Source organism: Adiantum capillus-veneris, chromosome 13 (assembly GCF_014529385.1).
Source record: "Adiantum capillus-veneris isolate H3 chromosome 13, ASM1452938v2, whole genome shotgun sequence".
Taxonomy (NCBI): Eukaryota; Viridiplantae; Streptophyta; class Polypodiopsida; order Polypodiales; family Pteridaceae; genus Adiantum; species Adiantum capillus-veneris.
In genome coordinates this window covers 90,813,744-90,885,832 of record NC_140943.1, presented here as the reverse complement: position 1 = coordinate 90,885,832, position 72,089 = coordinate 90,813,744, and the positions used below count along the sequence as shown (strand labels likewise).

Genomic DNA, 72,089 nt, shown 5'->3' with positions numbered 1-72,089 from the left:
AAAATTTGGGCAGCACCTCCTTTGTATTTGGAGTAGTATTTCAAAAAACTCAATTTATGCCATCTCCCCACAAGACCCTCCACAGGAGTTTTACGACTTCAAGAACAAAAACATATCCCATGTATAAAAAACTGGCAGTATATCCCATGTTATTATCTCTAAAATATGGTAGCATCCTCAAAACATATTAGAGATTAACACCCTGTTTGTATCTAAAAAAGGATTTGAAAAAACATATCCTCAATTCTTTAAATGTTTATATGTAATGATAACCGACCCCAAGAATAACAAACACCTGTAGTATCATAAATACCCTGTAAGACTATGTCCATATGCAAAGATAAATACTATCCCTTACCTTGGATAATACTTTATACGGTATTCTCAAGTTTTCTTTGCTGCGTAAGTCAAGTCTATGTAACCCAATATTAACCAAGTATACTCAAAAGATTTGAAAAAACATATCCTCAATTCTTTAAATGTTTATATGTAATGATAACCGACCCCAAAATAACAAACACCTGTAGTATCATAAAACCCTGTAAGACTATCCAATGCAAAGATAAATACTATCCCTTACCTTGGATAATACTTTATACGGTATTCTCAAGTTTTCTTTGCTGCGTAAGTCAAGTCTATGTAACCCAATATTAACCAAGTATACTCAGAATAGTGTCAGTATCCTACAACTATACTTAATACAAAACTTGACCAATGTTTTGTCCACCACATTGATACCCATTTGTTTTCTACACAAAAGAAGCAATCCAAGCCATATGTTAGCGTCCCATAACCAAGTGATACTTATACTATGTTATGAAAAAACCCCATTCAGCTTATAAACACAATGAATTACAAAACTTCCATCTATCTCCAGTCCCTTCAGTCTCAGAGTTTCAAGAAGCTTACTTTCAGCATTTGTTTTTTACAGATTATTAACGATTGAATCAATTCTATCAAAAATCGACAGCATTTTGTTTTGTATTTTTAGCTATTTTTCAAAAAAAATCCAGCAATCGCCATCTCCAAGAGACCCCTCTACGAGAGTTTAAAGACATTCAAAGACATAGCTGTTATTTCTTATTCTCATAACCTGCCAAAAAACTTCATAATTCATCAGCTTCAAGCAATACTTCAAGTAAGTGTAAACTTCCACTTTAATGGCAAACAGAATATATTGACTACTATTTATCCCTACTTAATGCGACTTCATTGTGTTGAAAGTTCCCCACTTATTTGCTTAAAACCATACCACAAGCTCAAGTATTGCCATATGCCAAGGCAGCACAAAAAGATACCATTGCAGGTTTATCTGTCTTATTCCCTTTTTGTCATACCTCTTAATCCAACCTAGATCAGATTTTAGGCCAAAAACAACTTTTTCTTACTTATTGCAACACAGACAATAATTGTCATCAAACCAAGATTAACTAGCATCTAATTATGATAAAAGATCAAGTGGTATATTTGAATTTTACATAAGAAATTGACAACTTTGAAACCAAACACCTAATTATGTATGTTAATGTTTATGAATATTAATAAACCATAACCATTTCTAAGTAGGTGCAATAGCACCTACCTGTTGTTCCATAGCTTTGTCGTATTGTGGACGTCACCATGCCATCCATATCACTTGCATCATATGAGTGTTGAAGAGTACGCATCTGAGAATCATCATTCCACTAATTGAGGAGGCTACCACCTATTATTTAGCTATGCTCACCCTTATCTACTGTGTACCACATTACCATAGGCCAAGGTAGACAGAGTATCCAGTGTCTGCATCATGGATTCATAGGGCAAACATTATGTCATCCACCCTTTCAACATTTTGATTTTGTGAATGAAGTACTAGGGTGAACAAACCTGCACAAACTAATTGCTCTGAAGTGTTTGTTATCTAGGTGTGTGTGTGTGTGGTTGTGTGTGTGTGTGTGTGTGTGTGTGAGAGAGAGAGAGAGAGAGAGAGATTGAGAGAGAAAGAGATATAGTGTATGCACCCCCATAGAGCCAAATACTCAAATAAAGCCAGCAATCAAGGAAGCTTGGTATCGAAAATTGCCGAGCATGGGATTACCTCACACAGCTACACCTTGACAGGAATCTGCGAGCCAAGAGGGAAGAGAGGGGAGCATATCTCATCTCTCAAAAATATCCTTTGTGTGTGTGTGAATGTGTGAGTGTGTGGGTATGTCACACTATATCATGCACGATGTACAGACATACAGAGATGTCGTCTTTCAGCATAGTCAGCATGTTGTCCATTGAGCCAAAGAGACAAAAGAGTTTCCTAAGCCCAATAATGCTGATAAAGCCAGTAAATCAGAGAGCTCCAATCTCGCAAGGCAGAGCGCTATTCCCTTATATGTGTGTGTGTGTGTAGCTGTTAAATTAAATAAATAACACACCAATTGAACAAGATGTTCAAAAAGACGACTGGCTAAAGATGTCAATGCAAAGATATGTACAGAAACAATTCAGTCTTTGAATCAAAACTGTACAATATAGTAAGAATGAAGTATCATTCCAAAGGAATTTGTACAAGGGTATCAAAAATTATCCCAATTGCATCATCAAGTGCTTCCAGAGTCGGACTGCAGCAAGCTAAACCTCTTTAAGCCAAGATAGAATTCTCACCTGCATCCATATAGTCAAGACAACAGACATGTTGGACTTGGCTACATATGGCAGGCTTCAAAGAATCTATCAGTTGTTATCCATGTCGAACTTAAAAAGTTTTACTAGCTATTGTCCTGCACATTTAAAGTCTCGAGGATTTTTCATCGTTTATTTTTTGCTAGAGTTATTCATATATTTTGCTAGAGTCCCACTTCGGTAGCAGAACCAGTAGTGCTACCAAGCTTTTAAACATCAGATTTAACTAAGGTTATCAAAGTATGATCCAGTCAGAAATTAATCAAAAAACAGAGCAGTAGATCCAAGTAGGATCCAGTATGCAATACTCAAACCAGCAACCATAAAGTAAGCTTGAGTAACTGTCAACACTTTAAAATATCGAGCAACCCTTGTATCGGGAATCTACTTGTATCTGCTATATTTCAGCCCAGTAGCAGAGGATCAGTTAGTATCAGAAAGAGAAGAAAAAAAGCCTCATATACTGATGTGAACCAATCTAAACCAGAAAATGACATATAAAAAACCATTGTACCCTATGCAGTGCTCCTTTAGATTAAGCCTGAGTAACTTGCAAGTATGACCAGCTACTAATGTGAACCAATCTGAACCAGAAAATGGCATAAATAACCAGCACCATCACTAGGTATTTAGCCATTATAAGTTAGATGTTATATTCTAGCATAGTAGAGAATTTAGAGTTAATGTATGCAGTCAGTATCAAGCAACAAGAAGAAGGCCCCATTTGTAAGGGCCAGTTGAATCAGCCAAGCTCTGTTAAATGAAAAAACCAGATTCAATCATACCAAAGATTAATGTAGAGACTGTGTATAGCCAGCTAGATTAGGCTAATTAAAAGCTCCCCCCCTTTTTTTTGAATGTAACATCACCAACTGCAGCTATCTCAGAATGGCAGTATAACCCTCCTTCTATTACTCAAAAAAAACATGTATAACCAGCAACTTACCAGGCTTTCAGCCTTAATATTCCCTCATCAACACCAAACATCATCCCATACTGATGTGGATATAATTGTACCTAGAAAAGGGCAGCCAAAACTAGTGTACTATTTTGTAATTCCCTTACCAAACTGATGTCATTTTTATGCCAAGCAACCAAAGACCTAGAGTAAGTAATCAGTGCTATGCATAAAGAAAGCCCCATTTGTAAAGATCCTTATGTGTATTGTAGGAGGCCATTTTTAAGCCAGAAATCTAAGTAGAATTGTAAGTCAGCACCAGAACCAAATCTAGCTATTCCCAATCGTTCCCAAGAGAGTATGATTATGTTTAGAAAAAACCAGATTTATACGAGAAATTTGAGACCAAAAAACCAGCTGGTGGCCAGTAACCAGGCAGTAAAGTTTACCAATTAGTGGGAAAAAAATCTTTACAGATTCCTTCATTCAGTGAACAGGACAGGAAGCCAGCAAAAAATTAATCATATTCTTTCACTATGTCAAAGTAAAACAGCCTGTCATCCTCAACACCACCACCAGAGTTTATACATAACCAACACCATCACCAGGTTTTTAGCAAAGGATCAGTTAGTAAAAGAAGCCCAAACCAATACCATCACCAGAGTTTATGCATAACCAGCACCATCACTAGATTTGATGTCATCTTTTATGCAGTTAGTACCAGTCAAGCATCCAAAAAAATGATCCTTTGCTAATGTGAAAAGACAAAAGAATCCCAAAAGACCAAAAAAGGTTAAAAAACTTGTTTTATATTCAGCTATCAGAGCATGAGATTATCGAAACCTGTGAGCAGTCACCATGCCAATCAATTTTCCAAGGAGCTAAGGAAGGCCAAGCCTAAGTGAGGGGAAAACACCCTCACCTTTTATAGTGGAGGAGGCAGGGATGCACTCCGACAGATACTCATTAGTGGTGGTGCCGCGGCCGCCTAGCATTTGATGAAAGTCAGAGGTAATCCAGGTAGGATTCCATCCATGAGTGGGCGGTAGGGAAGCCAAGGCAGGCAATCTTTCATTATGCGAGATCATCTGCGTGGGGTAGTGACTCAATATGACTGCCGCGACAGCATGAAGAAGCCCTAAGTAAAAAATAGTGATGTTAAAAGCCACCTCGGTTTTTGAGGAGCCAAAGAGTAGGTTTTTAGCTAAAAACTAAAACTGGTAGGAGGTAGATTAGGGGATGGTACCCATAGGGTAGCCAAAATAAGATGTTGGGAAGGTGTTAGCTTTATGGTAACTAGCTCTATCAACCAATGTGATCCAAATCAAGCATTTGTACAGCACAGGGTGCTCCCTTATCACGCAAAAGCTCAATTTAATCTCTTGAGCTCAGACAGTGATTCAGAGTGTATCCTACAAACCCCCTCCAGATGAGATGCTAGAGCAACCACAGCCCCAAGGCAGTAATTTAGCATGTAAAACATAAGGTAAAAATCCCTTACAGCCACAACTCAGAAAAAGATTCGAGTGTTTGGAGGTCATATTGTGGCCAGAAATGGCAATTTAGAACATTAACCGAGCCCCATAGATACTATCCAGGTCAGAAGTCGTGACCAAGTGTGTGTGTGTGTGTGTGTGTGTGTGTGTGTGTGTGTGTGTGTGTGTGTGTGTGTGTGTGTGTGTGTGTGTAGTTATGGTCAGCTGCTGTGACACAGTGTGTGTGTGTGTGTGTGAGAGAGAGAGAGCGAGAGAGAGAGAGAGAGAGAGAGAGAACCTGCGAGCAAAAGCTCTCCATTGTTACTAGAGTAGCGGGCGGCAGGCGACCAAATGGAGGAGATCGGTGTTGCAGACACTAGGGCGATGTGCACATGTGCGTATCCGATAGAGAAAGCGAGAGATAGAGAATGCTCGATAGAAACATTATGAGCAGCGTTTTATGTGATAAGGGATTCTTTCGACCTTATCTGCATATAAGGGGAGAGAGAGAGAGAGAGAGAGAGAGAGAGAGAGAGAGAGAGAGAGAGAGAGAGAGAGAGAGGTCGATCTTGCTTTGCAAAAAATATTGCATGTGAGCCAATGCACCACACTTAAGACGCTGCATGTGCAAAACTGGTTATTGTCCATTTGTGTTTGATATGCATTGAAGCCTCCAAGGGACTTAGGAGGTGGGTTAGTAAGGACCGAGAAAGCTAGATCCCAATTGGGCTAAGACATTGTCGTCAAGATAAGTGTGTGTGTGTGTGTGTATCTCATCCCCTACTTCCAGGGCTCGCCCCTCCTTTGTAGGATTTGTGAAGACTTTTTTGGTACACACACAAAGCATCCAATTTCCCTATTGATGACCTTTGGACACAACCTTTGAATTTTGGAACCTTAGCATTTTGGAAGTCTTAATGGGCTGAACCTTAGGTTCTTTTGAGCCCATTGCTGCACATTGCTCTTTTGCAGATGGCCTCCCCTTTGGATCCCTATTGTGGGGCCGGTCTGCCAGTTTAACCAATATTCTAGCTTTTTCTCCCTTGGCACTTTCCCATATTAAATGATCAATTTAACATGAGAAAATTATTTAGGAGAATTAGATACTAGTTATTATGACAACAATGTAAATCAGGGGAAGGGAAAGTGAGTGAAAGTCATACACACAAACTATCAATAGAATAGGGAGTATCAAGATTACTTGAAGCATCTTGTGCCAATCATCGGACTTCAACCCATACAATTCAACGCTTCCACCCTTCTTCGCTTTTGTGAAAGCTCCCTTTAGCGCCCTCATGTATCCTGTTGGTGTGGGAATATAGGTAATGGTACCCTTCACCTTGTCTAATTCTTCTATGGCTAGCATCCATGGTGCTTTAGGAAGCACAATCCATGTCCTATCAACTACTCCTACTCATCATGTGGGGTTTTGCAATTGGGGGTAGAAAAAACACTTTACTGCCACATATGGACTAGTAAACACTTTTGCGCCACAACCACTCAAACACTAACAACTATACTAAACTAACTTAAACTGTCTACCGTGAAAGACCCATGCAAGACACACGCTCCCTAGAACATCTCCGATCCTACCTAAAGTAAAATAGCAAGACTCTGGAAAACAAGAGGAACTTTTGCCTCGTAGGACTAGTCTAAGGTCACCTACCTAGGGCTCTCATCCTCAGCGAGACGACACCAATGTTGTTGGGTAGACACACTACTCGCAATTGCTAGCAAAGTGAGAACTAGGCCAACAAACAAGATGTCACCCAAGGACGGATCTTGACCTATAGGTGCATGGAAAAAAATAGATGGGTGTCAATCACCTACTTGACCTTCTAGAGACAATCACTACCAAGGAAAATCATCTCAAAGCACATTATGTATGCACAACCGCTATCTTACCTACGATGGGTACGCTCTCCGAAACATGACCTAACATTGTCGAATCGTCACAAAACTCAAGGAGTACCCTCTTTACACCTAGAGGAAACTACCCTAAAGTCTCTAACCCAACTTACTACCTGCAAACACTTGGTGCAAAAAACGTGTATGAAGACGGGCCAAAAATTACAAGTCATCGATTCTCAGTGTGTTTAGGCCTAAAGTGTAGTTCAACTCGCCATGAACGTAATGACGTATAGCAATCACAAAACTGATACACGATTAGAGAGAAAACTCACTGCGAAGCTCGTGGGAGAGCCCTTTACGAAGAGATCAAAATTGTGCAAGCTTTGCGTTGGAGAACGGCTCTAGCCACGCGATGGTGTAGTCGCCTTCGCAATGTAGCTTCCATAGTGCACGTAGAGAGTAGAAGAAAACCTCACTCACTCTCTCACAAAAATACATAGTAAGGGCACGCTTAGTTGAGTTCAAAAGGTGATTAATTCAAAAGTTGTCCTTAGGGTTACATAAATTGGCTTTTATACCTCAACCTTGGAGGTTCTAACTTATTGAAATTACCTCCTACTTTCTACCATGGTTTTGGCTAATCCACATATTTAATATATTACAATCTAGAAACTTGATTGAGTCTCATAATAATTACAATGGAGTTCGTCAAATTAAATAATACAAAATGGGTTTTCTAGTGTTTAGCCGTCAACAGAGTGATGCCCAAAAATGGCAAGGAGCTAAGGAAGATTGAATTAGTTTTTTAATCCTGTCAATATTACAAATGAGTGTGTGTGTGTGTGTGTGTGTGTGTGTGTGTGTGTGTGTGTGTGTGTGTGTGTGTGTGAGAGAGAGAGAGAGAGAGAGAGAGAGAGAGAGAGAGAGAGAGTTGGCCATGTGCAAGCCTAACTTGCTTTAAAGATAGCTTGTGTGCGAAGGCCAGACGTATAGGACTCTAGCCAATTGAGGGTGAAAGAGACTCTCATCTAGATATTTGTGTGTTTGTGTGTGTGTGTGTGTGTGTGTGTGTGTAGTGCTTCAATAAAAAGTGCTCAGAGTAACTTCTTGAGAGAAAAAAAAGGGGGCCTAATTGACATACCATTTCGGTACAAAGAGTGTTTAAAAACTTCATTTAGTAACAACTAGTTACATGATATCTCAATAAAGGTTTCATAGCTATGAATTGGTTAGGGGTCAAAGAGGTCAAATTTCCACCAAAATAGGATGCAAATGTAATGTTTAGGCCATGTTAGGTGATATTAATGTGATCTTTTTTATAAAAAAAAGCAAAACTCACAATTGTGAGTGAATTATATTGATCAACCTATATCCTTGACACACAACGTCCATTGTCATGTTCTTCTGATATCTTTTAATTACCGATGGCTAGTATTTTCCCTCGTCCTAGGCATACCAACTGCTGACAACAAGGCACAAGTAGTCCTAGACCAATCCTCCGAGTGTTGCTTGCATCCGAGTGTCCATATTAGCACTTTTCTTTCTTGTATAATTTCTGCGAAGCTTGCCACCTCGAAACCTCCTTCAAACACACGGCGGTTCCTTGTCTACCATACATTATGTAAGAAGAAGTATCGGAAAATTTGAGTGCTAATGAGGAGGGCAGGACTACCTAAATTCTTCCCTCCAAGGAATACATCAGTCTTGAAGAAACCAATTTTCCATGTTCTTTGGACCCACTTGCATATTTTCCCTGCTAGGCCTTTGATAGTTGGGCAATCCATAAAGAGGTGGTCTAGATCTTCACTAGTGAGCCTGCACCTCAAGCATCGATCTGACCCAATCCCTCTCTCCTGAATCTTCACCCTCATCGGTAGAGCACCCCAGATTACCTTCCATAAAAATACCTTCACGTGCTGCGGAACCTTAGGCTTCCAAATGTTCTCTATTACTTGCTCCCACCTTTCCTCCGGCCATTGTTTTTTCCATATCTTGTTAGGGGGGCTAGACCAATTCTTCTTATGCATCATTGTATGATAAATGTCTTTAGGATGGGGTTTCCATAATAGACTGCTTCCGGGTCATTTCCAGACATTCCAGTCAAACTCTGAGTCACAGATCGGCATCACTATATTGTCAAGCTCTTTCATCACTTTGTGGACAAGCAAGACCTCCAAGCTATTAAGTTGGTACTGGGCAACCAGAAGATCAATGGTTTTCCAACTCTTGTTTTCACTGTCCTAGAAGTGCCCAAGTCGATTCAGACCCTTGTTATTTAGTTTCCTGACTGTCTCTATCCAATAGGTAATTTGTGGTGGATCTGCAAATTTGGACAGCCAGGGGGACCAATGCAAAATGGAGTTCTTGAAGTATCTGGTTTCTTCCTGCCACTTTAACACTCCTGCTGCCCTATTGCATTTTCTTACCAATTCTCCTGAGCTACCCCCCCAGTCTAAGGGTAGACCATGACGGGGCTAATAGTTTGTCATGGAACTCCACCCCTCTCCATTTACCTCCTTTTGAGCCAAGTTTAGGCGCTTCCATCATATCTTTGACCATGACAGCCCCAACTTGATCTTGTTTAGCCAAGGAAACAAAAAAATTGGTGCAACAAGCTTCTGCATGGGCCACCGGGTTGAGAATTCTGAGGCCTCCTTGATTCACCAACCGAGCAACTGATTCCCAACGGGCCCATTGCCAAGGTCTGGCGGATTTCATGTTGTTTTTCCATAAAAACCTTTTTATTGGTTTTAAGAACTCTTTCCAGTGAAACTTAGCCATCTTGTGAAGCGGGCTAGTGAAGGCAACATAAGGAATCATGAAGGCATTTATCACTTTTATCCGACTTTGAAATGGGAGAAGAGCATACTCCTACCTACTCATCTTTGTTTTGATTTTTTCAAGCACCCACTCAAATCTTTGCTTGTGAGTTACGTCCATCCCCAAGGGTGCTCCCAGATGTCTTAAGATATTCCCTTTTGTGACAATCTCCCCTGACCAGTCAGAAGGGTCAATTGAGTCATTTTCCGATAGGGAGACCAGCCTTGAATTCTCTATATTACACTTGGACCCCGAAGCTACCGAGAATATTTGTAAAATCTCCAGAGCTTTCCTGATGACCTGGGGGCATGCCTTCAAGAAGAGGAGAGAATCGTCTGTAAAAGGTTTTGCTAGGAGTTGGCTATTTCCTGGTAAATCCAGGCCTTACAACTCCCCTTGTTCTGCACTAGCTTCAAGTATCGTGATTAAAGGATGCAATCCTATGGCGAAAATCACGGGGGCCAAGGGGCATCCTTGCTTAATAGACCTTTTGACCTCAAAAGAGCCCACAATTCTATCGTTGAATAGGAGCTCTGATTGGATTCCAGCCCCCACTACACGTACCAGATGACATAGGCGAGGCCCAAAGACCAGAGCTTCCATGACAGCTTCTATTTATGTCCATGTTATTCTGTCATAAGCCTTATCCAGGTCCAACTACATCAAAATGCACTCTTGCTTTGTGACAGTTGCGTATTCGATGCCCACCATTGCTGCCAAGATGTTATCGTAGATGGACCTTCCTTTGATGAATTCTTGTTGATGGGGAGAGATGATCTTGTTTAGTAAGGGGGCAAGTCTGAGGGCTACTGCTTTAGTAATAATTTTGTAGGCCACCGACATCATCGTTATAGGGCGCCAATGTTTCAGTTGAGAACAATAGATCTGCTTTGGGATGGGTTTGATAAGCCCTCTCTTTACACTTATCTCCATCGACCCTTCGACAATGGCTTTATTGGCCAACCTTGTGGTTGGGCCCTTCAGACCATCCCAAAATTCTCTAAAGAATTCTACCGTCATCCCATCCCAACTAGGGGACTTTTCCTTGCCAAGGGTTTGCAATGCAAGAGAACGTTCGTTTTCAGAAAATGCCCTTTTCAAGTTATTAGCTTTTGAGTGGGGAATCTTCTTCTTGACACTCTGAAGTAAGGTCCCTCTGGCTTCTTCCACTTCTTGGGACTGGATCTCTGGTTGTCCAATGATTTGACTAAGATAGCTCATCATCAGACCAACCATCTCATCTTGGTTATGAATTGTTGTCCCTTTCTCATCATAGAGCGAGCGGACATGGCCCTGACTCTCCTTGATTTTTAAAGCCCTAAAAAACCCCGGGGCGGTCACTTATCAAAAGCTTCCTATATCACGTGCGTTCAAGAGGTTATTAATAATACCTCAATATACATACTATATTTACACTATGTGCCTATTTAAAAAAACCCCACCCCCCTCTGTATGTATACATTTTGATACATTTTGATCTTTTAATAATCCTCTCCGATTAACTCACGTGATAGCATACACGTTCTAAAAAGTGACCGCCCCGGGTAAAAAACTGAGCTTGATTAGAGGCTTCCGATTGAAGGAAAGTCTCCCTGGAGAGAAGCCTTGCCTTTCTGATATCTTCTAGCTGCTCATTATCAAGGTTAGAATTGGCTTCGAGCCATCATTTGTCCTCATCCTCAGCAGCAAGCCCATTGGCTTTTTTGGAGGTAAGTAGTTGTACCTCCGCTACAAGATGCATAAGGTGTCCCTCCATAACTTTCTTGATTCGGGGGCCCGAGGTTTTGATTTCTTTCTGGATGCTCTGAGAAAAGAGGTCCCACGCATTGTGTTTGTTGAGGTCGACATCGTTTCTGAGCTTACCCAGTGATTTCTTGGTTAGATTCCTGAAAAGAGGGTTTTTGAATAGGTGTGCCCCTGTTACCAACAGTTTTTCCCCGCCTCTTGGGGTATGCTCCTCCCCTGTATTCTTCTTAAGATGTATGTGCAGAGGTATGTGATCCAAAAGGCTTTTTGTTGGGACTACCTTCATCTCCATCAATGGTGGAATCCAGTCAGCTTGGTGTGAGCAATAGCATTTGTCCAGCCTGGAGGCAGTGCAGGCATTCTGCAGGCTTGTGTAGGTGAAACCAGGCGTGCTGTTCCATGGGCAGATTTCCCATAAGTAGATCATCACCCGTTTTTTTCACAAACTTTTCCATTTAGACCTTTTCGAGCTAGCCAACATACTGGAGGATCCTGTTCTATCCCTACTCTTTTCTACCATATTGAAGTCGCCAACCAACAACCACTCACCTTCAATAGGAGTATCTCTAAGATGCATCCATAGTTTAGCTCTATCTTTTGCATTGCAAGGGCTGTACACATTCACAATGGTGAAGGAATGCCCTTCCCATCTGATTCTAATCCCCAAGATTCTGCCGGAAGGGTGGTTTAGAACCAACTTCGGCTCCAATTCTCTGTCCGCAATGCTGAGGACGCCACTAAAACCATTACTTCCTTCCCCATACAATAAAAGTTTCTTCCCTAGCACCTGCTTTCTCTTGCTATGGGCATCTAAGTGGTGTTCCTGGATGGCCCAGTAGTTGACTGCCTTCTCCTTTTTTATTTCCTCCCATAATAGGGTACTCTTCTTACGGGTTTTCAACCCCTTTACGTTCCAAGATTGGATAGTGAGAGACTCCATCATTAATGAGGGGTTCATTGGGATAGAGGAACGAGCTCTTCAACATCTGAATCATCCCCCCCCCCCCCCTCTCTCCTTGGTCTCCGGAGAATCCGGGGGTTCCAAGTCAGGGGGATTTCTTTTCTTGCAGTGCTGCAAATGGATTGTGCAGTGGGACAGTGAAACCTCCTCCTTTCAAAGGGGTGGAGGATGGATTAGATCCTTTCACCTCAAGTGTTCTCACGACTTGAGGCACTTTGGAGTCTCTTGCCACTGCCTTCACTCTTTTGGCTCTTTTCAGACCAGGGATTTTAACAGCCGTCACCGTTGTCACTGTCATAACTTTCGGGGTAGAAGCGGGAGTAATGATTATCTTATTATTGCATGCACCTTCGGAAATTTGTTGTATGGGAATCGATTCCTCCACAATCTTTTCCTGCATTTTTGTATCCATCGTACCTTCTTTATCCTTCCCTGCAGTTGCCTCTTTGTTAGTGCCTCCTTGCTTCTCCAGCCCTTCCATTGGGGTTTCCATTTCACTGGGGGCCTGTGCTGACGAAGCTGCAGTACCTTTAGACTTCAAGGGGCAATCCTTGGCAAAGTATCCAAAGTTGTTGCATTCAATACATGCTCCGAAATATTTTCCAAAGTTGAGCGAAATAGTAACAAGCTCAGCACCGACATTGATTACCATGCTCTTAGGTGGTGTTTTAGACACATCCCAGCCTATGCAAGCCCTGTTTGAGGTTCTGTCAAACCCTCTCTTGCTAGGTATAAATAAGGGAGTGCCCAGCTGACTAGAAATCATCCTAAGATTTTCCCATAGCTAGTTTCCCACAACCAGCTAGGCAGTCCCACAAACTCAACCCAGACCGGATGAAATCCTTGTAGAGATTCAGCTGAGTCGAACACTGGCTCCCAAGGCACCACACAAACCGTAGTCCTATTAAATACTAGGGGCCCTTTGTCAAGGATCTTTTCCACATCGGAGGCCTCTTTGAATCTCACTGAATAGAATCCTTTAGCTAGGTAAAAAGTACTTTCAACTGCTCCTCCATGACCAAGAATTTGAGGGCCCTGAAGCCATTGAATCATCTCAAACCTGTTCGGGATTCTTCCACTGAACCCAAATACAAGCGTTAGCTTAGCTTGCTTGGCTAACTGTTTTTTTATCAACGCTGGTGGAATCGCTATAGTAATAGCCTCGGCAACCTCCACCTGCTATGGCAAAGACCTTTTTAGAGCAGAAAAGGCCCAATCTGCCAGCCCGTCTTCAATCAGCCCATTGTAATCTATTTGGGAGAAAGTTCTTTTGTTATTGTTAGGGCCAGACTCAATCAATTTGTTGACTTCCTTGAGCTCTTGTTGAAGTCTAGCCCTTGTATTCTGCAGTTTTTCGACATCTCCTTCACTCGACAACTCTTCTGCTGAGCCTTTTCCACCATCCTTAGAGTTAGTCCCCTTGAGTATGCTAGCAAACAAGATGCCTGGCGTGCGAGCTGCAGATGCACTTGATGCCTTATTTACGTTCGTACAGATGGGACCCTGAGGAACCCTGTCTTTGAGGGTTTTAACATCGAATTTGAACCCTTGAGCTAAGCCCATTTTCTCTCTTGTTTCCTCAAAAGAAAATTTTTCAATCAATACAGTTTTGTCCACTTTCATGGTTGAAGCCTTTGGCAAGTTGGGACTCGACATTTCCATGTCATATAACGGTTTTAAGACCGAACCGTCACTTTCATCCATTGGCACTGCTAACCCCATTTCAAGTAATTTACCCGGCGCTAACATCTGTGAGAATTTTACGATATCCTTGCTTTCTACTAGAGCGTCGGGTTCCATTACTAAATGACTCACAAAAAGGAAAGAAAGAAAAACCCCCTTCCAAAAGCAATAAGCTAAGGCATATGTTTCAAAAAAAAAAAACAAGACTAAAGGTAACGATTATTTGCTAGGGAAAAGCTAAAGCAAACAATTATTATGAAAGGAAAGGTAGCGATTATTAACTAGGGCAAAGCTAAAACCAACGATAATTATGCAGCAAATAATCACGATGGCAAATAATTGCGATGGTGTTTCGTTCAGGCTTGAAGTGAGCAGGAGGCAAAACACTGGCTCGCCAAGTCTGTCCCCACTTTGTAAAAGCCCACTGAGTCAAAGTCTGGTGCTCGTCGGACTGCTGCAAACTCTTGCAAAACTCTCAAGCTGATGCCGTCTCCTCAGATTACTGGGTAACTTAAGTAAGCACTCGCTTGTGACTTTGATATTAATGTGATCTTATGAGGTTATATTGCCATACAAGCTTTACTAGTGTATGACATCATCTTCAAGGTTCAAATTGTGGATCATAAAGATCTCCATGCATATGTTTGTGGTAGGATGGGACATAGAGCGATAGCAAAATATGGACTCCTATTTAGATAAGTGTGTGTGTGTGTGTGTGTGTGTGCGGCCTCCCCCATCCCTAGGAGAAGGTCCACATGGTGGGAGGTAGGGCCCATCATGTGGAACCCTACCCCCAACCAAGTTTGAACAATTTCATAACAAAAACTTCCAAGTAAACAATACGAAGTGTTTAAAGAGGTATATATTATGCGTAGAAGGGTTACCGTTTGGTAAAGTGGTGCTAATAAGGCTTATATGTAAGTATCATCAATCATTAAAAAAGGTGTCTAATCAAGTATACTTTGTCAAGTGCTGAATAAGAGACAATCTCATACCATTGTACACCATAGTTGAATTGCTCTATGTACAAGAATTTAGTTTCTAGTGTTTGTATATAGAAATCATCCAATATCACGAAAACCACTACATATTAGGTTGAAATGCTGAGAGATAATCAAGGATAAAAAATAACTTCTAGGTATCTATATAGTTTATGCATATCAAGTACAATCAAGAAGGTTAGATTTTACATCCTCTTGGTTATACATACTGCTCACCATATTATAAATCTAAAGGTCCCAATCCATCTTTTTTAAACTAGGTAGGATAAAACATGCAAGAGAGTTAAATTACCGTCTTTGGGGCACTTCTAGTTTATGGTGAGAGACTATATGCTATATCTGCTTGACTAGATTAGGAGCAATGGCCCCAACCCATCTCTTGGATTAGGTAGGTTAAGTCAAGATATATATAGCTGGTCTAGACCCCTTGTATGGTGGTAGCTCTCGACCAAAAGCCAGCTATAAACAATTATGTGTGTGTTTAAGATTGATTATCTAGCAATAGTTTGATTTTACAAATTATTGAGCCATACAATGGGACTAGAGACCATGTAGAGTGTACCATTAACAACCAAAACATATGTCTTTGTAGTAGACAAGTGACCTTTATAATTGACAAAGATAGGACTACAATTGGCAATTAGTCTTGATAATTTGACACAAATTGTCTTACTTGTGAATATATAAAATTATCAAAGAAGTGTATACAAGGGTTATCTATCAATCATAACAATTAACCGGACAATGGATGATCTTATGTTATTGTTGTAGTTGTTATTGTAATCCCAAGGAAGGAACCTCTTACCTACCACCGTCCAAAAAACACAAAAAACTTGTCAATATGCTTGCTAGTATTTACTAGGACTCTAGCATTATTAATCCATTTGTTGCAAAGTGTGTCATTTTACTCTCTAGCTCATGCAGGTGTAGTAGACTTATTATTCTACTCTTCGGAAGCTTAAGCATAAGTGTCGTGTGGGCTAAGTGGTCTAGATTAACCACAAGTTTTGCCAAAATCATTCCTCACAGTCGTATGTACATAATCTCACTCTAGTCATCTCACTCGTCAAAATATTTGGGTGTGTGTGGTTGAGTGTTCAAATCTTCCAAACACTATTTTTAGTGTGAAGGATCGTGGGAAAATTTGCAGCCTAGTGCCAAATTGGACTTGAATACTTGGTCGGTTCCACTGGTGGTTCTTGTGCCAACATTTTTCCTATTGTTGCCCGGATGTCAAGCATCATCAAAAAAGGCTCATAAGCTGATTTGGGTCTGTAAGGGGCTTGCCCAGTGCCCAATATTTTGGTGCTCATTGATTGGATGCCAAGCTACATCAGGCAAGGCCTATTGAATTGTCCCCTTTGCTAAACCTCACTCACACAACATTGCAGTAACCCGGGCATTTTTGAGCCCCGCTATTCAAGAGCAGTTTCTTGCAAGCAAGGACAATTGATTTGTGCCCCTTAAACTTGAGGGAGTTCACACTACAGCAACAGATAAGAGCTAGCGTGAAGATCTTTTGAACCCCGTCAATCTCAAAGAAGCTTCCCACGCCAGTGCTTGCCACAAAGTGCATTTTGGCCTCAAGCACTTGTTAAAAGCCTTGAGCTTCGGAAGCTCACTTAGAGGAGCTTCCCACTAGCTCAAAGGTATCCTCACATCAAGCTATGCTCGGTTACTATTTGAGCTCCCAAAAGGAAAGGTATGAAATATCCAATTTTGAAGGTGGACATGAAAAGGTGGTCATGTTTTGGGGAAAATTTGATGGATCACTTTGGTACTTTCATATTATGTGAGGGTCTAGTCTAAGTCGATAAAGGGGGTACCAAGATTTGAAAAGATTACTTCAAGATTTTATCATTTTTTGAAATTCAAGCATGCAAAAGGTAATCTTCTCAGTGCTTGCATGCAACAAGGTTTCCTTGCATGGGTTTCACATGCTTGCAACTCTTTCAGAGCTCACTCTCTCATGTGTTGTGCCACGAGACTGTCGCGAGCCATTTCCTCCTCAAGCTAGTCAGAGCGCTCTCTCTCTCTCTCTCTCTCTCTCCTATTGATGCTTGCTCATCTCTCTTGGGTCAGATTTCCTTGCATAGACTGTTGATATGTTGGGTTTTATTCCTCTCTCTCTCTCTCTCTCTCTGTGTCTCTCTCTCTCTCACTCTCTACTTTGAGGGTGTTGCACTCATTGTTGTATGAGATTTGATGTTGTTTTAATTGGGACACCAGAAATGAAGACGCCACCACGGAAGTGCACCTTACCAAACAAATAATCAGTTGAGGTGTCATCCACCAGCTTGAACTCCAGCAACATCAAACCCAAGGGTGGTGCAAGTATGTCATCAAAGGACACCTTTCCTACCTCTGATAAGAGCAATGGTAATCACCCGTTTCTTTCTCATGAATGGATGAATCTGTTAAATTAGTACTTTATGGTAAAAAAGTTAGATGTTCAAGGTTTGCCAATGTTTTTCCCATGTCCACATTTCATAAGTTTTATTGTTGAATGCATAGTTTTACATGGCGGTGGAAGTGTTTTTACTAATTCCTTTTCCTCTAAATTTTTGTGCCCAATAGTAGCATCTTAGAAGGTTCAATATCCCAAGCAGACCAAATTCTCCATTACACGACATGATGCGCTCTCTCTCTCTCTCTCTCACTCACTCACTGTTTCGCTTAGACTACACTGCCTAAAGGCACTAGAGTGAGGAGGTTTGAACACGTGTCTAGAGGGGATAGTATAGATTTGGTTTGAAATGTAAAAGTGAAGGGTAAGTGAGAAGTCTTTTGAAAGAAAGGTAAAAATGAAGGGTAAGTAGCAAGTATTATGATGGTAGAAAATGAAAAGACTTAGTTTTGACGTCTAAGTTATGTCAAAAAGTCACAATACTTAGTACTATATTTTATATTTGGAAAAATTACCAAAATATCCCTCAAATTTCAAAAATTCCCAAAATACCCCTGATATTTTGTCATAAATTCCCAAAATGCCCTTCAAATTTTCCTAAATTCCCAAAATACCCCTGGTTGTGAGAGTAAATTTCCCGAAAAATAAAATTTTTTGTAGGTCGTCACAAGAAGAGTGATTGTCTATCGTCCAAGATGCTAAAACTACAATTTGAGTTGGTTACATTGGCTTTGGAGATGAATTGCTTCATTATTTTTAGACATAATTGCCTTTTTTGCGATGGTAACTGGTTACAAATTACCTGCTGAGCACTCAAAAATGGATCTCAATTGTCAAAAACGAATGAAGATTAGAAAATCTTGAACAATCCAACCAAAATAGATATAATGGTATTTTGGGAATTTTTGAAATTTGAGGGGTATTTTGGGAATTTCCTCAAATTAGAGGGGTATTTTGGTAATTTTCCCTTTATATTTATAATATTTAAACTCTTAGCAAGGCCATGGAATTTCACTCCAGCCTTCAATTTTGAAGGGTGATTACTTTTTTTTTTGTAAAGGGTGGCTCTACTTCGCAGCTTGGGAAAATAACGAGCAGCAAGATGTGCCACGTGTCGATAAGTTGGTCTGCCTCGAATGTGCATGTGTGTGTGTGTGTGTGTGTGTGTGTGTGTGAGAGAGAGAGAGAGAGAGAGAGAGAGAGAGAGAGAGAGAGAGAGAGAGAGAGAGAGATGCGGCACATTGCAGGTCTGAGAGAGAGAGATCAGGTTTCATTTTCTACGACACCTCCGTGTGTGTCATAGGTCTTAGAGAGAGAGAGAGAGAGAGAGAGAGAGAGAGAGAGAGAGAGACGTCTTTGTTATTTGCTGCATCTCTTTGTGTGTGTGTGTGTGTGTGTGTGAGCGAGAGAGAGAGAGAGAGAGAGAGAGAGAGAGAGAGAGAGAGAGAGAGAGAGAGGGCCAATCTCATTTAAACCTGCTGAGGAGTGTGTGTCTATTTCTGTTAAAGAGAGAGAGAGAGAGAGAGAGAGAGAGAGAGAGAGAGAGAGTCATTGATTGGCTTTGACGCTTTACAAGAATTGTCCCCCCCGCCCCCCCCACTGCCTAAACTCGATCATGAACAAAACCCACCACTTACTTCATGCACAACTTCTCAAATGTTGCCGCAAACAGGCCTCATGTAGTCTCCTCTATCAACACCCCTAGTTGCCAACAATTGATATGCCACGAGCCCCACACCCTTATACAACCTCAATCCTCTGTGGTCAGGATGTCAAGACTCTGGATCCAATACATGTCCCACTCGCCACAAGCGCTTGCTGAGCCACCTACTCCTCTACCGGTGCATATCCACCACCCTTGATCCTGACGAGTTCCATTTTTTCCTAGCTCCAGCCCTCCACACACACACACACACACAAAGAGAGAGAGAGAGAGAGAGAGAGAGAGAGAGAGAGAGAGAGAGAGAGAGAGAGAGTCCCACATCCATCTCCACACTTTCTTCGTCTTTTTTTGGCTAGTCAGTTGAGAGCTCCAACATGACCATCTAGGCTTTTAGCTTTCCCAAGTTTTCACATCTCAAACTCCTTACATAGGCAAAAAAAGAGGGGTTCTGCAAGGGGACAGGTGGCATTGCCTACTGCTACAGTGCTCATGGCAACGGTCGTGCAAAGTGGGTCTTAGATTCAGTGTTTGGGAAAAATGTGTCCCAGCTTCATATCATGTCATTTTCAATTTCAAAAATGCCAAAACTGAGGGCAAGGGAAAAAGGAGAGATTCCGCCCCAAAATAGAGAAAAATAGTGTAAAAACCTGCAAAATAAACCTAATTTTCTAAATTTCCTCTTGAAAAATTAAAGGAAAGCAATTTTGTATGTTTGAAAAATTATATTTTCCATAACACTGATGTGATTGCATTGGAGGATGATCATTGCTAGTCGAGGGTATTGGCCTTGGTCTTGGAGTTAGCAATCCTTTGCTCATTTGGATCCTCCTTGGTGTTGCATACCCAATGCGGGCCCTTTGCCTCCCCCTAGAAATGATGACTCCGAGCTCTTATAGTAGGACTGCCTCCATGCACGAACCTCCATTGTAGGACTGCCTCCATGTCATTTTGCTTCCATTTAGAGCCTGGTCACTTTGGAACGGCTAAATAGCCTTCCAGCTTTGTTTGCAAGTCAGGAAAACCGGTGGCTCAAAGATAAGTGCTTGATTTGAATGACTGATGAGACAGATCTTGAGCAGGTTCCTGCTAACTGAGAGGGCCTCAAAAGTCAACCATGTGAAACGCTATGCCCGTTTTGAGGCTCTTAACTACCACGATTAGATTTGTTGAGAGAGAAGAGCTGGTCGTGAACTGGCAGAAAGCAAACTCGCTGGTACACGCGACCAAGCTCTTAGCCTCTCACATGCTTCATTTTAATACTACAAACTAGACATGCAGCTTGAGAGAGAGAGAGAGAGAGAGAGAGAGAGAGAGAGAGAGAGAGAGAGAGAGAGACGTTTTTATTCCTATTGACGTGGTTTGAGATCCGTTAGTCTTGAGACCAACTAATCTTGACTCTCAGCTATTAAGTTTAGGCAAACCTTATCCAATCCAAACATTGTTGGCAACAAGTCATCATGTTGCATACCAAGTTAGAAGAGAGAGAGAGAGAGAGAGAGAGAGAGAGAGAGAGAGAGAGAGAGAGAAGAAGAAGAAGAAGAAGAAGATCACAAGAGACCTGAAAATTTTAGCCGATGAACGTTGATTCTTGAACTCAAGGGCTTGCATGCTCACATACTTATACAAGGAGATGAGGACATAACTTTTAATATCATAGAAAAAATCACAGTGACCTCGAAGGTTAACGGGAGAGGGAGAGAGAGAGAGAGAGAGAGAGAGAGAGAGAGAGAGAGAGATCATCCTTAAAGGTCAAATTGACCTATGGGACCGAGTACAATATGTAACATGTTTGAAGAACTATGGATATAAGGGTGGACATTGACAAGCTGAATCCATGAGGTGGCTATGAGAGAAAGGTATGTAGGCCATGGTATGGGCTAAAATGTGGGTAAAGCAAGTTTGATGTGATCAAAAGCTCAACACTCATGTAGGGTATGATGATCGCACTCTCAAAATTGTTAAGGGATATAATTCGAGTACAAAAAGAGACTCTCCTCCATGTAGTGCCTCAATGCTCTGTCTCACATTTAAGGGACTAGGAACTAAGCCAAATGGTTGTTATGGTATATAGGGTATGATGATCGCACTCTCAAAATTGTTAAGGGATATAATTCACGTACAAAAAGAGACTCTCCTCCATGTAGTGCCTCAATGCTCTGTCTCACATTTAAGGGAATGGAAACTAAGCCAAATGGTTGTTATGATATAAAATATGGGTAAGGGAAAGCATGTGAATGGTTGAATATAATCTTCTCTCTTAAAGAAGAACATGCATGTGTGTATATGTGTGTGTATTTTGCAGCACGCCCTTTCTTTTAGCATGATGCCCAAAACTCTTGCAAAGAGAAACGATTGAGGAACTTTTCTACTTTCATTGCCCTCACATTTTAAGGTGCCAATGGTGCCCAAATGTACACAAAAAAACAATATGTGCTTTATATTACTAACCTGCTTATGGTCAATTGCAAGAGACCTTAACATCCATGCGAAAAGTCTTGGTAGATGTAAGTGTACATGCTAGCTAGATTGAGTGCAATCCAACCCGTAAATTTTGAAATTTATCCACATACAGAGACAAAGTTGCTATAGCCATGCAATCACGCCCAGGTCACACACCCATCATGAATACTGCCTTTGAGATGCAAACGAAACACTACTCACCCAATCACTTGTGCATACTAATGGCAAAGTTTCTTCTACTACTATGTGGTGTGATGTTGGCATGTTGGGTCATGGCTGGTACATGCATCATAAGTGCCAACAAATAGCAATTGATGACTTAGTCGACAGTGATGCCCCGACACTCGAAAAGCTAGACATAGTGTAGATCCAAAAGATAAATTTGTGCTTGGTTGATGTGAATGTGGAGGGCACTTAGACCTTGTGTGTTGTCATACATTGTCATCTAAAAAGTAGTTATAGTGGTGGTTGATGCACAAGTGTATTAAAGAGGTATAAAAGCTCACATGAGAATCATAGGCATTTGCCCACATTTGTCTTCCTTGTGAAGGGAAGGAGAACAATGGTTCCTTCAATTGACGCACATGTAACAGCGGCAACACATAGGTCACATACTAGTCCTTTACTAAGGACTACTTATGTAGTCCAAAAATCAATGCTTCACATCCAAGAGTCAAATGTATACTTAATCCTCTTCTTCACTAAGTTGGCTTGTTTTAAAGACGAAGGGTTTTAAGCATGCCCACTATGGACCATGGTTCAACCCTTGGAACATGTGGCTGTGGGTGTGTGGACACAATCCCATTAAACTATCGCATCAGATTGCAAAAAAAAAAAAAAACGATGAATGTTTAGTACAGTTTTTGTCCAAAGCTTGGTTGGCTAAGCACTCGACCATCATGATCTGTGTCATGGGTTTGAGTGTAGCCAAACGGCCCTAGTAGTGCTCATGGATGTTCGCTTCGACTCTCAAGGAATTCTTGAGATTAGAACAAAAAAAAGAAAAGTTCACTATGTTTTGCATAAAGATATTGAGAGGAATAAAATAATAAATAGCCTCTTCGAGAAATAATAATAGACAGTAGACTACTAGATGAAAAAGGTTGGGCGTGACCCAAAACTCAATGGCCTCTTTGAAGAGACAGAGAGGTACGCAAATGTCAACGCTCTTCCATCAAATGATAACCCGAATTCAAAACTTGTCCCGCTTGTTTTCTGAGTTATGTTTTAAAATGCCAAAAGTTATGCATCGAAGTGATGATGCTCACACAAATCCATATGTTTTACAACTACAAAGAGCACGATATAGATGCTGGGTTCGAGAGGGGGGAGGGGCGGGGTAAAGGTTTTCTTTTTCGCCCAATTCCAAGGTGACACTCTTCTCTGGCCGTTGAAACTTGAAGCTCTGACTACGTCAATACATATCCATGGCTGGAATTAATGCAAGCTCGGGCCACTACTCGTGACTCCAGTAGCTCGCCGCTCGCCACTCTTCTCCCTCAAGGTCGAAGCAGCGTGCTTGTAGAGGCGTCCTAACATAGAGAGGGTGCGGAGGAAGAGAGATGGCAGTGGAAGTGCATGAAGTGGTGGACTGGCGCTTCAGACAAGTCAGCCCCAAGCGGCGGCTGGGTGGATGGCGAGGCTCCTTCTTTATGCTTGGTAAGCAGCTCTCTCTCTCTCTCTCTCTCTCTCACACACACACACACACACACACACACACACACACACACACACACACACACATTCGCTCACTACACACACACACACACACACACACATTCGCTCACTACACACACCCACACACAAGGGTTGCAGCTCATCTTGCGGACGTTGCTCAATCAAGCTGTATGTGTGCAGGGGCGGCATGCTGCGGGTACTTGGCATTCGGAGGAATCTTCTTCAATTTGGTGCTGTATCTGATACGGGTGTGGGGCGAGAGCCCGTCAACGGCAGCCAACGATTTGACGAATTTGCTGGGGACCATGTTCTTCACGGCGCTCATTGGAGCGTTTCTGGGCGACGCTTACCTGGGCCGCCTCTGGACGGTGCTGCTCTTCCTGCTCATCTACCTCTTGGTACGCTCTTCAACGCCTGCTCGCACGCTCGCCTACGTCACACTACACACGTTCGTTGAATGTCGTGTATCTCGTGCAGCAGCTACATTCGTTTCGTGTTAAATTTTTCCCACCATTTTTAGCATATCTCTTTTTAAACTCTGGAGTCCCACTAGGAGACTCCTTAGAGCGGGGTCACACTCAGAGGGAGTGATTCGCTACATTTGGTAATTGGTAGGAATGTCGAAGGTGGGGGCAACCACTCCTAGCACTTTAAAAAAGGGGAAATAGGCTATTTTTTTGTATGACAATGGTCCAGCTTGACTCTCTCTGACTCATGCCAATAAGGGGTTGATCTTGAGCTACACTTTTCAACAAGATTTTTGTACACACTACACACAAATCTTTGCTAGTACGTCGCTAACCCTACTAAGAGCTGGGTCGCACCCTGTGCTAGTGGGGGCAAGGTGGAAATTTCATCCCACAAGGTCGCACCCAAATTTGAAATGGTAAAAAAAGAGAACACCTAGTTTTAAGGGAAACATGGGAGGGATTTGAATAGAGAGGAGAGGCCTACAATAGAGGAGAACGTCTCTCTTCCTAAAAGATAGCTTAAACCCTTTCATTTTGAAAGTGCTAGTGGGGTTAAACTAAAGCTTAAATATTTAAGAAGAAAAACATGACTTGGTATTATTTAGTAAGTACTACCCTTGCTAGCCCATGGTGTGACTCAACTCTAATGCTAGGGCGACTCGGCTCTTATGAAACGTTGCAACCCCATGAAACTTGAAAGAGGGACCTGAGATCTCCTCTTTTCAAGAGGTCAAAAGATAGAGTGCCATGCAATACCTATTCCTATGAGAGTCTTTGTGACTAGATAGCATTATCTAGTCCTTTGAGGATCCCCTACCTAAAGGCACTCTACAAAGTGCATAGCTTTTAATGAAGTGGGTCACGGTGGAGCCGGAGTCTCTGGCCCTTTCCAAAACAATGGGTCCCGCCCTAGACCCAATATCGAGAAGTAATTCACAAATAGATTATGAAGCCACTTTCAAAGGGTGTAAGTGGGCTAATTGTTATAAATTATCCCAACCTATCTCCAATAACTTGACCTCAAATTGGTGCAATTAGGGTTTCTCACAATACCCCCCCCCTCCCCTTTCACATACGTATGTGTGTGTTTGTGCAAAGTGACAAACAAATGTCGAATCAAGCTTGTGTTACATATTACCCCCTCTTGTGTGGAAGGCACCAAACTTGAAATACCTTTTCCCCTTCTCACCCTTCTTTCATCATGATAGAGGCCTTTTTCTAGAGAAAAGGTTTTGCTTTAGACTCTGTTTGAGGGAAAACTAGATCAACATCCAAAGGCTCAATGCCTACATTTTGACCTTGAATATGAATGCCAAATGAAATTATAATACTTTTTTTATTTTCACCTTGAAAATGTATACTAGAACCTAGGATATGCGCGCACATAAAGAGAGGATTTTTGGCTCTCTAGAGACGAGGTAGTTTGCAACACTTCTTGATTATGAAAATTTGGGGCTTATAATGCTCCCAAAATAGACTTGCTAATAGTGCATGTGGAGGACCCTCAAAAGGGTAGTTGAAGCCCCATAGCCATTTCTACATTCTTAATTTGCCATTGCTTTATTCTTGGAAGGTTGCGTTGCATTTTGGCTAGGGGATCCTTCAAGTACCACCTAGGCCTTAGAGTCGCCTTCAAACCAGCCAAAAGTAGTTTCCTATTGCATACTGTGGATTCTCTTTGGCAAAAAGGGATTGCTTACTTCTCACTACAGGGTGGGCCTTCGCTTCTATCTAGCGGACCCTCCACTTGAGAAAGATCGATCCAATCTAGAGAGCCTATGGGGTGCCCTCTAGGTTTCACATGGATAGGGACAATATAATGTTAGGTGCAACGGCTAGGGAGGATGACGGCGTGACAAAGCCATGGCTAGATGAGGGCGTGCAGTGTTGGGATTCAGGCCAACTGGCTAGACATCCCACTTACTACTAACCCATCTACTAACTTAACCATTATACACTTATTCTTTTATACAACAGAATAAGGAGCTGCAACAGGATAACGTTGTTGTGCACTCCACCCAAAGCAGATATCTTTCTGCTCTCGCACTTGCACTCGCACATGCTTCTCGCGGCACCTTCAACTGGTATCAAAGCGAGGTTTGTGCTTGCCGTTTTCACGTCCGCGCGTGCGCACTTGCAAAAGTGCAAGTAGGTTTGCGATTTCGACATCGGCAAATTCAGCGTTTCGAGAGTGTTTCCAGAAGGTGTGCTGGGGTTTGACCCCCCTTTCAAAGCTATTCGTGTAGTTGAAAGCTTCATCCGAGCTACGCTTCAGGAGTTGTATTTTTCAACTCCACTTTTGCTACAACTATAGGTATAGGACACAGATGCAGGTTGTTCGGAGACTATTTTGGGATGGTATATAGCTGTTTTATGGCTATTATATGTTATTGAGACGGTGTTTATGGGATGATTAGTAGCACTTTTCGGCATCGACATTGTCTCGGATTTTTTTAGGCATCCATCTCCTCATAGGTTCTTGCATACATACAGGACATCCAGGTTTCTTACAGGTTGCAGTGTTTAGCATCAACGTAGATTTCAGTGGCAGTACTTGATGCGGATATGCATTGTTTTGGCACTTTTGATAGTGCTCGAGCTCTTTTGAGAGCGGTTTTACTCCTCGCGTGCGCGTTGGGCAGGTGGAGACTTCACGTCACTGGGCCGGAGCCCCTATCTCAACGCCTTGAGCTCCATGGCGATGGCAATTCCTTGCGCGTTGCGTTAAGCGGCCATTTTTTTCCCACTTGAGGGCGCCCAACCCCCTTAGGGATTAGTGGCCATACACAAAACTTAAACCATAAGGGGCGGTACCCACAGTGGGGTACCCCACCTCCCTACTCCACGTGCGGGTTCGGCAAGGCCGAGAGGTGCGGCATAGCATCGACGAAGCCGGCACAAATTTCGACTCAAATTTTTTGCGTATTACGCAAAAACTCAGAGATTTCAAGAACACCCATTCGACGAAATTCAAGTACAATTTTTTGGTAAAATCAATTACCGCTTTCAAGCCTAATTGATTCGGCTATCAAGAACTTGTGGAATTCCATATACGGCGGACAATTCGAATCACTCTCCACCGGAATATTCTCGATTTTGACGGAATTAGCAATGCTCATTATACTTTGCAAGTGCTCTCAATATCAGGTATTTTTTTTGATTACTCCTTGCACCGCACTGTGTCGCCATAGATTCGAATATCAATATGACATTTGATTTTGAGCAAAGTACACCTGATCCTGCCAATGATGGCCCGCGGTCGGATCCTCTCAAGAAGAGTACCTGCGACGCTACGGCAGGTGAAGATACTTACGAATTGTTTGATATTCAAGAATTTCGTGCACTTCGGATACGCATGACAGTCATGGGTGAAAATTCTAAAGCTTTAAATGTAAATATTACTAAACTATCCACTCTAGTAATTCAATTAATGCATCAATAGTCTAAGAGTCCTGTTGACACGCACATGCATGAGCACGTTGCCACACAAGGGCAGGGCACTTCTACTCTAGAGCAAGGCCCAAATGCTGATACGTTGCATACTCTCACTGCAAAAGAGGTGGATGAACTGTTGAAAAACACCAAACCGCCGACTTTTAAGAGAGAAGATTGAGATCACAATAAGGATGCAGTGAATATCTTTCTCAGCAAGTAGGATGGAATTCACGCCTTACGGCGTACTCCGGACGCAGTCAGAGCTCTACAAACGAGCTTAACTATGGACGGCAAGGCCTACAAATGGTGGATGTCTCTCAAGGAGAAGAACATCATACCACAGAGTTGGGCAGCTTTTGAAGCAATGTTTAGCAAGGAATTTTTGCCTACAAACGAGGCCGATCGGAATTGGACAGCTTGGGACACATGTTCCATGCGCCAATACCCATCACTACTTGAATATATCTCTCACTATCGGGATGTTATCCTCAAGCTGGAAGGCTTAGATACCTTTCAACAAGTACAAGGGTTCCTACGAGGTCTGACACCTGAGCTTAAGAAGTATGTCAAGACCCAAGACCCTAAAACACTTGAGGAAGCCACAGTGAAAGCACATATTCATGATGATCCAGATGAAAAGAAACACATAATAGTCACGTGCCTACTAATATACATGGTAATATACGCACTCAATATGGGCACAATAAAAGAAAATTTATAGTTGTCAATTTGGAGGCATCTAAAAAACCCAAGGGGTCTAGGGGTCCTCTCTCTCCCGAGGACTTTGATAAAGCCAAGAAAGAAAAATTGTGTTTTCAATGTTTAGGAAGAGGTCATGGCAAAAAGGATTGTCTCAAAGGGAAATCTGCTGCTCAGGACAAGGAGAAAGCAGTGCACACGGTGCAACTACTACCTCCGGAGTCTTCCTCACGATTCTCTATAGTGGAAGTAACACACATTGAGGTGGTATATGAATGCTGTCTCATAGCTTCCATGTGGCAACCAACCTTTGGACCACATGAGTTAGTACGTATGTACGGATATCTGCAAGGGCACAAGGTGCGCATCTTGGTAGATGACGGTGCTTCTCACAATTTCATCAATTACGGATTGGTGAAAAAACTCAAATTGCCTCAAACTTCGAGTATCCACCGCTACAAGGTAGCAATGATGAATGGACATGATATTGAAATCTGGGATACTCAATGTCGAGTTGTTCCATTGGAAGTACAAGGGTACTCCACATATTTGGATTTTCGGGTTATGAACATAGAAAAGGCTGATGTGGTTCTTGGTAGGGAGTGGTTGCATAGCCTAGGGCCAGCACAACAGCTTGATGTTTGAATCCCATGGCGCACATGTGTTGTTGTTAGGAGAAAAAGATATACCTTCATCACCACTGATTTGTCCTGCTGAGCTTATGCAGCTCGTTTCTGATAATGAAATAGATCAGATTTTCTTGTGTTACTCACTGTCTCATTGAGTCTGTTGAACATTTCTCAACGCCGCATGCTTCTCTCTCCTCTCTTCCACCAATTGCTAATTCTAAACAAGCAAACGTTGCTAGTCAATTACAGAAATTATTAAAGGAATTTCAAGATGTATTTCCTAATGATTTGCCATCATGATTACCGCCGATACGATCAGTACAACATAGCATTGACGTGGTTGCAGACTGTAAACCTGTTAGTAAACCATCTTACCGTATGAGTTATTCAGAAGCCGTTGAGGTGGACCGTTAGCTTGCTGACTACCTTAGCAGAGGGTTTATACAATCCAATTCTTCACCATGGGCTTCGTCTATCCTCTTAGTGAAGAAAAAAGACGGCAGTATGCGCATGTGCGTAGACTACCGTGGCTTAAATGCGGTTACAGTTAAGAACAAATACCCATTGCCCAGAGTAGATGAATTGTTTGACAAGCTCACTCATGCTTGCATTTTTACGAAAATAGACTTGTGGTCAGGATATCACCAAGTCCGTATTTGACTTGCCGACATACCCAAAATTGCATTCCGAACACGGTTTGGACACTCCGAGTCCTTGGTGATGCCCTTTGGGTTAACCAATGCGCTCGCAATATTCCTGACACTTATGGATAGTGTCTTGAAGCCATATTTGGACAAATTTTTCATTGTTTTTCTCGATAACATCTTAGTCTACAGTGCTTTTGAAGAAGAACACTTATAACATCTCAAGCAGGTGTTTGAGTTGTTACGCACAAACAAATTATATGCCAAGGAATCTAAATGTGATTTTCTAAAAGATGAAATTCATTATTTAGGGCATGTTATTCAGCTAACGGGCTATATATGGATCAATCCAAAGTGGATACCATTCGGAAATGGCCTTCTCCTAAAAATCTAGAAGAATTATATATTTTTAAAGGATTTGCAGGATTTTATCGAAGGTTCGTTAAAAACTATGCTCAAATTGCTGTTCGTATGACGGATCAACTAAAAGGCAAATGTAAAACTTTTCAGTGGGGATCCGCTCAACAACACAGTTTCGATACACTCAAGGATGCATTAGCTACAACTCATATACTAGCTATTGTAGATCCTTTGAAACCATTCGTTTTGGAAACGGATGCCAGTGACCGTGCTATTGGAGCAGTCCTATTACAAGATGGACAGCCGATTACATTTGAAAGCAAGAAGCTTGATGCAGCTCAACAGAACTACTTTGCTTACGAACGTGAACTCTATGCAATAGTGTCTGCCTTAAAAGCATGGCGGCATTATCTGTATGGTGCTTAGTTTGAGATTGTGTTTGACCATGAAAGCATCAAATGGTTTACACAACAAACGGATTTAAAGGGTCGAAAGGCCAGGTGGGCCGAGATTCTTCAGAAATATGACGCCAAGCTAAGATATCGCAAAGGCCGGTACAATGTTGTAGCGGACGCTCTAAGTCGAATGCCTGAGATCAATTCGCTCTTGTTCACGGAACTTCGTAGTGAATTTTTAGATTCTTTCAAAGGCAAATATGAGCATGATGAAGCATATTCTAAAGTGTGGAGCCATGTTCAAATGAGGGATTCTTCTCACTCCAATGACAGTAGTGTACTGTTAACCTCCACACCTAGTTCTCCTTTACCAAGTGATGAACTACAACGATGGAAGCATTTCACCATCGACAATGGGTACCTACTCTATAAGGGGAGAGTTTGTGTACCGACGGATACAGACATTCGGCGCCAAATTCATCATGAATGTTATGATAGTCCAAGTGCAGGGCACCTGGGGATTAAAAAAACTTATGCTCTCGTACGACGACAGTTTTACTGGCCAGGTATACAAAGCTTTGTTCAAGCTTATGTCTTGCATTGCCAAAAATGTCAAGTTAACAAAGCTGAGCGCTTGAAAGCAGGAGGACTCTTACATCCTTTGGAGATTCCCAATGGAAAATGGGAAAGCATCTCTATGGATTTTGTTGTGGGTTTACCAACCATTGTACGAGGTCATGACTCAGTATGGGTGGTCGTAGACAGGTTGACTAAACTATGTACGTTCATTCCGACCAAATCAACGGTTAAGACACCAGAATTAGCCAAGTTATTTGTAGACAATCTATACAAACTGTATGGTTTGGCAAGTAACATTGTCAGTGACCGTCATCCTAAGTTTAACAGCCACTTTTGGAGAGCGGTGTTTAAACAATTGGATACACAATTGAATCTCAGTACAACTGATAATCCAGAAACAGATGGTCAGACGGAACGAGTTAACCAAGTGCTAGAGGATATGCTAAGAGCATACGTCAGCAAAAAACAGTCAGACTGGGAAGAATACTTACCTATCCTCGAGTTTGCTTACAACAGTGCTAAGCATGTCACAACAAGCTTTAGTCGTTTCATGCTCATGTATGGGTTTCAACCTAGGTTACTAGTTACGGTGGGGTTGGCATCGAAAAACTTCAACAGGTTAAGCATTTTCTCCAAGAGCACATGGATATGCTGAAACTTGCTCGTCAGAATGTCCGACAAGCACATGATCGGTATAAGAAGTACGCTGATGAGAAACGTCGGCAAGCTACCTTCGAAAAAGGGAGGAAGTATTTTTACGTGTGCCAGAACATTCAGAAAGTCTGAAAATTGGGCCAACACCTAAATTATCTCTCCGATGTTGTGGGCCTTTCAAAATACTCAAGCGAGTAGGTGATCGTGCCTACAAATTATTACTACCTGCACATTCTTGCATTCATCCGGTGTTTCATGTAAGCCGTCTACGTAAGCGGTTACATGGGGATGACAATGTCATTGACCAACAGGTTTTGGTTATCTCGCTTAGTTAGAAATCTTGGCATTGATGAGACTCCAATGATATATTGTGATAGTCAGAGTGCTCTTGCATTGGCAAGGAATCCCTGTTTCACTCCAAATCGAAACACATTAAAGTCAGGTATCATCTTGTGAGAGATTTCTTGGCCAAAAAGCTCATTGGTTTGGTCAAGGTACACACTGACGACAACCCAGCAGATGCTTTGACGAAAGGCTTAGCTTTGGAGCAGTTTACACATTGCAGTGAGTTGATGGGTATAGGTTGAAGCCACTAGATTGCTTCACGGTTGTACATACTAGGTCACTTGGGCTGCGTTGGCCTTCAAGTGGGAGTTTGTTGGGATTGAGGCCAACTGGCCGGACATCCCACTTACTACTAACCCATCTACTAACTTAACCATTATACATTTATTTTTTAATACAATAGAATAAGGAGCTGCAAACATGATAACATTGCTGTGCGCTCCACCCAAAGCAGGTCTCTCTCTCTCTCTCTCTGTGCTCTCGCACTTGCACTCGCACACGCTTCCCGCGGCACCTTCATGCAGAACAAGGGGGGCAATGAAAATATATAGAGAGAGTAGAGAGTATTCGACCAATAGAGAGGACAAAAATAACATGCTAATTATATAATTATTTTGGAAAACGTTACATATATATAAGTGTCTAGACCAACTTTAGCCACTCCTTTTCCATGCAAACTCCACAAAGACTAGAGTGCATATTCATCTACCAACAAAAGTATTTCCCACAGGTTAGATGACCATTGAGCAGGGCTTGAAATCCCAACAATCTCCCCCTCAACCTTGATTAGACTCACCATTCTCATGACACTAGTTTTAAGTTTACTCTTAATCATGAGTTTTTGGTATGCTCATGAACTGTAAGTTTTAGATTTTCTCACAACCAAGGGTTTTAGGTATACCCATAACTTGGTCTTGCCACAAAGAACCTCCCCTCAAACACATAAGGTGTAGGTCAAAGTAGCTATCATCATTTGGAGTTTTTGGTTTACTCTCGAACCTTGGGTTTAGGTTTACCCAATAACCTCATGACAAGTGGTTTATAAATCACTTGACAATGGGTTGAGAGCATGCCATGGAAGAGTTTAATGGTCCACCTGAAACAATGAGTAGAAGCCATCCTATTGACAACAACATCGGGGTGTGTGTAACTCCCTTGGACAACAATCAGAGTGGAGACAACAAGAACTCAAAAAAAAAAGATAAATGGGAGGGCTTACCACTCTTTATGTTTAGTCTCAATGGCATATTCGCCAATCTACTTCGACACAAGCTACTTCGAACTATTTGATCTTGATTGAACATGCGTACATAAAAGATTTTTAGCCAAACGGTGTCCTAGCCTAGCAAGGGAATGTACGTGCGAAGCAGATAAGCGAGTCCTAAAATTCCCAACACTAAATTCATGATAACTGTAGAACAACAACATTCATAGTAAGGTGAGAGTGTTTAAATACTCCTTGAGTTTGCATATCCGATTTTATTCATACAAATTATATTAGTAGATAAGAGTGGAGTCACTCAAGCTTCCATCGAACTTAGTTTGGTAAATATTTTTGAGGGAAAACTTTAAATGGTACCATAAAATTGCTACAGCATGTTTGTTAGATGTGCATAGCCTCTAGAGTCAAGGGTCGGGGAAGAAGTGTCGAGGGACGGGAAAGGAGAGCAGAGGAAGGTACAAACAATAGTTGACCATAAAAACCTATATAGAGGCTTCACAAGCCCATGCAAAGTGAACTTCAATTTAAGTAATGGATCCTATGTAGCATCCAATAATAAGTAGATAATGACTTGATTATCCAACAGTGTCCAAGCTTCTTAGCATTGATAGAAGAGTTCTATTGTCTTATATGAAGGGTTGTGAGATTTATGCTTCTTGTGATATGTATATGTGTATGTGTACAATTGCAAGATTATGTGCTTTTGGAGCACAATGTATGTATTGACTAACTCCTATGGAGGAGTTGAAGCAGTTGTTTATGGAAAGGAAGTTAGAATGCGAAGCAAGAAATGCAGAAAGAATGGCAGAAATGGAACGCAGACACGTAGAAAGAAAAGCAGAAGAGAAGCAAAAAGAGACGCAGAAAGAAAGGCAGCCAAAGCAAAACAAGAACATAGTGACCGACACAACAAAGAGTTCTGGCGACTCTTTTCTCAAGTTTAGGCATAGATGGAAGAGATTTGGGAACAGGAGACTCTCTCAGTCTCTTCTTCTCCAAAGCAGGACACACATGATTTGGATGACAATGATTTGCATGATGATTTGAATGACAATGATAAGCATGATGATTTGAATGACAATGATAAGCATGATGAATTGGATGATAATGATTTGCATGATGATTTGGATGACAATGACAAGCATGATGATTTGCATGATCAAGATGTGATTTCTCACAAGCATGATGGTTTGCATGAAGAAGATGTGGTTGTTCACAAGGAGAATGAGTTAGTTGATGCTTTTTCTAGCGAAGCTAACCTCGTTGCAGATTCGATCAATCACGAAGGATTGATCTTGGCTCTTGAGCCTAGGTCCAAAGAACCCCTTCAGGAAGAACCGATCTTGGCTCTCGAGCCTAGGTCCAAAGAACCCTCACAGGAAGTATTATGTGTTCGCATGATTGATACGCACACATTGTTCGAGTGTTTCATTCGTGATCGTTTCCTGTATTTTAGTCAGCGTCTTTATGTGATCCCTTTTCCTAGGCATGACATCTTGTACGTTGAGCACGTTTCATTCATGAATGAGCACGAATATATGCGGAATGCTCATGAAAAGCTGAAAAGTATGTATATAAGGAAGTCACATTCCATGTCTCTTCCTTGGCACGACACAGTTGAAGAAAGAGCACAAGCAAGTATAAGCACCAAGCATAGGCATTTCCGTTGTGAATTGCCACAGTTGATTGCTCTAGATCACAAGAGAAAGATTCGATCTCATTGTTTGCGTGTGTGTGGTGAACGGTTTGGCATTCCGTCTATTGGTTCATCCACATTGCATGCACAATCTTTTAAGAAGACAAGATTTTTTCCACTCAATTTACGTGGAATAGGTATGTTCATGGTTTTGTGTTGGAAGCATAGGCATTTCCGTTGTGAATTGCCACAGTTGATTGCTCTAGATCACAAGAGAAAGATTCGATCTCATTGTTTGCGTGTGTGTGGTGAACGGTTTGGCATTCCGTCTATTGGTTCATCCACATTGCATGCACAGTCTTTTAGGAAGACAAGATTTTTTCCACTCAATTTACGTGGAATAGGTATGTTCATGGTTTTGTGTTGGAAATGGTTTCAAGAATTTTTAGGCATGGAGATTCTTGAAGAAGAAAAAAACACGACTCTAGATGAAGTTGAAGCATTGAAGGAGCCACAACAAACTTTGTGTCGCTTTCGGCGCGGCCCAAAGAAGCAAGCATTGCAGACTTTTATGAAGTTCAAGTACCGCACGACCCACACAACAGAGTGGGCCAGCGAAGAGTCCCTTCCAGGATTCCGGATGCTATTGGCAATCTCCCTCGACGCCATACAGTTCGGTACCAGTACCTCACTTTGAAAAGGAGGGGTCACGTGACACATTCAACCCTATGTGTCCGTGGACAAGCTACAACACGACAAGGGTTCAGTTAGTCCAGTCAGTCTAGATTAGAAGTGATCTGGCACTTTTGTGAGTCTATTCGTAGACCGTGCATGCCCAGGCACTTAGTGTAGATGTATATCCTCTGGTTGCACACAACATGATCATAAGCATTCCCATCAGAATCTATCAGAATCCTTTAGGGGAATTTTTTAGTGCATTTAGCCTATTTTCCCTATTTTTGACATTTTTCACTTATTATTTTTAAGTGACTTTTGTTGGAAAGTAGGTAGGGCAAATTGAGTAAGTTTGTATATAAGCAAACCCTAGCGTTTTCTCATCAAGTGTCGTCGCTGTAGAATTGCAGCACCTTGGCGTTTTCCATCAAGGAGGTCATCGCCACACATACCCCATCAGCTAGCGTTTTTGAAGATCTCTTCCCCTAGCGTTTTTGAAGATCCTAGCGTTTGCAGATTTCAGGCCTTTACAGCTTTCAGCCTTCGCTATTTTCAGCAGTAGAGAGACCATCAGATTCAGCCCCTAAAGAGTAGTAGATTCAGCCCAAGAAACCTCAATTTTTAGCCTAGAGTAGATGCAGATTTTCAGCCTAAAGACCAGCAAAATCAGCGTTTTCCTTAGCGTTTTCGGCAACAGCAGATTTCAGCCCATAGCGTTTTTGGACAACAGATAAAAGATTGCAGATTTCAGCCCTTAGGTCAGTCTCGCCATCACCGTCGTCGACATCAACATAGCCTAGACTTGCATCAGTCACATGCATTCAGTTTGTACCAGTTTGTGCAATCATAAGTAGACCACTCTCGTCGACGAGTGTGGCCTTCGAAGGAGGGTTTTACAACGTCTCTGGTGTCATATCTCTTCTCTCTCTCTATCTCTCAGTCTCATACACTTGCACGCATGGTGTCCATTCACTTTGTTTGTGATCATAGCATTCTCTCATTAAGAACGGAAGGCTCTCCCTTCCAGAAGAACAAAAGGAACCTTGAGCACAGTTCGGAGCACTCATCTTGAGCAAAGTGCAAACATTTATTCCGCTGCACCTAACAGTCATATTCACCAATCTACTTCGACACAAGCTACTTTGAGCTATTTGATCTTGATTGAACATACTTACATCAAAGATTATCAGCCAAACGGTGTCCTAGCCTAGCAAGGGAATGTACTTGCGAAGCAGATAAGCTAGTCCTAATTCTCAATGACACTAAATTCATGATAACTATAGAAGAACAACATTCATAGTAAGGTGAGAGTTTTTAGATACTCCTTTAGTTTGCATATCCGATTTTATGCATACAAATTATATTAGTAGATAAGAGTGGAGTCACTCAAAGTAGTGCAAGCTTCCATCGAACTTAGTTTGGTAAATATTTTTGAGGGAAAACTTTAATTGGTACCATTAAATTGCTAAAGCATGTGTGTTAGATATGCATAGCCTCTAGAGTCAAGGGTCGTTGAAGGGGTGTCGAGGGACGGGAAAGGAGAGCAGAGGAAGCTACAGACAATAGTCGACCTAAAAAACCTCTATAGTGGCTTCACAAGCCCATGCAAAGTGAACTTCAATTAAAGTAATGGATCCTATGTAGCATCCCACAATAAGTGGATAATGACTTGATTACCCAACAATGTCCAAGCTTGTTAGCATTAATAGAAGTATTCTATTGTCTTATATGAAGGGTTGTGAGATTTATGTTTCTTGTGATATGTATATGTATATGTGTTCAATTGCAAGATTATGTGCTTGCAATTGTTGTTTTCACCTTGTTTTTCTTCAATTACTCTTTTTTTTCTTTGATAGGGATGCGTTCTTCTCGGTGTGGCAGTAACATTACAAGAGCATGCGGACGTGACAAAGCCGTTGCCAAATGGTCTAAAGACATTTCTATTTGCAGCACTATACATAACGGCAGTGGGAAATGGGTCATACGAGCCTGTACTCGCATCGTTGGGCGGAGATCAATTCGAAACAACAGGGGAAAAGACGACATTCTTCAATTGGTTTTTTGTGTTTTGCAACGTGGGGCAGCTGGTGGCCTTGACATTTGTGACCTATTTTGAGAACAATGGGCAGTGGGCGCTTGGGTTTTGGATTTCAGGAGGAATAGTGCTCATTTCCCTGCCTTTGTATATGGTCGGTGCGCCATTTTGCCGCCAGTTTCGACCTGGTGGGAACCCTTTCTTACGTATCTCGCAGGTCTTCGTCTGCGCCTTGCGTAAGAAGGCCCGTGTTTCGCCTCGTGGGAACGACCTCTATGAAGTCCAGGATGGAGGCGGCCTCTCTGCAATCCCTGGCTCTCGTCGTCTCAGCCATAGCAAGCAATTCAGGTAAAAGCCGGAGAGAGAGAGAGAGAGAGAGAGAGAGAGAGAGAGAGAGAGTTGTGTGTGTTGTAAGTGTGGCTTTCCAAGATTGGGTTGTGTGGGTGAGTGGTTTTTGAGAGAGAGAGAGAGAGAGAGAGAGAGAGAGAGAGTTGTGTGTGTTGTAAGTGTGGCTTTCCAAGATTGGGTTGTGTGGGTGAGTGGTTTTTTAGAGAGAGAGAGAGAGAGAGAGAGAGAGAGAGAGAGAGAGTTGTGAATGTTGTGAGGGGTGGCTTTCCAAGATTGGGTTGTGTGGGTGAGTGGTGTTTTAGAGAGAGAGAGAGAGAGAGAGAGAGAGAGAGAGAGAGGCTTAGGGTAGCTTTCCAACATTGGGTTTGTGTGGGTGAGTGCTAAAGCTTATGGTCCTGTTGGCTGAGAGAGAGAGAGAAGAGCCCAAAATTTGATGTCTATCCCAGGTGGCTCGATCGAGCAGCGCTTGCAACTAACGACGATGAGAAGGCCAACCCGTGGCGAGTATGCACAGTGACCCAAGTGGAGGAAGTGAAATGCTTGATAAGAATAGCACCTTTCCTCATAGCAGGGGTGTTGTTCAACACAATTATAGCCCAATTGACAACACTTTTCATAGAACAAGGAGCAACAATGGATGGGCACATTGGGCATCATTTCAACATACCACCAGGATCGATGCAAGTGTTTACGGTTCTCACTTCCGTATTGTTCACACCTTTCTATGATTATATTTTGGTACCCCTGCTAAGGAAGAGGACCGGCCATGAGAAAGGAATCACTACATTGCAAAGGATGGGATGGGGGATTGTTATATCCATTATAGCTATGGTGGTTGCTGCGGTTGTGGAGAAGAAAAGGCTAAATGCGGCAAGGGCTAGCCCTCTTATCGATGTTCCTTTCGCTGTGCTGCCCATTTCGATATATTGGCTTGTGCCGCAATACGTCATCGTCGGCATATCGCTCGTGTTTGCTATTGTTGGGCAAATGGATTTCTTTTACACTGAGCTCTCAGATGGAATGAGGAGTGTAGGCATCTCATTACCACTTGTATGCAGAGGCCTTGGGAGCTATGCAAGCACGCTTCTGGTTACGATAACCACCCACATAACCACCAGTGGTGGCAAGCTCGGTTGGATTCCGAGGAACCTCAACCGGGGTCACATTGACTACTTTTACTGGCTATTGGCTGTGCTTATGGCAGTTACCTTGGTGTTTTACCTTATCGCAGCTCACTTTTATTCATATCTCCGAGTTGCTCCTGCTAAAGAGGGAGTTGAAGAAGTGGAGCTTATGCGAAAAGGATCAAGTTGACAGAGCTCTTAGAGTTCCGACTTTGGTTTGGACTCTTATAATCTATTTTCTAATCTTATATTCTTGTGATAAAGCTGTCTAAATTTTTTTAAACTGAACTTTTTAAGTTGTCTAGAGTATCTCTCTCTCTCTCTCTCTCTCTCTCTCTTCAAGTGTGGTAGATTGGTTATGTCATTTCCCTTTTGAATAATAGGTCCTGAGTTCAACTCTCCTTGTCGGCTAGATTTTTAAGGTCTCTTCGGATTGTTTCCTACGACATTAAAACAATCTTCTTCTTCTTCTCTCTCATGGGGGATAATAATTTTGTGAGCTTCTTATTTGGAGCTTTTTTTAATAAAGTTAGCTTTTTAAGATGAATCTAGGGCTTTCTTCAATTAGGTCTCAAGTATGTCTTAATTTATCAATCTACGCATTTTCTCCTTTCTAAATAGAACATGAACATTCTAGAGATGTTTAAAGATGGGGCGATCTTCTCTTAAACTGGATATGTTGTAGAGGCATCATCTCAAAAAGACAGTTTTTGGCCTCAACCTAGATAGATTACACGTTTAATTCGTTTAATTATGTGGGTGCAATGACCTATTCTTAGGCATTGTCTTTCCCCTTAGCCCCTCTCCTCCACCATAAACATTCCCCTTGGGACCAAAGTTCTTTGCTTCAAAGTCAATTGCCAACTTCTCAAAGAGTCCAGCTTTATCTTTACACAAATTTCTAGCAATTATCTTTCTCTTTCTCTCTCTCTCTCTCTCTCTCTCTCTCTCTCTCTCTCAGCCATCGATTTCCTTGGTTGAGTACTAACTCATGAGTTCAAGACTTGTCAAATAGGTCTTTGGGGAATCTCACTCAGTCTGGGTTTAGAAATCTTGCTTGTTATATGGTATGCCGAGAACTTTGCTTTGCAAAGCAAAAGATCTTGTCCAATTTAAAATTTGAAAACACAAAGAAACCCATAAAAACTTGAAATTTGCTAACCTTGTCACCCCTCTAGCTCATAGACATGTAGCTGATAAATTGAGAGCGATCGGATATACCATGTGTGCCCTCGTTGCTTGGTTCATACTGACCTCTAATGAAAATTCATTCAAACATGTTGCAAAATTTTCCCAAGTTCGTATGTTGATAGCATAGCCCAAACTTTGGGAAGTAATATGCAATATGTCTTAAATTGAAGCCATAAGTACATTGGAAGGATGATGGAGCCTCTATGCTCATTAGCCTTGAAACTCCTTCCTTGTAGTCTCCAACCTATAGTGACTTCACCATGGTGCATACCTTGCACATACATCTTTGGTTTGATCACTTTGAATTCTCCAAGAACTTGCTCTTTGCTAGAATTTCAAAGCTTGATCCCTTTTGAAGTTCATTCTAGATGATGCCAAAGTACTTTGACGATGCAAAAAAAACCAAGCTTAGACAATATCCATGCCAAACTAAATCCACATAAGATTGAATTTCATACACCAAATTAAATACATGTGCCAACTTGCTAACACTACAAAAGGTACTTCACATTAGCGACGCTCAAAAGTGAAAATCCACGGCGTCATTGAGCGTCGCTATGGACATTGTTATTTTCTTTGTTACAGAGCGACGCTTATAGCGACGTCGATAGGAGTAAAAAATAAATCGAGAGCACCAAAAACTCAGATCTCAGATTTGAGTTTCGACGCTCAAGCGAAAGAGGTAAATCCGTGCTCTCCCTCTCTCTCTCTTTGTCCCCCCTCTCCCCCCCCCCCCCGTGCGCGCACACACACACACACACACGAGGAGAAGGAGAGCCAAGTATGCTCCTTTCCTCTCCTCTCTCATGTTCCCTTCCTCTCTTTCTCTCTCTCGCTCTCTCTCTCTCTCTCTCACACACACACACACACACACACATTGTGTCTTTGAGAGAGAGAGAGAGAGAGAGAGAGAGAGAGTACACACATGTATAAACAAAAAGCACATACACATACATAAACAAAGAATGCATACACACATACATTGAGAGAGAGAGAGAGAGAGAGAGAGAGAGAGAGAGAGAGTAAAGAGAGAGAGAGAGAGGAGAAAACAAAGAGAAAGAGAAAGAGAAAGAGAAGGAGGGAGAGAGAGAGAGAGAGAGAGAGAGAGAGAGAGAGGAGAAAACAAAGAGAAAGAGAAAGAGAGGGAGAGAGAGAGAGAAGAAAAAAACCAAAGAGAAAGAGAGGGGGAGAAGAAGGAAAGAGAGAGAGAGAGAGAGAGAGAGAGAGAGATAAAGTAGAGAAAATATGAAATGAAATGTTGTATTAAGATTTAGAGTTAAGCTATATTTAAAATTATATTTAATTAAAATTAGGTTAGATAAAGATCTAAGATTAAGTTAGATTATATTTAACTTATATTTAAAATTTATGTTAAATTTAAAATTAAGTTAGATTTAAGATCAAGTTAAGATTTAAATTAGATTTAAAGAAGTATGTTAGATTATATTTAGGTTTATGTTAAATTTATGTTTATGTTGAGTTTAAGATTATGTTACATTTAGATTTACGTTAGATTTAAAATTAGAACAAGATTTAAGATTAGCTAAGTTATATTTAAGTTAAATTACATTTAGGTTTATGATTTAAAATTGAATTAGATTTAAGTTTATGTTGAGTTTAAGATTAATTTAGATTTAGATTTAAGATTAGATGAGATTTAGATTTAAGTTAGATTACATTTACGTTTAGGTTAGATTTAAGATTAGATTAGATTTATGTTTATGTTGAGTTTAAGATTGATTATATTAGATCTAGATTTATGTTAATGTTTAGATTTATGTTAATTTAACGATTAGATTAGATTTAGGTTAGATTTTAGAGCATGTCAATGAAGGCTTTGCTCAAAGAGCAAACACTAGTTACATAACAATATGTATATTTCCATCAGAATCTGACACCTATTAACTCACTCACTAACCATGTTCAATTAGCTCAGAATCACCATATGTTCAATTAAATTAGATTTAAGATTAAATTTTGGATTTAGTTTTTATATTAAAGTCTACCTTCGGGATTACGAAAAAAAATTAGAGTTAGGCAAACGGTGATCCCTCTCTTCCTCTCTACGGATACGACCTTAAGTTGGAAAGCTTTCAATGGCATGATACTCAAATTGGAGGCCAACATGTAATGTGCGAAGTAATCCCTCGAACAAAGATCTACTGTGAAGAGATGTTAAGATGCTGTGAATTGCTATAGCTAGAGAAGAGGCAAAGGGGTTTTTTCCACTACATGCACTATCATGTAGACGTGGGTGTGTAGATTTCTCGTACCCACAAATATAGGTATTGACCAATAAAGACGAGATTATAACCCAGTGGTTCTGATCTCCGTGCAGTTCTAGACTGAGGTATGCGAGGATCAGACATGACTAGGGAATGTGAGGTAGTTTACAGTGTGAACAAAGAGAGAGAGAGAGAGAGAGAGAGAGAGATAAAAGACGGAGGATGTCAATAGAAGATTAAATTTATGTCCAAGTTATAAGATTTTTACATTCATGATGAGTAGTGACGAGGATGTGGGGCCGTCCAACTGAAACACCTATCTCTCAACAAGGATCTTATGTCCTTGTAATCAATGCAAGCATGTTCTGCGACGGACAAGACACATTTCTTTGCAGCATGTTCACGAATTTGGCGAGTTTGATCCATCTATTATAGATCGAGTTGTTGCCAATTATAACTCGTCGGACTCTGACGCTGGCCAACAAGCAGCAATCTTACAACCCAATAGATGTGTTCGCACGCACTTTGATCAAGCAGGATACGTGAGGCCACAAGATATAGCCTCTGACAGCTCGGAGGATGATCGACCACATTCCCAATGCGACAATGTTTGAGCCCGAGATCGATGAAATGATCGAGACAATCATGGATTCAAAAAGGCTTATCTATGATGATATGAAAAGTGAAGCCGATATGCCATTGTATGATAGAGCATGTGTGTCTAGATTGAAGGCGCTCCTGGTTCTTCTCAATATGCAGGCAAAGTTTGGATGGAGTGACACTAGCGTCACAACGCTTTTTAGGTGATCTATTACAATGTGTTTACTTCAATAAAAAACTCTAGATGTATAATGATCTGATAGATTACTTACACAAGTGTACCACATTTTTTTCGCTGTGTAGATTGCTCAAAGAGCACATACTGCCAGCTGATAATGTGATGCCATATTCTAGAGAGGAAGCAAGAAAGATCTTGCAAATCTTGGGGATGGATTACAATTCAATTCACGCTTGTCCTATAACGACTGCATTCTTTTCAGAGGGGAATACATAGACATGGAGAAGTGTCTCAAATGTGATTTCGAGAGATATCGAGTAGATCTCGACAGAACAAAAATTCCACAAAAGGTTTTGCAATATTTTCCTCTGCTTCCTCGCATCAAGTATTTTTTTGAATGTAAGTCCATGGCGGCCCTAGCATCATGGCACGAGGAGAATAGATCTTCAAATGGTGTGTTACGAATTCCTACATATTGCGCAGTCTGGAAACATATAGACAATACATAGCCGGATTTTGCTAGGGAAGCTCAAAATTTGCGCATAGACCTGGCTATGGATAGCGTAAATTCATTTGGTCAGAGATCAACATCTTACAGTGTATGGCCCATTGTCATCATCAACTACAACATTCCCCCGTGGTTGACTACCAAGAAGGGGCACCTTTGGCTAAGCTTGATTGTGCTTGGACGGTATAAAGTGAAGAATACGGATGTGTATCTTTGTCCACTATTGGAAGAGCTACAATAATTGTGGATTGGCATAGAAGTGGTGGATTTGAGCCGACACACAGGTTGACGGAATGCTTTGATCAGAGGCATTCTAATGTGGACCATGCATGACTTTCCCGGACTAACATAATACTAGGTGATTTACACTCAAACTCAAACACTATAAATCTTGGTTTTTCTTAAGCTTATCTATTATTATGTGTATACATGCAGGGCTTCAAACAAGCGGATACAGAGCATGTGTCACATGTGGACCTAGACTTAATGCACGTTGGGCGGCCTCATTGAAGAAGCAAATCTACGAAGGCCATCAAGCGTATCTTCCAGAGAATCATGAGTTACGCGATGGCTTTTTGGGAAGAGAGCCACCGAGGATGTCTGCACATGGCATGGTTAGAGCAGAAGGAGATGTGTGATGACGGTTTTCCCCCAAGGATGAAGAGACTCTCTCTATGGTACGAGTTACCATATTGGCCCAGACTCATGATCAATCACTTGCTCAATCCAATGCACACATTCGAGAATGTGGATAGTCTGTTGTGGGACCATCTGACCGGCAAGAAAGATACTTTGGGAGCCAAGGTTGACCTTAGAAATGTGGATCGTATGGAGCAATATTGGCCGCAAATAGCATCTGATGGATCGATAAAACTCCCTAAAGCACCATGGATTTTGACAAGAGCCCAAGAACGCAAAGTAAAAGAGACCATTTGATTTGTGCGAAGCCCCACTAGCATAATGCACTCACTCTGAACGTGTTTCACTAAAGAAGGAAAGCTTACTGGTTTGAAGTCACACGACTGGCATAAAATGTGTCAGGTATGTTTGAAGTGGAATATATCATAGTGGAAATTGTGTAACAAATTCGTGTGTGGACATATCATTGCTAAACGTGTTTTACAGTTTATTTTACCGATGGCCATTGAGGGATGTTTATCTCCTGACGTCCGTAACACAATCTACAAACTTGCGAAGTTGGTGCAATGGATCTCAAAAAAGGAGATCAATGTAGATTCCATACCATTCGCCAGAAACGTTGTGGAGGTTGCATGTTTGAGAAACACTTTCCTACTACCATGCTGACCATTCAAATGCATCTTCTTGTTCACATAGTTGATGAGGTGGAAATAGTTGGCACAATACATTCAAGATGGATGTTCTTTTTAGAACGTTTCATGAAAACGCTCAAGGGATATGTGTGTCAGAAGGCACGTCTAGAGGGTAGCATGGCAGAAGGTTGGCTGGTATCAAAGTCCCCAGTTTACATTGGAGAGTGGCTAGATTTGATAAAGCCTGAGACACGCTATGGCGAACCATAGATGATGAGTGCATATATGGGATTGTCATGTGCAATCTTGGTGTTGAGAAGAAGATGACGGAAGATTAGAGGCTAAAATCAATCGAGTTTGCATGCTTCACAATCCAGTGATGCAAAAGTGGATTTTACAATACGAGGATGCAAAGCAAGAGCGACAAAGGGCACCAACATTCATGAGCTTAAGATGGTTGCACAACCAATTGAAAAGTGCACAACATTGCGGTGAAGAAGTGACTGAGGAGGAGTGGGAGTACTCTCGGGGTTGCGCGACCAAGGGAAGTTTGCAATGTAGGACTAGCGACTTTCTAGATGTTTGAACGGCCACTCATAATCTTTGTTGGTTGTAGTATAAGTCATACACAACACCATGGTGTAAAGGTCGACATTTTACGGTGGAACGGATCGACAAAAAGCGTTTTACTCAAGATTGTGGAATCATGGAAAAATTTAAATAGTCTAGTCGACGACGGTTCTTTGATGCAGACCTTGTGGTGGCATAAATCACTTACTTTGGCACGCTCTACAAGAGATTTTGAGGATCGATAACAGAGGATTTGTTGTCGACTTGTTTGACGTGCAATGGTTCCTGATAAACATGGAGGGTCGCACGCTACTATGCGCAGAGGAGAGTCTGGTTTCCTTGAGGTGGATTCAACTAAAAAATGGACCGACCTAAGAGACACTTTCATACTACCCGAACATTGTGAATAAGTAAGTCTGTAAATAGTTAAAATCCAATTTTAGAAGTTATGTGCTTGGAAGCTCTCATATAAGTTATGTGGCTCTGACAGGTGATATTTCATCCTACAAAGTCTGCATCAAACTGGTGGTACGTCATAGAGGTAGCCCCTCGTAGTGCACGGACGTAGTGCATGGACGTATGAGGGCTACCATGTGCCAATCACAATGGCATCAATGAAAGAGATCAAAGAAGATGCTCAGACAGTGGTCGCTGAGGTGGTGCCAAACGAGCATCAAGCTGCTACTCTCTATGGGGTGCATGCAGAGGATCTACAAAATGAAACGGCGGACATTTACCTAAACGGAGAGCTCTATATAGATATAGGGAGTTATGCTGAGCTATGCAAGGATGAAAGAGAGACCTCTTAAAGCCATAAACATTGTATTTGAACAATTTTTCTCCATTTTATAATATATATTGTATTCACGTGGCTTTTTATCCATTCTTGTTTATATGCTATACTTGAGAAATTTAAATTGTGTTTAATCGTCATTGCTACCACTCCAAGTATGCTCCAGGTATGTTCTCACAAGCAGGGACACTCCTCGATGTGTCGTGAAAGTCTGATACACCAACGTAGCATTATGCTATGAGTGCGATGGAGACTGAGGCTGCAATCGCAAAGGAGGTGATCCGTTTCTGCTCATAGATGCTGCTCGTCCCTCCGCTAGATCAGCAACATCTATGAGCAGGGACGATCACCTCTTTGACAATTGCAGCCTCAGTCTCCATTGGAGTATGAGTTTCATCCTTTTACAAGATACGTAGAATGCACACGGGAGACAAATTCACAAGAACTCCACAGGAATCTCTCTACACAGGAATCTCTCCCCCTTTATGAGTCCTCTCTCTCTCTCTCTCTCTCTCTCTCTCTCTCTCTCTCTCTCTCTCTACACAGGAATCCCTCTCCCTATTATCTATAGTATAGATTATAATTTGTCCATGTTTTCTGCTCCATAGCAAGTTATGGCTGGTTGAAGTTTTGCCGGGGGCAAGGTTTGTGCCCACCTAACAATACGGGTATGCGTACCATCTAAAATTTTTTGGGCCTTGACTGAGTTCACAAGGGCGATGCACTTCATGTGGAGTAGACAGGAACTAACGACATATCAATCGGGTTCCCTGTTAGCGGACTACGACGGGTCAAAGTTGAGGGCCAACGTCGAGCAGGTGAATGCATATGTTTTTTTCCATTTTTCGGGCTCTCGGTTCGAGGCCTTGGCAAAGAGGGAATGCGATGAAGTTGGTGTGGTTTGAGACAAGTCATATGAAGCTCTGGGTTCACCTTGTAGCTCGAGAATCTTGTCCTGAGGCAAGAATTTGGAGGAGGTTGGAAGAGGCACCATGAGGGGATTTTTTAATGAATTTTTTTTGGGCTTTGGAGATTACCCCAAGGCATGGGCGCCCGATAGCCGCCACCTGGCGTGCCTTAATCCCATAAGTGTGGGCAAGTTCAAGAAGGCCGTGGTATAACATCACACCCCTTTGGAACGCATACAAGGGAGTTGGAGCTCGTGGCGATGCCAGGTCTGTGGAGGCACTGCATTTGTCGGAGTTGATGGTGGCGCAACCGTGGTTTTGGTTGTGTAGTGGTTGTGTGAGGCGGCGACGCCGCTGGCGGTGGTCGGGGGGTTCTCGCGATGTAGATAACATGGCAGTGCGCCCAATAGGAGACGATTCTCACGCCTCAATGGGCCCATTCTTTTGATGGAAAAGTCCAAGCCCAGCCCCCCCCCCCGAACTAGCGATATCGCTAGTGGTAAGGTAAGGGAAAGTTCCCATGGGGTGAGAGAGAGAGAGAGAGAGAGAGAGAGAGAGAGAGAGAGAGAGAGAGAGAGAGAGGCTAGGTAGAGCAACCGAGCTTGAGCTGGGTCGAGTGCAAGGAAGTCATCTCCTGGGGGTAGGAGGTGTATTCTATGAGAGAGAGAGAGAGAGAGAGAGAGAGAGAGAGAGAGAGAGAGAGAGAGAGAGAGAGAGAGAGGGAGAAACCTCGAAGGGCGGCCAAGAGAGCCGGACAAAAGTCGGTCAAGGGGACCAAGCAAAGGCTGTTCGAGGCAAAGGCAAGGAGGAGATGGCCAGGCATAGCAGGACAAAGATGAAGGGTGAGGAAAAAGAGAGAGAAGAAGGTTGGTGGAGGTGGATTAAGCAAAGAGCCGGACAAAAAGGGTCAAAAGAGGGAGTCAAATGAGAAGTGCAAGGCTAAGCCTCCTAAAGGGTGGAAATAAAGGACAAAAAGATAAAAAATAAAAAAGATGCCAAGGGGCACTAGAGATTGCGCTAGTACACCCCCCTCAAGTACAAATGAAGAGAGTTAGAGAGCAGATGAAGCCAAAAGTGGCTACCCTCCCAAAATTGCTAAAAAAGAGTGCATGGTGGACCAATCAGAGCGCAGATGCCCAAATTGAAAGGGGCACCCCTATATAAGCCAAAATTGAACCATTTTTTATGCTTTTTGCCACAATAGGCTTCTTGCAAGAGTCTTGAGCAGGTGAGCCTGCAAAGAGCCAAGATAGTGTGTGTGTGTGTGTGTGAGTTCTTGGGTTGGCTTTTTTGTGCAAAGGTGTGTGCCTACAAAGCTCCAAGTTTGTGTTTTCTTGCTCGGCTACCATGTGGGTGCGTCGTTTGATATAAATGAGTTGTAAAGAGTGATTGAGCAGTGGTGAAGCCTTCATTGTGTTTCTCTCGCGTCGTTTCCCCTACCCCCCTTTTATACTTCTTTTGCTTGTGTGTGCGGTGCCGGTGCGGATATGTGTGCCCCTCGGCCCCTTCTTGTGTGCGGAATGGAAGTGAGAGTGTGGTCTCATGTGGGACAACGGTGTGTGGCTCGAAACGAGTGGTAAAATGCTTGGGTAGTTGTGGTGTGCACGTTTGTGCGTCGATGCATGTGCGAATGGTGGCCTGCGAGCGTGTGTCGTGAGTTTCGAATGTGAACTCTAGTGGATTGGGGTGTTGTGTACGCCCTGGGCTATAGAGAGGCAATCTATTTTGTGCCGGGTGTGTTTCCCCATTCCCCCTCTCCACCGTCATGGCAACATAAAAATCATCTTCATGATTGGGAGGACACACCGTAGGGAGTTGACATAGAATTTCCTTCACCTTGTCAAAAGCTATTTGAGCCTCTTCATTCCATTCAAAACCATGCACTTGTTGCACCCTCTTTTGAAGGGGGTATACATACTGCGACAACATCCAAAAAAACCTTGACACATACTTCAGCCTGTACACGAACGACGCCAAATCCTGTGCACTGGAAGGAGGCTCCATCACGACTAGAGCCTTGACCTTCGCTATATCCGCTTCAATTCCATTTTTTGATACCACATGGCCCAACAATGATGCTCGGGGCTGTGCTAATCTGCACTTATTGGGGTTCAACTGACCTGCCTCTTCATCCAGTCTCTAAAAACATAGTCGCAACTTTGACAAATGATCTTCCCTTGAGCTATAACATCCAATTTCGTCCATGAAAACCCTGATGAACCTACCCAAATAGGGACCAAACACCTTGTTCATCCAATCATGAAAGGTGGCATAGGCATTTGCCAGCCCAAAAGGCATTATGCAATATGCAAAGCAACCCCATGGAGATATGAACGTCGTCTTCAACTGGTTTTCAAGAGCAATCCCTATTTAAGGTATCCTAAAAACCCATCCATAATGGAATACCTTTCATGGCCAGCCACCTGATTTAAGATCTCATCTTGAAATGGCAATGGGTAGTGGTTTCTTTTGGTCACAGCATTCAATGGCTTATAGTCGACACACACCCGCCATCTCCCATTATTTTTAGGAGTGTTAACCACCGGAGAAACCCACTCTGACTCCTTCACGGGGTATATAATACATGCATCCTGCCAAAGGGCTTCCTTTTGAATTTCACCCAATCTCCTTAGCTTTTGCGCCTTAGGCTTGTGTCCTTCCTTGAGGATTATTTTGTGCTCAACACCCTTGGCTCCTCACAAATCCTTATACTCCTTTGCAAATAAGTTCAAAAAGGATGCACACAACTGGACACAACTTTCTTTCTCCTGGTTGGTCAAGTCTCCACTTAGCATATTGATCACCTCTTCAGTACCTATGGCATGCACATTTGCTTGCACCTCCTCTTTTGCACAAGGTTCTTCCACAGCGACCCAAACAAGTCAGCATCAATCTTGAGCATATCATCCTCGCTTTCTTCTTCCTCTGCATTTGTATAGCCTTCATCATATGCCGTTTCAGTCTCGTACTCTCATAGCTGGTGGTGTCATCCTCGTCCCTCGCCACCATAGGATGGAAATGGCTTTCCTTGGTCTTTAGATCTAGCACCACTTGCCTCCGTTTTTCTTTATCATGCAAGGTAAACACCCTGCTTCCCCAATCCTTTTTGGCACCTATGATAGGATATGTGTCATCCCCATCTTTCATAAAAAAGAAGTCGATTGGGCACTCTATGCCCATCACTTTCACTCTTACCTCCTGGGCCACGTCCACAAACACCTATCTTTAGCATGGTTAGCCATCCTCATGCGCACATTCGACTTGGCTACCATCTTAACACATGTTTCCCTCATTGCAGCTTGCGTCATGACGCAAACCTGTGCTCCACCATCTATATAAGCTTGAACCTGCATCCTTTTCTCGATTACAGCATCCACCAAAGGAAGAACATCCGTCAGGCTACTACCCTGAGTGCCATATTTTGCACCACCTGCACATTGCCCTTACCCCTTGGCAGCCTAGTGCTAACGCTAGTCGACCATTGTTGCCTGAACTTTGGGTTCAATGCCAACAATTGTCCAAAAGTAATATTAGCTCTTTGGCTTTGGACATCACTAACCAAATCATACTCTGGATGGCCACACCCAAGCTAGAAATCCGCTTGTTTAATCCTACGATGCCTTCTTTTCTTGCTAGTCTCAGGCTGCTCCTTCCCCTTGTATACTTTCTCCTTGCCCTTACGAGCTCTAGTCTCTCGCTCAGTTTCTGTCTCCCTTTCAGCTCTAGCTCTTTTTTTGGCTAACACTTCGACATCCTGTTTATTAAACTATGCTTGGCCTCTCCCTCTGCCAAACAATGGGTAGATACCACCTCTTTCCCTCGATGGATGAAAACAATCTAGCGCATAATGCCCTTCTTCACCGCAATTATAGCACCTTCCAGGTAGAGGCCTTGCCATGCCCCTTGCTCCTCTTGGTTGTCCCCTATCCATTACACTCAGCTGCAGCTCTTGCATCTCATCCGATAGATCCTAAACCGGTCATATCCACTATTTTGGAATAGCAGCCGCAACCCTATTCCCTTGATTTTCTCTTGAGTTGACTCACGAGGACTGTGCGGGCGGAATAGGTGCCATCATTTTGTAGCCTGCTACATCTTATTCTATCTTTTTTTTAATCTTTGTGCTCTTCAACCTTGCGATCACTACTGCCCCATTGTAGTTCTTTGGGCTTTCAAAGTCCACTTTCTCTCGCACCTTCGGATGTAAGCATGCCATAAATTTATCCAGCTTGAAATACTTGCCATTGGCTAGCTGCATAGCCGCTGCCAACTCCGCCCAAAAACAGACTGAACTCCTCCCCTACATCCTATTTTAAAGCCTTCAGCCTCGCATCCATCTCATTAGGAGATGCTTCGTTATGCAAATCATATAGAAATCTTGTCCGTAGAGCTAGCCATGCATGTCTCGGCTCCGTCTCCAAGGCTTCAAACCACAGTTTAGCCTTTCCACACATCACCAACGAGAAGGCTTGCATCTTGGTGTCCTCATTAGGCATTCGCAGAGACAACATGCACAATTCAAAATTTGCAAGCCATTCATTTGGATTTTCTTCACATGTAAAAATCGGACCGTAGCTTCGAGAAGCGATACCTTTCAATTTGACAACCGGTTCTCCTTCACCAAATCGAGACCGTCAGTGTGCTCCTCTGTGGGGGCACCAGAAGATGGAGAGAGGGAATGGGGAATACGCCCAACACACAAACAAAGGCCTCCCTATAGCTCAGGGCACTCAGAGCACCCCTATCCTCTCAAACACACCTTCAGAAAATACACTGCTTGCTAGCAGAGATGCACTTGCACATCACCTAATCACACACGCCCTTAACATTACCGCAATTGAACACACCCATGCCACAATGCTCAATCCCTACCATTCAGCACATACTACATCTCTCTCCCTCTCTCTGTGCAAATTCACACACCGCTAGCTCAAGGCGCGCACGCGCGCGCGCGCACACACACACACACACACACACACACACACACACACACACACACACACAGACACACACACACACACACACACGTGACACCGCGGATTGCACAAGAGCATAAGATAAGAGAAGGGAGGAAGGGGGAATTGACACCAAGAAGCGGGCAATGTTCCTTCACTTTACTCAAGATGATCTAGTACAACCGGCTTCATCGGCACAACCTCGACGAGCACCAAAAAAAAGCCAGATCTTAACGACCTTCGTTGGCACCATCCCGATGGTGGAGATCTTCCCTTTTCTTCGTTGTCGCCACACACGTGTGAGAGGCCTCCTCTCCTTGAGCTTTCCTCCCTCTTCGACCAATTGAAAACCCTCGAGCATCCGAAGAAAAGAACTCCTCCCTTTAAGTCTTTTCTCTCCCCTCTTACATACTCTCCCCTCTTTTTTAAAACCCCAAGGGGCAACGATGGCGCCTCGTTGCACCCTTCCTCTCTTCTTTTTCTTACCTTGTTTTCAATCTTTCCAAAAGAAAAGGCTTTTCCAGCCAGCGCCCTTTTTTCGTTCTCCATCTTATTTTTTTCCTTTTTCTTCTTAGCCTTAAGACTTACCGTTTGCCTTTTCCTTTTTTTTCCCAAAGAACATCCACCATTCAACTTTTGAATATTAAAAAAGAACTCAAGCACCCGTTGTGCATGCCATCGGTGCTCACATGCGCATACACTTGTGATAAACCTATTCGACCATTCTAGATTGGAGTTTTGTTGTGCTATCACCAAACTCCTCGAACTTGTTGCATTCAGACCGCCTCACGGCCTCAAACGACGAGCCATGAAATCCAAAAAATCAACCCGACTCGCTTCCGTCGCGACTCTTCTGACCTGAATTAGGCATATCTCAGCACTCATGTCTCTGAACATTGAGCCACAAATTTAAGAGCCTTGGAAAGCTTAAAAAAAACTCTTGCCGGTGCACCTACTGAGGCGATCAAGTTGGCACACACCCGACTCTCGATAAATCTTCATTTGGCCATAACTTTCCTTCTGGGGCTTCGAATGACAATCCAAGAAGACCGACATGCTTCACAGCTTGAGATTTACACACCTACCTACCCATTCCAGCTCGGGCCACCTATAACCATCTGCCCCACCCATCGGGAATCTGCCAGACCTTCTAACTTTAAATTGCTCTAACTTTCACACCGTGGCTCCGTTTGATGAGCCGTCTGGATAGGCTTCTAGAGCACCTCAAACACTATATTCCATGAATTTTCATGCTTTGGATTTCCATCCTAAGTGGACCTTTCTTGAGCGCTTATGGCCTAAGAAATCGCATTAAGCATGCATTTCAGCTGCACCTTACCTTCCCAGACCCTTCATACCCTATTTAGCATTTGGTTCCACACTTGTAGGCTTCCATAGCCTTGCGTATCACACTTACTGACTTGGACCATCTTTGCTTACACCAACATCCATCGGCTCCTTAAAGTGTATGCATGCAACTAGAGATAGCCAGACATGTGCATCGTTGTTAGAGCCTACACCACGCATACCCCACAAGTATCCGGTAAGAATCTACATAGCTCCACCATGCATCATGCCAGTGTAAGTCATCACACAAATGGCAATCCTAAGTGCAAATGCTCCCATTGTAGCTGCTAGGTTGGGTCTCAACACTAGAAGATAATACATGAGACTCTTGAATGCTGACTATACATGTGTAACCTCAGCTAATCTAGCCACCTCAATGCTATCTGCATCAAAATATAATAGTGTCCAAAATACCTATAGAAAGTGCAAATTGCAAGCTAATCTGTGGCTATGCAAAACTCAGAGATCACTATCACAAACCACAACAAATCATACATAAAACCTATATATGTGTGCAAGACTCCATCGAGATTCCACCTTTGGGTCAATGCAAAATTTATGCCTTGGTCGGATCCTAGATCTATCAGAAATCCCCATCTGTAATGTCATAGCAAAAATCTCCTACCCTCTAGCACTACCTCCAAGCTTAAGCACTCCGTCTTCGTCTCCGAGCAAGACATGTATCCTAAAAAAAAAAGCAAATTGCCTTGATGATGTAAGAGACGATAGCACAATCAATCAATGCAACTTGCCAAGATCACGAAGGGTGGAGGACCCATGGATGGACCATTTCTTAGCATCCCTCCTATTGAGAAAACAACTACCTTCAGTTGTGAAAATTTGTGTCAACCATCTAGTGTGTCGAGGTAAACTTTTAATAAATGACCATGGATTCAATCATGTTGCTTATAAAGTATGCAAGATCACACAAACACTTGCTTAAAAAGAAGGGCTAAAACTGCAAATGATATGTAAGTAGAGATAAATGATAAACACATAGTGAGTGTTACCATGAATGGAGTGAATGAATTACAATATAAGATCGTTATTGTTAGGTAGTAGACTTGTATGGAGAAACATGAAAACATGCAAGTAAACATGTGCGTGTTTTTCTTCTCATTTATTTTTCTTTTAGCATTTTCTTCTTTTTAATGTATCCTTGCACTATGTAGTTCCACTATGTATGTAGTGAATTTTTGGCCTTCTAAAGGCCCTAGTGCACTATGAGTGAAGGTCGTTCAAATTTTAAGGTTTGACAAGTGTCCCGAGGGATCTTAAAAATCTTGCAATGAAAAAAAATGATGGTCTTTTGAATGATATTTTCTAGAGTTGCATTCACCTTTTTACATTAAAAAGTGTATTTTATAGCAGTTTGATCTCATGATGTAAACTATTGATAAAGAGTCTTTTGATTTAAAAATTTTATAAAGATTTATTTTATTTATTTATCATTCCTATATTTATTTCCAAAAAATCTAATATTCTATTGTGAAAAAAAGTGCGTTAAAATGTAGTGTCACTTTTTGGTTTTCTCTCAATGCAATCTATCTATACTATTATAAAGTGAGGAAAGATTCCAGTCCTCCCCCCCCTTCCTTCTGCCAGATGGTGATCGCTCGTGCATGCGGATACTATCCGGCCTAAGGAAAGATAATTTGAAGTGATGTTGGCCTTTGAATTACCATCCGCCGCCTGTTGTTTCGTGCAAGTTTCAAAATGGAAAGCCGCTCGCTTTCTGAAGGCTCCAGAGCACAAGGGAGGGGCTCAACCGATTGTTACACACACACACACACACACACACACACACACACACACAGATACTACAGACGAGGGAGTTGCCTCGATAGCAAAGCCGTGTGTGTGTGTCTGAGAGAGAGAGAGAGAGAGAAAGAGAGAGAGATTCATGATGGAGGATATCGTGCGTCCTCATAGGTTGAGAGAGACCTCTGCAATTCGACCTCCCTCAGGTCTGCGCCAATCAAGCAGGTCTTATGTAAGCTCTACTTTTATTATTTCCATCAATGCTCTAGACGTGTGTGTGTGTGTGTGTGCGCGCGCGCGCGCACGTGCGTGCGCATGCCGTCGCGGGGCTGCACGTCTCATGTTACTGCACATTCACGTCTCACATTACTGCTTGGCCAGTGTGCCTTGCAACAACAAGGCATCCGAATGAGAGAGAGAGAGAGAGAGAGAGAGAGAGAGAGAGAGAGAGAGAGAGAGAGAGAGAGAGAGCTTTTGTTGGCTATTGCAAGCTCAAGCCACGTGCATGCTACTGCACACACACACACACACACACACACACACACACACACACACACACACACACAAAGAGAGAGAGAGAGAGAGAGAGAGAGAGAGAGAGAGAGAGAGAGAGAGAGAGAGAGATGGTTAGGCGTAGGCCGGAGGTGTTGCCACTGCAAAGGGGAAGCAAGACAGAGAGGGATTGATTTTGTTGCTTCAAATTGGAGAGAAATGAAATGATATATTGACGTCTTCATGTTAATGCTCCAAATTGGAGAGAAATGAAATGATAATATTACTGTCTTCATGCAATGAAATAATCGTAAGATGTTTCAAAAGACTTGGCATTTTTAAAATTTTACTCTGTTTTCTTAAATTTTCCAAGCAAACTTTTTTCTTCTTTCCCTCGCTTCAACCAAATGTTTTGATTTTTCAACCAATTCAAGGCTAAGCTGAGGGCAATTTTCTTGAACATTGAGATGGAGAGACACACACAAGGAGAGACACACACAATGGGGAGAGAGAGAGAGAGAGAGAGAGTTGCACAGATAGAACGAGCAAAGGAGACTCTTGTTAGTTCTAGCCAGAGGAGAAGAAGGAGAAGAGGAGGAGAGAAATGAAATGATATATTAACGTATTCAAGAGGCCAAAATGACCTAGATGAGACCAAACCATTACAAACTAGTGAATTTGATACCATGTCTAAGTACAAAAAATATAAAAATGATCCTAAAAGTGGTACTAGCAAGAACTAAGCTGGAAATGTGTGTGTGTGTGTGTGTGTGTGTGTGAGAGAGAGAGAGAGAGAGAGAGAGAGAGAGAGAGAGAGAGAGAGAGCTGCATAGGAGGGAGACTCCTATTAATGCTTCAAATTTTGAAGTCAACTGCCACATAAGAGAAATAAAATGATATGTTAACGTATTCAAGAGGCCAAAATGACCTATGAGACCAAACCATTGGTTCTCCATCTCTCTGTGTCTTCCTATCTATACTCTACTTTTTTCTTGATGTGAATCTGATACCATGTCTAGGTACCAAAAAACTATAAAATGAAGCTAGAAGTGCTACTAGCTAGAAACGAGCTGGAATTGAGAGAGAGAGAGAGAGAGAGAGAGAGAGAGAGAGAGAGAGAGAGAGAGGAAGAAAAAGAAGAAGAGAGTTTCAACGTCGAAGGATGCATGAAGTTGATTGCCACATGAGAAATGAAATGATATGTTAACATATTCAAGAGGCCAAAATGACCTATGAGACCAAACCATTAGTTCCCCATCTCTTTGCGTCTTCCTATCTAGCTAGAACTGAGCTAGAGAGAGAGAGAGAGAGAGAGAGAGAGAGAGAGAGAGAGAGAGAGAGAGAGAGAGAGAGAGAGAGAGAGAGAGAGAGAGAGAGAGAGAGAGAACAGAATATAAGTTTTCATAGACACGAAGAAAGGATGCATCTGTTGGAATTAGGGTTGTAGAGAAACACTCACAGCTTGGAGAAGACGAAGGAAGCTCAAGGCACACAATAGAGAGTTTGTTACTTAGTGTGCAATGGAAAGATAGATAGCCCTAGAGTGATGGGAGTATATACAATACACGGGGGAAAAAACCTCCTAAAGAGGGAAAAAATGCCCCGGCGGTCCTAGTGTGTTCACACACATCACTACCACATGTATATGGTAACATATCCCCCCTGGAGTGATGCGGTGAACGAGAGCTGGCACATGAGTAAAGGGAAGTGCCATGCCCTGAGGACAGGATCAGTCCACAAAGGGGAGTAAGCCCAAAGCTTTGCAGAAAGATTCAAGCTTCTCATGAGACAATGCCTTTGTGAAAAGATCTGCAAGGTTGTCCTGTGTTGGCACATAAGCCAAGCTGATCTCCCCTGCTGAGAGCCTCTCCCTGACATAGTGGTAATGCACCTCAATGTGCTTTGTGCGAGCATGAAAAACTGGGTTCCTCGCAACTGCCAATGCGCTCTGGTTTTCAATGTAGATAGTGTTGGTAGTGTCCTGTCCAACACCCAAATCATCCATAAGGCGTCTGAGCCATACACACTCAACCGTAGCATTGAAGACTGCCCTGTACTCAGCCTCAACTCAAAGTGGCCACAGTAGGTTGCTTCTTGCTCAACCATGATATACATGAACTGCCAAGCATGAACCAAAAACCACTTGTGGACAGTCGCGTGTCAAAACAACCAGCCCAATCTGAGTCCGAAACAACATGTAAGTCTGGCGGCAATGATCCCACCTTGGGATAAAACAATCCAAGATGTAATGTGCCACTAAGGTAGCGGAAAATCCTCTTGACAGCCTGCCAATGCTTAGACCCTGGGCTATGCATAAATCTGCTGGCCTGTGAGACTGCAAACTGAATATCTGGCCTCGTGTTGCATACATAAATGAGGCAGGCAACAGCCGTTTGGTAAAGAGTGACACCAGCAGGATCGCCAGCATCATGTAGACTCAACTTCAAACCTGTTTCCATGGGAGTGGCAATAGGTTTGCAATCCTCAAGTCCAAACTTACATAGCAATGTCTCTATGTAACTTTTCTGACACAAGGCAATACCACCATGACACTGCTTAAACTGTATACCCAAGTAATGATGCAACAGTCCAAATCTTTCATCTTGAAAGTAGCATTCAAATCAGCCTTAAATTTTCAGCAATATGTCTGTCATTTGGTCCAGTGATTAGCAAATCATCGACATAAAGAACCACAATGAGAAATACATCATCCTCACGCTTTACATACAACGTGCTTTCTGTTGAACTATTACGAAAGCCTCGTTTAACCAAATGAGTGTCAGCTTTCTCATACCAAGCACAAGGAGATTGCTTCAACCCATACAAAGCCTTCTTACATCTGCACACTTTGTCCTCTTGTCCTTTTATGACAAAACCGCGAGGCTGCGTTACATAAACTTCCTCAAATATGTCACCATTCAAGAAAGCAGTAACAATGTCTGATTGATGTACATCCCAACCAAAATGAGCTGCCAATGCACATAGAAAGCGCACAGTAGTCATACAACAAGTGGGAGCAAAAGTCTCTTCATAATCTATGCCTTTTTGCTGTGCATAACCCTTTGCAACAAGTCGAGCCTTATGGCGATCGATCTCACCATCCGGCTTGTGTTTCAACTTGTAAACCCACTTCGTACCATTGGCCTTTTTGCCAGGAGACAAATCACATAAAGTCCATGTGTCATTTTCTATAAGTGCATCATATTCTGATTGCATGGCAGCCATCCAATTTTTTGAATTCTGTGCTTCATCAAAAGACAGAGGCTCCTCAACATCATGCAAGCTAGACACAGCCAAAGCATAACAATCTGATGCATAAGATGCATGGCGAGAGCTTGAACGAGTACGACTAGACAAAAGTGCATCCAATTTACTGTCATGCAAAGTGTGCACCAACCATTTTGGCATACCTCTAGCCTGCTCATTTTCAGCCCTTTCCTCATCAAGTACATCATGTACATCTGCATCAGTAATAGGCTGATCTAAAAAATTTTCAGAAACCCCCATAGGCTGTACATTTGCCTCATTGGAACTTACATTCGTATTTCCACCACTGAAAAGAGGCAACAAAGTGTCATAAATGTCCTGTGAGCTTACATTACTGTCTCTAGTACATGACAGCAAGGGTTGAACAGAATCTTCCACAAACACTACATCCTGAGAAACCAGAATACGTTTTTTCTGCGGATGATACAACCTGTAACCTTTGCTTTCAGCACTATAACGAACAAAAATACATTTGACAGCCTTATCATCCAATTTTCTGCGCTGCACTTGTGGCACCAAAGCATATGCCAAACAGCCAAAAACACACATGTGCTCAATAGAAGGCTTTCTATCATGCCATGCTTCATATGGAGTAATAGACTGCAAAGCTTTCATAGGACACCTGTTAAGTACATAAGTGGCACACATGATGGCCTCAAGACAAAAAGAATACGGAAAAGCTTGACTTTTGACCATACATCGTGCCATTTTCGTCAGTGACCTGTTTTTCTGAGGTGTATAAGGCACTGTACATTGGTGGTTATTCCCACGACTAGCCAGAAATGCATTAAAGTCATGAGACATATATTCCCCCCCTCGATCGGAACGGAGGGTGCCCATAGTACATTTCGAGACATTTTCAGCCATAGCCAGAAATTGTTTGAAGCACATAAAAACATCAGACTTCGCTTTAAGCGGAAATACCCATGCATGCCTGTAGTAATCATCAATGAAAGTCACGAAGTACAGGTAATTGCCAAAGGATGGAGTTTGCATGGGCCCACAAACATCACTATGCACTAGCTGCAACCTGCACGTGGCCCGAACTGAACCATCCTTTGGAAATTTAGAACGCTGCATCTTACCCAAAATATAGCCTTCGCAAACATGTTTGATAGGTGCTTCAAAAGGCGGCAAAGAAGCAACCATATCAGATTTCTGCAAACGCAGCAAACTGGCAAAATTCAGATGACCAAAACGTGCATGCCAAAGTTTTGCATCTGAAATAGCCCTTGAATCTGCAACAGCATTTGCAAAATTTTTTCCACACTTGTCATACAAAGTGAGCTTATACAGCCCACGGCACAAAAGCCCAGATGCAACAATTTCATCACCAAAACTGAGATCATGAACTGTACATCTATCATCCACAAATTTGACTACAAGTCCAAGTCTAGCAAGTGCGGATACAGACAAGAGATTCTTCTTGATCCCAGGTACATAAAGTTCATCAGCAAGTGTGAAGGAACTGCCATTAGCAGCAGTGAGCACAATCTTTCCAACTCCCTGAATTGGATAAGAGGCATTGTTGGCACAAGTGACTGAATTCCCATGAGGGACAGACTCGAGAGAGGTAAACAATTCATGATGTGAGGTAATGTGCTTTGTAGAAACACTGTCGAAATACCACACATGTGAATGTGCAGCAACACTGACAAGCATGCATCATGGACAGTAGGATTGTAAGTGCACTCTGCACTAAAAGCCCATTCTGCATCAACAACAGCAACACAGTCTCCTTTCACAAAAGACTCAACAATGGCTGCATTTGTAGTGGAACCAGTATTTGCAGAGGAACCACCCTCTTTCTTCTTAGCCTCTTTGGCCTTCAACTTAGGACACGACTTGATCAAGTGATCATTAGCTTTACAATAATGGCAACGCATCTTCTTTTTGCCCTTGTCCCCAGAATTTCCAGACGCATTGCTGCCAGTAGAAGCATTAGGAACAGATTTTTGCCACTCGCAGCAGAACCATAAGAAGTGGCTGCATTACTGTTACCACCCTTTCTTTGAGAAGCAAGAAAAGCCTGTTCAACTACACGCTGCCTAGTCCTATTTTTTCTAGAAAGTGACTCTTGCAACAGCAATGTGCATAATGCATCAAACTTGACAACTTCAGGATTTCCTTGGGTCATCAGTCTCCAAGTACTAGCAAAAGTCTGGTAGGAATCTGGTAAGGCATCAAGAACAGTCTGCACAAGGGAACTATCTGAAATGACTTCACCTGCAGAAATAAGTTGCTCATTGATATCCTTGACACTAGCAAGGAAAGTGTCCATATCATCTTCCTCATGTATAATCTTCGACTCCAGCTCTTTACACAGCAAAGCAATTTTAGCCTCATTGCGGCTTGCATAAAGACCAACCGAAATATCCCAAGCCTGTTTTGCAGATTTTGCTGAATGAATGTGAGGAACAATGGTGCGCTTCACAGACAACGCAATGAATGCATCAGCCTGCGCATCCTTAACATCCCAACGAGCTTGTTCTGCTGTAGGCAAAATAACTCTAACAAGAGCAATCCTTGCAGCAAGACCTGCAACATCCTCAACATTGCCTACATCTTCAGAACCAGGACGTACATCAATGCCCTGCACAATGTTCCAGACGCCCTTTGACACAAGAACATGTTGCATCATATAAGCCCACATAGGGTAGTTGTCCCCATCCAACCTGTCCTCAACAACAAACATCTTGAACACATCTGTGTTGTTGTTGTCAGCCATCGTAAATGTTGCACCTGATGTGAAAACTGCTCGAAAATAGGAGAAACGAAGCGGGAACAACCTGTGCTATATAGCACAAACCGTAGAAGACTATAAGGCACCTGTTATGTAGAAAATGGCACTGACGGAAATTTTGCACAAAATGACGAAATAGCCTGTGCAGTACTGTCTGTAGTGGAAACGGAGGCCGAAATGAGCCCAAATCGAAATTCTGAGCAGAGCTAGCTCTTCGATAGCTCCCAAAATATTTGTTGACCTGCAAACGCTTGCCAAAGCTCACTGAAATCGGAGAAAGTGAGCAAGCATGTGCTGGAGCAGCTGGCGACTAAGCCCGGGAGGACGTGACCTGCTCTGATACCAATTGTTGGAGTTAGGGTTGCAGAGAAACACTCACAGCTTGGAGAAGACGAAGGAAGCTCAAGGCACACAATAGAGAGTTTTTTACTTAGTGTGCAATGGAAAGATAGATAGCCCTAGAGTGATGGGCGTATATACAATGCACGGGGGAAAAAACCTCCTAAAGAGGGAAAAAATGCCCCGGCGGTCCTAGTGTGTTCACACACATCACTACCACATGTATATGGTAACAACATCCTCTCGATCGAAAAGATAGAAATGCATCAAGCAGATCTCTCTCTCTCTCTCTCTCTCTATCTATCTATCTATCTATCTATCTCTCTAAATGTAAGCCTTATGTAGGACATGCCTAAGCACTGTCGGAGGCACTACCACCACCATCGAAGGCCTTACCGTTGTAATAATATTGGTAAGAGCAAACGAAACCCACCGTAGGTGGGTCGTGTGAGCTAGTTATTATAAAATTCTTTTCATTAGCCTTTATGAAGGCGATAATGAACTTTCACCTTGTTTTTTGTGTGAAGCGATTAGGAATACCTTACATGGTAGGACCTCCAAATCTCAAAATATAAAATTCTTTTAAAACATCTCAAATTCATAAGTGAAGGGTGAGCTAGGAAATGAAAATTCCCATGGAAATAGAAAGTCAAAATAATTTTCATGTCCATATAAAGAAGTGGTTAAGTGTTTCTTTCTTCTTCTTCACCTTTCCTTTAGCATTTTCTTCTCTTTAGAGTTTTCTTGTATTGTGTAAAGCAGTGAATTGATTTTTTTGCAGCCAGGTCTCCACCAAGTTTGAAACAAGGTGAGGAAACACAAAGGCCTGCTAAGTTAAGGAGAGATGAGGGAGAGTAAGTTTAAACCCGTACCCATAATCACATGGAATTTTTATTGTGTTGAAACATAAAATTTTATGATCTAGGGAGAATTATTTGTGAAAATTCTCAAAATACCCTCAAATTTGAAAAATTCCCAAAATACCCTTGTATCTATTTTGGTTGGATTGTTAAGATTTTCTCCTCTTTATTCTTTTTTGGCAATTGAGGACCATTTTTGAGTGCTTAGCATGTCACAAATTACCTCGCAAAAAAGGCAATTATGTCTAAAAATAATGAAGGAATTCATCTCCAAAGCCTACATAACCAAGTCAAATTGTAGTTTTAGCATCTTGTATGATAAACAATCAGTTTTCTTATGAAGGTCTACAATTTTTATTTTTTTTTGGAGAAATTTTCTCTCACAACCAGAGATATTTTGGGAATTTTTTAAATTTGAGGGGTATTTTGGAAATTTCCACAAATTAGAGAGATATTTTGGTAACTTTCCCTATGATTTATTATACATATGTAATATTCACAAGTAGTTTACATATTACAAAAAGCTCCACTTAAATAATGTGAAAGGTGCACATTGCATATCAACATTTTGAAATAAAATAAAATGAGAAATAAGTAAAATGAAAACAATAAAATTTAAATTTAAAACACAAAAAATATTTTAGTGTTTTTTCATAAGGAAACATTAAAAAATAAAACAAGATAGTGAAATGAACTTTTATGAACTTTTTAAATGAAAGAATCTTTTATCAATGCCTCATATCATGGGATCAAACTCCTCTGAATACACTTTCTAATCCAAAAAAGTGAATGCACATTTGAAAAATAGCATTTAAAAAACTATGATGTGTTTCTATTCACAAGACTGTCAAGGCCCTTGGACACTTGTCAAGCAAAGAACTTTGAACGACCTTCACCCATAGTGCACTAAAGCCTTTAGCAGGCCCAAAAGAAAAATCCCTTCAAAGAACCTTGAATGCATGCATAAGTGAAGGGTAAGCCTAGGAAACGAAAAGCCTACTAGTTAAGTGGAAAGAAAAAATATTTTGCATGTCTATATATAGAGAGGTGGTCGAGCAGCATGCTATGTGTACATTAGTCTTCCTTTTCTTTTCCTTCTACTTGAGTATTTTCTTCTCTTAAAAATTCCTTGCACTATCTCTAAATATATTATTCTTGAGGGAGTAGAGGATTGGAGAGAGCTTTTTGAGGGAGCGTTTTTCCTGATTTTTACTTGCATTAGTAAAAATTAAAAAAAGCTCCCTCAGAAAAGCTCCCTTAGAAAGGTCTGAGGAGAGAGAGCTTTTGGAGGGAGCATTCTCCCTTCTCTTGTCTCTCTCTCTCATACACACACACACACACACACACACACACACACACATATATATATATATATATATTTATTTATGCACGCACACGTATATACGTGTACGTGCATAAATAAAAAAATAAGTAAAAAATAAAAATAAATAAATATATATGTATATATGAATAGATAAATATATATATATATATATACATACAAAAATATAAATATATATGTGCTATATATATATATGTCTCTCTCTCTCTCTCTCATGCTCATGATGAGGTGAGCGCTCATCTCATCATGAGCATGAGAGAGAGAGAGAGAGAGACAGAGGGGGGAGAGGGTAGAGAGAGAGGGAGAGAGGGTATATATATATATATATATATATATATATATATATATATATATATATATATATATATAGTGACACACACACACACACTTGTATGTATGTGTGTGTGTGTCACTATATATATATATATATATATATATATATATATATATATATATATATATATATATATATATATATATATAGAGAGAGAGAGAGAGAGAGAGAGAGAGAGAGAGAGAGAGAGAGAAAGCTCCCTCCTAAAGCTCTCTTGCGAGGGAGCTTTTTTGGAATTTTGCTACTACAAGTAAAAATCTTAAAAAAACTCCCTAAAGAGCTCCCTCAAAAAGCTTTCTCGATTCCCAACCCCTTCTTGAGTCCATTAGGAACTGTAGTCAAAATATGGTAAGATGTGATAGTGTTACCATAGTATGGTAGTGATGTGTGTGAACACACTAAGGACCATCAGGTTACTTTTTCCCCGCTTTAGAGGATTTTCCCCCCCCAGCTTGTGCTATATTTTCAACAATTAGTATCAAAGTGGGCTTGGAAATCAAGGGCAATGTTGCTAGCAACATTCCAGCTCATTCTCTTTGATAGAGGGGATTCTTTTGTGAGCGTTCATAGGGCTCATTTCGTCTCCCGTTTCCACTTCTAGTAATACTATGTAGGCAATTTCGTCCCCTTTTGCATGTTTTTTGATGGTGTAATTTTTTTCAAAACATTCATTTTATAGCTTGGTCTGTGTTGTGTTATTTGGTTTTGTACAATTTTTCTTTAACATAGTAAGTTTTTGCATCAGGTGCAGTCATCAGGCACCACGAGTGACAACAATGATATTTAATGCATGCTGTCTGCTGTGGAAAAATTGGATGGGCACAAATACCCACTTTGGGTGTACATGATGATGCAACATGTCCTTATTGGAAAGGGCATTTGGAACATTGTGCAAGGTTATGGTGTAAGACTAGGTTCTCTGGGTACAAGTTATGTCAATGATTATGTAAGTTCTAGCAATCTACTATTAGAGTTGTTTTACCTATTGTCGAGCAGGTATGTTGGGATTCTAGGAATGTGCGGGCTTATGCATTGATTTTTCTCTCCATTAAATGTTCCACTACTCCACACATTTGGTCCACACGAATAGAAAAATAAACATGGGATAGTGTAATGTAATATGGATATAACATTGGCTGTAGCGGAAATTGGAATTATGATAGTGAGCATTTCCTTTAAGAAAATTCTTAAAGAGCATAAGAAGAGTAATTGATCAAAGGTAGCAAAATGAACATTACACCTAATTATCTTGGCATGAACAATACTTGTAAAAGAGAGGGAGAAAGGGTTAGAGAAATTGACAACAGTTGAGGACCGGATTTACTTGGAGCCGATCCCCCCTCCCAAAGGCTTTTGTATTATAGATTCTCCAATATAGAGAGAGACTTGATACAATACAAGATTTGTGTTCCTTGAGATCTCGTTGGTGCAATGAAGATGGAAAGCTTCATGCACCAAGATTATGCCCTTAACTATCTTACCAAAACATTAACTTGTCCCCGACTTCAATCCCAAGACCTCAAACACCTTCAAAGGTGGAAAGAGCTAGCAAGGAGTGAGGGAAGGGAAGAGGAAGGAGAAGTGCCATACGAGAAAGAAATAATCTCCTCACTTGTATTACTCTTGTAGCTTAGCATAGAATAGTAGCATAGTAATGGAGATGAAAAAGATGGCAAGCTTGCACTTTGGAGCATGGCTCTTGGTTGGATTTGCATTCCATGGCTTTTGTATTATAGATTCTCCAATATAGAGAGAGACTTGATACAATACAAGATTTGTGTTCCTTGAGATCTCGTTGGTGCAATGAAGATGGAAAGCTTCATGCACCAAGATTATGCCCTTAACTATCTTACCAAAACATTAACTTGTCCCCGACTTCAATCCCAAGACCTCAAACACCTTCAAAGGTGGAAAGAGCTAGCAAGGAGTGAGGGAAGGGAAGAGGAAGGAGAAGTGCCATACGAGAAAGAAATAATCTCCTCACTTGTATTACTCTTGTAGCTTAGCATAGAATAGTAGCATAGTAATGGAGATGAAAAAGATGGCAAGCTTGCACTTTGGAGCATGGCTCTTGGTTGGATTTGCATTCCATAGTCAAGAGTTGTTGGTGTAGCTCTCAACTTCTCAAGCTTGGAGAAGGATATGGAGTTCTTGCTCAACACACCATGAGATTGAGAGTCTGTGTGAGTGTGAGAGAGAGTGTATATGGTCAAGCGACCCCCTTCCTTGCTTGGGTTGACCCCTCTTCCTAGCTTAAACTTGAAGTTGATTGGGCCTTCTCTAGACTAGCTAATCACATGCATTAGACATATGAAGCAACAATGGTAGCATTTGGACAAGTGTCCTCCTTTCCCCTTTGAGAGAGAGGGCTTGAAAAATGCTTAAACAATTACTTAAATAAACCAAATTCTCATTGGACCCCTTTAGAGGTCAACCGATAGGCTTTATGCACTCCATGAGGGCATCATGTGTAGGTGCTTGACATGTGTCCTTGTTTTCTCTTAGGTCTTGTGCTTGCCTTGAGTGAGTGTGTGTGTGTGTGTTCCCTCTCATGCCCCTACTTGTAGGCTCGCCCCCCCCCCCCCCCCCCCCCCCCCCCTCTGTGTAGGGATCCATGTTGACTTTGGAACACCTCACCCCTTAAGCACCTTATTCATGAAGCCCCTCAAGCACCTTATTCATAAAGCATGACAAGAAACTCAAGCACCTTAGTCATCAAGCACAACAAGCACCTCAACCACCTTATTCATGAAGCATGACAAGTGCCTCAAGAACCTTTGTGAGCTCAAGCACGACAAGCACTTCAAGCACATGCCTAGCTTGTCTAAGGTCTAACATACTCTAATGTCTAAAATACCCTAAGGTCTTAGGTCTAAGGACTTTTAACACTAACCTTTGGAGGTCTTTAATGAAGCTAACCCTAAGGTCTTTTGAGCTCCATTAGCTGGTATTGCTCTTTGCTAGACCATCTCCCATTTGGACCTATTGTCTTTGGTCCCGTGCTGAGATAAATTTAAAAGCACATGTCTATATTCTTACTCTTGTTCCCATTTATTCTCCCACATTAAATGATCATTTCAATATGAGCAAAATGATTTGGGTTAGTTAGATATTAGATTTTATGACATTACCTCTCTCTTGAAATCATAATTGTCCTTGAATATAAGGTAGAGAAGATAAAGCCTTAGTCATGAGTCTATGTTTCTTAGCGGGTAGAGGATCCCTTTTTACCCTACTAAATCATTGCAAAATGGATGACTAATCCATTTGGGGCTTGGGAGACTTAGCTGCTGCAAGCATGTCTGCTCTTGGGTCCATTTCATACTCCCAAAGTAGAGTGACAAATTCTACTCGATGTTTGAGAGACGTCGTCATCACAAACATGATTCTAAGCATGCATACTACTTAAATTTGTGCACCATAAGAGAACTAGTCTTATAAGACAAAAACATTGATCATTTGCTTACTCTAGTGTAGCATTGTAAGCATTGACAAGGTTCATACTATCCTTAAGGTGTGTTCCTTGCATCCATCTAGCATCTTCAAAAGGATAATTTTTTAACCTAATAAGTTACCGTCGGATAATAATACCATGTCTCAGTACCTTGTCTTTAGTTGAAGAATCAATTTGGGCTCTTCTTGATCTTCAATCTCGGGCGGGTCCTCAATGATTGGTTCTTGTGGCGACTCTCCTTTGTAAGGCTTAAGTAGGCTCACATGAAAAGAGTTGTGAATGAGCCAATGGTTGGGCAACTTGAGTTGATAGGCCATCTCATTGATTGGGTTTAGAATTTGAAAAGGACCATAGTACCTTTTTGCTAGTTTAACATAATACTTTTGGTGGCCCGTAGGATTTTTGCCCGTAGTTTGTCTCAATTGAGCCTTGGGGAATTTAAGTAGGACCCAATCATTTTCCTTGAAGACTAAGGCCCATCTGTGCTTGTTAGCAGCAACAACCTTTTGCCTTTGTTGTGAGATGGATATAGCCTCCTTAATCTATTGGAAAGATTATTGTAGGTCTCGGCTATACTCATCGGCAGCGAAGATCTTCCCATGTACCTTAAGTAGCAAGGGACTTTTAGGTCTTCCCTTAATGATTTCAAAAGGTGCCTTTTGTTAAGTATGGAGCCTGATTTACCCTTGTAATTTTCTGTGGTAAAAGCTCACATTTGTAAGGCCCCCACTATGAGGAGAAGCCATCGTGTGTGAAGAAAAATCACTCGCCGGAAACCAAAATTTTCACGGCCAAAAATCAGGGGCAACTTTAGGGGAATTTTTTTCCTTCGCCGGAATATTCCTTTTCGCCGGAATATTATGGCCGAACGACGGCCGGAAAGTGGTCGAAAAACAACCGGTACAGTTGGCCGGTGGTCGGAAGTCAATGGCCGGTGAACCGGTGGCCGAATTCACTGGCCGGTGGCCGAATTCAAAAGCGGACTTGTCTTCTCAAGGGCGGCCACACATGGGCGGATTGAAGGGTCTGATTTGGACTTATTCACACAAGGGCGGCTACACATGGCTGCCTCTCATAAGAGAGGGCATCCCTTTTGGCCTATAAAAGGAGGCCATTTCTACACACATTCTAGAGTGTGAAGTTGATGCAACAAAGTGAGTGTGAGGTGGTGAGAGTGAAGCAAGGCGGGATCTCCATTAAGGGTATAATCCCTTTGTAAACTACTTCTTGTTTTGAAGTACTAAAGCCATTGAGTGGCTGCTTTCTCGTGGACGTAGCCCACATTGGGTGAACCACGTATATCCTGTGTACTCTTTCTCTCTACTCTATAATCTCGTGTATGTAAATTTGTCTCTCTCCATTAAGAAATCTACTCAAATATCTATTCAGCTACGTCTTATTTCCTAACAACTGGTATCAGAGCAAGGTTTGCTCGTAGCTAAGTTATCTCAAGGAAAGGATTCCTTGAATTGAGTGGGAGTTATGGTGGAGGAAGGGAAGCTCAAGATTGAGAAGTTCAACGGAAAAAACTACCAACATTGGAAGATGCAGATTGAAGACTATCTCTACCAAAAGGACCTCTATCTGCCACTAGGCGGTCTTGCAAAGAAGCCCGCAACGATGGCAGATGAAGCATGGATTGTCCTTGATCGAAAGGCACTGGGAACAATCCGGTTAAGCTTGGCGTCAACGGTGGCCTTCAATGTTTCGGAGATGAAGACCACGGAGGACTTGATGAAGTCACTTGACGACTTCTACGTGAAACCATCGGCATCCAATAAGGTATTTCTTATGAAGCGCTTGTTCAATCTAAAGATGGCAAAGAATGGTTCAGTTGGCAAAACACCTAAATGACTTTAACACAAACATAAGTCAACTTCGATCGGTGAAAATCAATTTCGATGACGAAGTGCGAGCTCTCCTTATACTATCATCTCTATTGGATAGTTGGGACAGCCTTGTGATGGTTGTAAGTAATTCTATTTCTGGCACAAATACTCTTAAGTTTGATGATGTTGTGGGTGCTCTCCTAAGCGAGTAAATACGAAGGAGAAGCACAGGAAAATCATCAAATGCTGCACTGTCAGTGGAAACAAGAGGAAGGCCTAAGGAGAGGTTCAAAAACCAAAAGGGTCGTGATCGCTCAAGATGGAGCAAGTCACGCACAAAGTTAGTTCTTGAATGTTGGAACTGCGGCAAGAAGGGCCACGTCAAGAAGGATTGCTGGTCCAAGAAGAAGAAGGAGACAGAGTCTCAAGACAACAAGCCAACATCAGAGGCCAATGTGGCAGGTAAAGTAGAGCAAGATGCTCTAATTCTCTCATTAGACAATGTGTCTAATTCCTGGATAGTAGATTTCGGGGATTCATTCCATGAGACACCACACAAGCAACATTTCCAAGATTACACCAAAGGTAATTTTGGGTATGTATACTTGGGAGATGATGAAGCTTGTGAGATTGTCGGCAAAGGTACAGTTTCTGTCAAAACTGCTAATGAAAATAAATGGAAGCTTATAGATGTTAGGCATGTTCCTTCTCTTCGGAAAAATTTGATCTCTACAGGACAATTGGACGATGAAGGTCACAACATTGCATTCGGAAACAAATGGTGGAATATCTCAAAGGGATCTTTGGTGGTTGCCAAGGGAGAAAAGGTCGGTACACTTTACTTGTGTACTATGAGCACACAACCTTTAGCTTGTGCAGCAACTACAGAAGTTGACAGTGCGGTGTGGCACTACCGGCTTGGGCATATGAGTGCCAAAGGAATGCAAATCCTTCAAACAAAGAAGCTTCTACCAGGTTTGAAAGAAGTGGACTTAGTGTTCTGTGAAGATTGTGTTTATGGTAAACAAAAGAGGGTAAAATTTCAAAAATCAGGAAATGAAAGAAAAAATAAAAAACTTGAGTTGGTTCATTTTGATGTTTGGGGTCCTGCAAGTACACCATCACTTGGTGGCTCATTGTACTATGTAACATTCATAGACGATGCGACTAGAAAAACATGGGTTTATGTCATGAAGAATAAATCCGATGTATTTTCCATATTTCAAAGGTGGAAAGCCTTTGTGGAGAATGAAACAGGTACCAAGGTTAAATGACTCAGATCCGACAATGGAGGCGAATGTTGCAGCCAAGCTTTTGAAAGATTTTGTGCTAGCAATGGCATTCGGAGGCAAAGGACAACCCCAAGGACACCTCAACAAAATGGGATTTCAGAAAGGATGAACAGGACAATCATGGAGCGAGCACGAAGCATGCGGCTACATGCAGGCCTACCGCTTGAGCTTTGGGCGGAAGCTGTAAGTACGTCTGTGTACTTAATCAATCGGTCACCCTCAACGGCATTGGATGGGGGAGTTCCAGAAGAGGCATGGACAGGTAAACCAGTGAATTATGCATTTCTCAAAGTTTTTAGGTGTGAGGCTTTCATGCACATAGATAGAAGCCTAAGATCAAAGCTAGATGCAAAGTCCAAAAAGTGTTTCTTCATTGGCTATGGACAAGGTGACTTTGGGTAGCGCCTATGGAATCCTGAAGATGGTAAAATCTTAAGGAGTAGGGATATAATTTTTAACGAACAAAATATGTACAAAGATTTCTTGGAAAGACAACAAACAAAAGAAACGGGTGATGAGTACATGGAGCTTGAGGACGGTGAAGACTCAAGGACTGCAAACGGTGACAATGTGCAACAACGTCAACCAAATGAGGAGCCTCAACCTATTCCCCGAAGATCTACAAGAGCAAGTAGACCTCCAGAAAGGTTTGTTCCTTCCTTCAACCATCTCTTGATCTCAGATTTTGGAGAGCCGGAATCATACGAAGAAGCTATGCAACATGAATCCAAAGAAGAATGGACGAAGAGCATACAAGTGGAGATGGACTCACTATATCGCAACCAAACATGGGAGTTGGTTGAGTTGCCTAAAGGTAAGCGGGCACTTCAAAACAAATGGGTGTACAAGCTGAAGGAAGAAGAAGGTGAAAAGAAAAGGTACAAGTCTAATCTTGTGGTAAAAGGGTTTTCTCAAAAGAAAGGTGTTGACTTCAATGAAGTATTTTCTCCTCTTGTAAAAATGAACTCAATTAAGCTTGTCTTAAGCCTTGTGGCTGCTCATGATCTAAATCTTCAGCAAATGGATGTAAATACGGCATTCCCTCACGGTCACTTAGAGGAGGAAATGTACATGCTTCAACCAAAGGGGTATGAAGTAAAAGGTAAGGAGAAAATGGTTTGCAGATTAAAGAAGAGCTTGTATGGTTTAAAGTAAGCATCAAGACAATGGTACTTGAAGTTTGATCGATGGATGTTGGATCATGGATTCACAAGATGCAACTCGGATCACTGCGTCTACACGAAGTGTAACAATTATTGGTCTATAAAGCTTAACATAGT

The 72,089-nt window shown here is 41.9% G+C and overlaps 1 protein-coding gene across 1 annotated transcript; it reads left to right on the top strand.

The window, feature by feature from the left end:
* The first annotated feature begins 22,945 nt into the window (after positions 1 to 22,945).
* Positions 22,946 to 38,852, top strand: LOC147444437 (protein NRT1/ PTR FAMILY 8.1-like). The gene is made up of 4 exons (XM_086527041.1): positions 22,946 to 23,282; positions 23,481 to 23,698; positions 36,900 to 37,426; positions 37,873 to 38,852. The coding sequence occupies exons 1-4, from the start codon at positions 23,186 to 23,188 to the stop codon at positions 38,738 to 38,740; spliced, it is 1,710 nt and encodes a 569-aa protein (XP_086383167.1). The 5' UTR covers positions 22,946 to 23,185; the 3' UTR covers positions 38,741 to 38,852.
* Positions 38,853 to 72,089: the final 33,237 nt, after the last annotated feature.

Excerpts from the sequence above, each read along its gene's own strand:
- LOC147444437 (XM_086527041.1), top strand. The coding sequence starts at position 23,186 with ATGGCAGTGGAAGTGCATGAAGTGGTGGACTGGCGCTTCAGACAAGTC. Across the intron at positions 23,699-36,899 it reads TCCTGCTCATCTACCTCTTG|GGATGCGTTCTTCTCGGTGT; the intron begins GTACGCTCTTCA and ends TTTCTTTGATAG. Across the intron at positions 37,427-37,872 it reads AGCCATAGCAAGCAATTCAG|GTGGCTCGATCGAGCAGCGC; the intron begins GTAAAAGCCGGA and ends TGTCTATCCCAG.